Source organism: Hemitrygon akajei, chromosome 20 (genome assembly GCF_048418815.1).
Source record: "Hemitrygon akajei chromosome 20, sHemAka1.3, whole genome shotgun sequence".
NCBI lineage: Eukaryota > Metazoa > Chordata > Chondrichthyes > Myliobatiformes > Dasyatidae > Hemitrygon > Hemitrygon akajei.
This window is the reverse complement of record NC_133143.1, coordinates 62,420,748-62,492,836: the sequence shown is the minus strand read 5'-3', so window position 1 is coordinate 62,492,836 and position 72,089 is coordinate 62,420,748. Positions and strand designations below refer to the sequence as shown.

General features: G+C 38.3%; 4 protein-coding genes across 7 annotated transcripts; all 4 read left to right on the top strand.

Moving 5' to 3' along the window:
• The first annotated feature begins 31,508 nt into the window (after nt 1-31,508).
• On the top strand, nt 31,509-33,917 carry LOC140713996 (homeobox protein Hox-A13-like). The gene is made up of 2 exons (XM_073024670.1): nt 31,509-32,199; nt 32,598-33,917. The coding sequence occupies exons 1-2, from the start codon at nt 31,551-31,553 to the stop codon at nt 32,840-32,842; spliced, it is 894 nt and encodes a 297-aa protein (XP_072880771.1). The 5' UTR covers nt 31,509-31,550; the 3' UTR covers nt 32,843-33,917.
• A 10,628-nt stretch (nt 33,918-44,545) lies between these two features.
• hoxa11b (homeobox A11b) lies at nt 44,546-47,395 on the top strand. Its single transcript, XM_073024464.1, has 2 exons — nt 44,546-45,699; nt 46,883-47,395. Exons 1-2 carry the CDS (start codon nt 45,051-45,053, stop codon nt 47,113-47,115), a joined length of 882 nt encoding a protein of 293 aa, XP_072880565.1. The 5' UTR covers nt 44,546-45,050; the 3' UTR covers nt 47,116-47,395.
• Nucleotides 47,396-57,844: 10,449 nt separating this feature from the next.
• On the top strand, nt 57,845-62,166 carry hoxa10b (homeobox A10b). Its single transcript, XM_073024459.1, has 2 exons — nt 57,845-58,899; nt 60,474-62,166. The coding sequence occupies exons 1-2, from the start codon at nt 58,143-58,145 to the stop codon at nt 60,746-60,748; spliced, it is 1,032 nt and encodes a 343-aa protein (XP_072880560.1). The 5' UTR covers nt 57,845-58,142; the 3' UTR covers nt 60,749-62,166.
• Nucleotides 61,841-71,187, top strand: LOC140713860 (homeobox protein Hox-A9). Of its 4 annotated transcripts, XM_073024463.1 has the most exons (4): nt 64,524-66,592; nt 67,435-67,640; nt 68,374-68,940; nt 69,785-71,187. In XM_073024463.1, exons 3-4 carry the CDS (start codon nt 68,400-68,402, stop codon nt 70,024-70,026), a joined length of 783 nt encoding a protein of 260 aa, XP_072880564.1. In that variant the 5' UTR covers nt 64,524-66,592; nt 67,435-67,640; nt 68,374-68,399; the 3' UTR covers nt 70,027-71,187. The 4 variants fall into 4 exon arrangements, with proteins under 4 accessions (XP_072880563.1, XP_072880561.1, XP_072880564.1 ...); XM_073024462.1 differs by lacking the exons at nt 64,524-66,592; nt 67,435-67,640 and adding an exon at nt 61,841-61,953; XM_073024460.1 differs by lacking the exons at nt 64,524-66,592; nt 67,435-67,640 and adding an exon at nt 61,895-62,004.
• Nucleotides 71,188-72,089: the final 902 nt, after the last annotated feature.

Here is a 72,089-nt window from a genome sequence, read left to right as displayed (position 1 = left end):
TTAATCTTACCTGCAGAAATGAGGCAAAATTAGCACTGAAAAATATTTTGACAATTTAGATGTTAGAATGTTCATGCAATTGAAATTACATGAAAGAAACACTATATATGTAAACAACAGCTTTAAAGGGCATTTGATTGTTAAGAATCCTATTCAATACTATTACAGCATTAGAAGTATATTTCCAAACCTTCTGTAAGATATATAAACACTTTGAACAAATTGACACATTGATGGATGACATAATAGTGTTGTGCTCAAGTCGAAAGAGAAATATAATGACAGACTACGAAAGATAAATTTTCTACAAGAATCGAGTTTAAACTTAATAAGGATAATTGGTGTTTGGCGTCACTCATCTAACATATGCTAGTGATGTCATTGCTTGTAAAAGCATTAGGCTGACAGGATATAAGTCTCAGCGATTGGACAGTTGCCATAGTCACAGTGTAAGAAAGACAAATAGATACTCTGACATATGATGAATTTCCTGGCTAACCCCTTTCCATTTAAGCAAAATCAAAATGCCTCTTAGAAAATTGTTTAAAGGCACGGAAATATGAACAAGAAAATGAATGGGAGTCTGATTAATGAAAGGAGGGTTGATATTCTTGAAAGAGCAATGGACGTACTGTATACGCATGCATTTGCAAATACATTTGATGATATGCATTGGAGGAGGCCAGGAGAGGCACAATCCCTTCTCCCAGCAATCATTATGCAAATCAAGGCTGGACATGGATGAAGCTACACGCCAGGTCAGATCTCAGTGGCTAATGCTGAATCGAACTGCTGGCCTGTAGCTGCAAAGCTGGAAGCTTCCTTTAATAATCTGTCAAACACAAAATAAAAATACAAGGCGTGCTTACATAGCCCAAACTATTGATTTACATGGATGTCAGGTGTATCTTGATGCCTCTCATTGGGCACAAAATACGAGAGGAACTCAGCATTCAGGCAGCATAAGTCACTTCAATTCTGAACTCATTCCACAACCTACAGACTCACTTTCAAGGACACTACAACTCGTGCCCTCAGTATTACAGTACAGATATATTATAATACTGTGTATAATATATATAGCATATTGAGAATATATAGAATTTCCATAATTTGTTTTCTTTTGCATATACAGTATATAAATTGAAAGGTTGAGTCTGTGGTGAGGAAGGCAAATGTGATGTTAGCATTCATTTCAAGAGGACTTGGATATAAAAGCAAGGATGTAATGTTGAGACTTTATAAAGTGAGCCCTCACTTGGAGTATTGTGAGCAGTTTTAGGCCCCTTATCCTGATGTTTGTGGAGTCCAGAACCAGAGACCGCAGTTTAAGAATAAGGGGTAGGCCATTTAGAATGGGGTTGAGGAAAAACATTTTCACCCAGAGAGTTGTGGATCTATGGAATGCTCTGCCTCAGAAGGCAGTGGAGGCCAATTCTCTTTCTTTCAAGAAAGAGTTAGATAGAGCTCTTAAAGATAGCAGAGTCAAGGGTTATGGGGAGAAGGCAGGAACGGGGTGCTGATTGTGGATGATCAGCCATGATCACAGTGAATGGTGGTGCTGGCTCGAAGGGCTGAATGGCCTACTCCTGCACCTATTGTCTATTGTCTAAAGGATATGCTGAAACTGGAGAGATTCAAAAGAGGTTCACAAAAATGATTCCAGGATTGAATGGCTTGTCATATGAAGAGTGTTTGATGTCTCTGGGCCTGTATTCACTAGAATTCGGAAGGATGAGGGTGACCTCATTGATACATATTGAATGGTGGAAGGTCTTGATAGAGTGGATGTAGAGAGGATGTTTCCCATGGTGGAAGAGCCTAAGACCAGAGGATGCAGCCTCAGAATAGAGGGGTGTCCTTTTAGAATGGAAATGAGGAGGATTGGTCAGGGCATGAAGGCATATGGGGAGGAGTTAGGAGATTGGAACTGAGAGGAAAATTAGATCAGCCATGATGAAATGGTGGAGCAGACTCAATGGGCCAAATGGCCTATTTCTGCTCCTGTAGCTTATGGTCATAATATACTGGAAGTATACAGTATATGTATGTGTGAATATATATTATGTACATACGTATATATACACACACACACACACACTCACTCACATACCTACATACAGTACATATATATAAACATATATGTTTAAATATACAAACGTATTTAATTTGCACAAATTGTTTTCTTTTTCACATTGGTTGTTTATCAGTATTTATTTATCTATGTATAGGTTTTCATAATTCTATTGTATTTCTTTATTTTCCTGTAAATACCTGCAAGAAAATGAATAGTATATTTTACTAAGATTGCATAGCAGTTAGTGCAAAGTGATTTCAGCTTGAGGCATTCTGGAGTCACCCTGAACCATGTGGGTTTCCTCCCACAGTCCAAAAGTTAGTCATATTATAGTTATTGGATTTACTGAGCATGCACACAAGAAAACAAATCTCAGGGTTCTACATATACCACCAAATAGGTACTTCGATAATGAATCTAATTTGAACTTTGAGCTTTGAACTTTAAAATAGTTGGGTTACTGGGCAGTTCAACTCATTGAGCCAAAAGGGCCTATTCTGCGCTGTATCTCTAAATAAATAAACAACAAGCAGATAAATAAATAAATGTTGGATAGAAAAATAAATACACAGTGTCTTGTAAAAGTATTCAGCCCCAGCCCCTTGTTCACATAAATGAGTATTACAACCAGTGATTTTGATTAATTTAACTGAATTTATATTTGTGAATGAAATGTTCCTATTTTCAAGGTAGAGCCCAAAAAACTAGAAAATTATAGAACATGAAAAACTAAAAATTCAAAATCTGAATTGTCAGCAGTTCAAAAGTATTCATCCCTCTTTGTTCAGTATTTAGTTGAACCACCTCTCGCAGCTACTATAGCCAGTAGTCATTTTCGATAAGTCTCTATTAGCTTTGCACAATGTGCTGGAGGAAGATTTGCCCATTCCTCTTTGCAACATTGCTCAACCTGTGCCAGGTTAGTTGGGGAGCAGTGGTCGACAGCAATCTTGAGGTCTTGTCAGGGTTAAGGTCAGGACTCTTACTCGAGGACATCAATTTTCTTCATTTGAATCTACTCCATGGCTGCTCCAGCCGTGTGCTTCGGGTCGTTGCCCTGCTGAAAGATGAACTTCCTCCCCACATTAAACTTTCTGGCAGAGGCTAGCAGATTGCATTCCAGGATCTCCCTGTAGTTAGCAGCATTCATCTTCCAATCAATCCTGACCAGACTTCCAGTCCCTGCTGCTGCAAAGTATCCCCATAACATACTGCTACCTTCACCATACTGCACAGTAGGATTGTGTTACCCAGCTGATGCACAGTATTAGATTTATGCCACGCCTACCACTAGAAAAAAGTATATTCTTGTCCATAAAGACTTTGCAAACTGTCACTTAGAAAATATTGTAAATATGTGGAAGAAGGTCTTGTGGTTGGATAAAACTAAAGTGGAAATTTTTGGCCTCAATGCTAAGTGGTATGTGTAACGTAAATCCAATACTGTACACTTTATTTTGGCCACTTTATTAGGTACACATGTACATCCGTTTGCCTATCTAACAGTTTCTTAAATACCGCTAATGTATCTGCCTCTGTCATCACCTACGCATTCACACTCTATGTAAAAAACCTACCTCCAACATCCCCCCCATACTTTGCTCCAATCACTTTAAAATTATGCCCCCTCTTGCTAGACCTTTCCACTCAGTGAATGTCTCTGGTCGTTCTCTCGATCTATGCCTGGAATGATTTAACGGATGAGAGACAATACTTGCATGATTAGACACCCAGCGGCCACTTTATTAGGTGCAGGAAGTGCCTGACAAAATAGCCACTGAGTGTATGCTCCAGGTCTTCTGCTGCTGTCGCCTATCCAGTTCAAAGTTTGACAAGTTGTGCATTCAGAGATGCTCCTGCACACCACCATTGTCACATGTCATCTTCCTGTCAGCTTGAACCGGAGCTTGAATTAGTCTGGCCATTCTCCTCTGACCTCTTTCATTAACAAGGTTCTTTTGCCCACAGAACTGTCACTCACTTGATTGTATTTTTGTTTTTCACACATCCTCTGTTAACCCTAGCGACTGCTTTGTGTGAAAATTTCAGATCAGCAGCTTCTGAGATACTCAAACCACCCTGTCTGGCACCAACAATCATTCCATGGTCAAAGTCACTTAGACCACATTTCCTTCCCATTTTGATATTTGTTGTTTATATAAACAACAACTGAACCTCTTGACCAAGTCTGCATGCTTTTATGCACTGGGTTGCTGCCACATGATTGGATGACTAGATATTTGCATCAGTGAGCAGGTGTACAGGTGTACCTAATAAAGTGGTCACTGAGTGCATTCTTTTCAGGTAAAAGTTCTCGTTTTCCAGGTCTCCGATCCAAACTAAAACACCCCTCAGCTGGCATAGCCAGCTTTTGTAGTCCTGTTTCCAGATATAAGAACTTATTAGAAAAAAGATAGATAGCAGTATGTTCTTCCCATGACCATGTGTGTTTCCTCCAGATGCTCCAGTTTCCTCCCATATTCCACAGAGGTACAGGTTAGTAGATTAATTGGTCACATGAGTGTAATTGGGTGTGTAGGCTTGTGCTAGAAGGGCTTGTTACCATATTGGATTTCTAAATAGAATAAGATTTTAAAATGCAGGAAGACTTTTTGAAAATACAGTTCAAGAGGAACTGTTGAATCAGTTTCTCAGTGTTCTCGGCCTGTGTTAATGACCAGTATGGATAACTTTAACACTGAACTGATCACTGAACACAACTTCAGTGTGTTCACTTTCAAGAACCCTACAACTCATGTCCTCGCTATTATTTATTTATTTTTACAGTTGCACAGTTTGTCTCCATTTGCACTTTGGTTACTTGTCAACCCCTGTGTATTGTTTTTCACTGACCCTGTTGTTTTGCTATGTTCTACTGTGAATGCCTGCAAGAAAATGAATCTCAGGATAGTATCTGATGACATACATATGCTTTGATAATAAGTTTACCTTGAACTTTCAACTCTGTAAGCAAGAGAGAAGATTATTGCAAGAGAGTTGATTCTGGATCTTACTTCGTAGCGGATAACTTCACAACTTTCAGTAATACCAGACTTTAAAGAAATGGAGAGCACCAGTGCTTTTATAAGAACCCTTGAAGTGTTAACAAACTACCATAAATGGAGCGAGGATGATTGTGCTGAAGGGCTCACTTCAACTCTGAGTGGTGAAGTGTGTACTGCATTCTCTCATCTGGACAGTGCAGACTAAGAAATTGTAAGGTGTGCTATTCTTAACCGTGTATGATTTAAGGACTGAAGCTCATAGATATAAATTTATAAACTGCAGAAAGCTTCATGAAGTAAATAAGAGAGTGAGATGGGTAATTAGAGCTGTGTGAGTCACATAGTGTCTTTCATAGTAGGCTTTGGAAATTGCCAGTGTTTATTGCTTAAATCTGTGATTAGTGGAATGAAGACTGGACACTCATCTTTGTGATTAAAATCATTGGCACTAGCCAACCCCCCCCCCCCCCCACCCCACCACCACTGAGGACATCTTCCCTATTTTATTTATTTTTTCTATACTGTGGAGAGCATTCTGACACGTAGCTTCACTGTCTGGTATGGAGGTGGCAGTGCACAGGATCAGAAAAAGCTGCAGAGAGTTGTAAACTCCGCCAAGTCCATCATGGGCACCAGCCTTGATCCCGCCATCGAGGACATCTTCAAAAAGCAATGCCTCGAGAAGGCGATATCCAATGTTAAGGAGCCTCACCATTGGGTCATGCTCTCTACTCATTACAACCATCAGGGAGGGGGTGCAGGAGCCTGAACACACACACACTCGATGCTTTAGGAACAGCTTCTTCCCTTCTGCCATTAGATTTCTGAATGGGCCATGAACACTACCTCATTTTTTGCTCTCTTTTTTGCAATACATTGATTTTTAAAAAAATATCTGTAACTTACAGTAATTTTTTATGTAGTGCACTATACTGCTGCTGCAAAACAACAAATTTCTTGACCTATGTCAGTGGTAATAGACCTGATTCTGTGATTCTAACTAAAAGGTGCTGGAGGGGTACTGCATGCTAGTGACTGAAGCCATCGTGGACTTGCTACTGCAGAGTTCACAGTTGCCAAATCAAAGAAAATAAAGCCACAAGATCATAAGACACAGGAGCAGAATTAGGCCTTCTAGCCTGATGGGTTTGTCCACCATTTGCTCATGGCTGATTTAATATCCCTCTCAACACCATTCCCCTTGCCTTTTGACACATTTGACACCCTTACTAATGAAGAAACTATCAGCCTCCACTTTATACATATCCAATGACTCGGCCTCCACAGTCAGGGAGTCAAGGTCTGCAGATTGGACAGGGAAAGTCAGCGTAAGCTGGAGGGTGAAAGAGGATCTGGACAGGTAGGGCTAGAAGCAAGGCTATGGCCAAATTTGGTTGCCTGGGTGGGGATCTGTGGCTGCAGATCTGGGACTGGGACTCTGTTTGGAAATAGGGAGTGATGTGGCAGGAGATCAAAGGATAGATTTAGAGTTGAGGCCAGATAAGAAAGGAGTGGATCTTTGGAAGATGGTGGATATGGAAGATTGAGGCAAGTGCATCATGGTGTATGAGGTGGGTTATGGGAAATGGGTTGTGGCTTTGTAACTGAAGAAGTAATTGGAAAAAAATGGTTATGTTCTCAGTATGGGATTGGGCTTGCCTGTCCTGGGGTTATAGGCTTCTCTATATGGGTGAGAGTGTGGAGAAGGAGCTTGATTTGCTGTTGTTGTTTTGTTTTGTTATTGTGCTGTTATTGTTGTTGTTTATGTTGTGTCCCCAAACAAGTGTTGTGTTGGGATTGGTAAGTTTCTAAGCACAACTGACACAAGGAGGGTAGGCACACAAATATACCAGACAAATTTCCAGCTGTAATTCAACCCAGACATGGCTGTGACCGTGTTTTAATCAAAACAAATTCTCAATTGATACTGGTAATTATTTTACACAGAAATATTATCCATCACGATCCACAAAGTTCATCAGCACAGGTGAACCACAGTGATGTGTACTTAGCCTCCGGTGTACGCATTTTACACCTATGACTATGTGGCCAAGTACAGCTCCAACACCATATGCAAGCTTGCTGATGAAGCCACTGTTGTGGGCTGTATCAATGGAGGTGATAAATCAGCATACAGGAGGGAGATTGAAAATTTGGCTGAGTGGAGTTATAACAACAGCTTCTCACTCAATGTCAACAAGACCAAGGAACTGATTGTAGACTTCAGGAGAGGGGACCCAGCGGTCCATGAGCCAATCCTTATCGGAGGATCAGAGGTGGAGAGGGACAGTAACTTTAAACTCCTGGGTGTTACTATCTCATAGGGCCTGTCCTGAACCCATCATTTAAAGGTAATTGCAAAGAAAACACGAGAATGTCTCCACTTCCTGAGGAGTCTGCGGAGATTCGGCATGACATCAAAACCTTTGACAAACTTTTATAGAAGTGCAGTGGAAAGTGTATTGACTGGCTGCATTACAGTCTGGTATAGGAAATCAATGCCTTTCAGTGGAAAATCCTATAAAAGGCAGTGAATTTGGCCCAGTACATCATGGGTAAAACCCTCACAGTTATTCAGCATGTTTATATGAAGCACTGTCACAGGAAAGCAACATCCAACATCGGGGACCCCCACCACCCAGGACATGCTCTCTTCTCACAGCTGCCATCGGGAAGGTGGTACAAGAGTCTCAAGACCTACAGTGCCAGGTTCAGGAACAGTTGTAACCCCTCAACCATCAGGCTTTTGAACTTCACTGAACTTCACTTACCCCATCATTGAAATGTTTCCACAACCTATGAACTCTCTTTCAAGGAGTCTTCATCTCATGCTCTCAATATTTATTGCTTATTTATTTGTATTATTATTTCTTTCTTTTTGTATTTCTACAGTCTGTTATCTTTTGCACACTGGTTGAATAAAAGACATGCTCTTTCATTGATTCCATTATGGTTATTATTCTACTGTGCATTTGTTGAGTATACCTGCAAGAAAATGAATCTCAGAGTTGTATATGGTGACATATATGTACTCTGATAATAAAATTTACTTTGAACTTTGAACTTCCTAACCAAATCCAAAGCACAACAGAGTTGCTATAATGTAGTTGTGCAATCACTCAAGTCAAGTTTGATGTTCTCCTAAGGGATTGTCTATTTGTAGGTCCCCAGATGGCTGTATTAGGATCCACATGTTCTGGCGCAATGTTGGGAAGAGTAAGTAGTGGTTGTGGTTGGCTTTTTTGGTTGTTCAGTCTTTCCCTTAACAGCAGCCAGTTGTTCTCCGTGGTACAGCGGAGGGAAATCTCATGTGGTGCATCCCTCTTACACAGATTTCCTCCATGTGTATCTATTGAGTGCAATTTCTTCCCAGTTTTTAGATTATAATGTTGAATTTCTTCAGGCTGATATTGACATTATCTTTCAAGCATTTTCATTGCCCAGAGGGACTTGCTGACCGTCCTTCAATTGGGAGTAAAGCATCTAATTGGGGGAGATGTGAGTTGTAATATAACAATCATAATGCTACAGGGTATTGTTCTGTAAAATAACAATGCAACGAACAAACAAGTTGCAAAATTCCTTTTCTTATTTTAAATCCCAGATTCAATATTGAGGCTTTCTTACTACAAAAAATTGTGTACAATAGTTATCAACAAACTCTCACATGATGAATTGTTAATATTCTGTGGCTAGGCAGATGAAATGCCGTCTATAAACTTGGCGATGACACACCTTTAGTTGGCAGAATTGCAGATGGTGACAGGAGCAGGATAGATCAACTGGCTCAGTGGTGTCACAATAACAAGTTTGCACTCAACATTAGTAAGACCACGGAATTGATTGTCAAATTCAAGAAGGGGAAGTCCAGGGAACATACAACAGTCCTCATCGAGGGATTAGCTGTGGAAAGGGTGAGCAGTTTCAAGTTCCTGGGTTTCAACATCTCTGAAGATCTATCCTGGGTCCAACATATTGACGCAAACACAAAGAAGGCATGACAGTGGCCATGTTCTATTAGGAGTTTGAGGAGACTAGGTATGTCACCAAAGACTCTTGCAAATTTCTACAGGTGTATCGTGAAGAGCATTTTAACTGGTTGTATCACCATGTGGCATGGCAGGGTCACTGCACAGTATCGGAAAAAGCTGCAGAACGTTGGAACTCAGACAGTTCCATCATGGGCACTAGCCTCCTCAGGATCGAGTACTTTTTCGAAATATGATGGCTCAAGAAGGCATCATCCATCAACTTCCTCCCCTCTGCCATCAGATTTCTGAATGGATGATGAATGCATGAACACTACATCAGCATGTTTTGCTCTCTTTTTGCACTACTTAATTTATTTTTAAGTGTATTTTTTGTAAGTTATAGCTTTTAATTATCAAATATTGCAATGTACTGTTGCCACAAGACAACAAATTTCATGACACATGCCAGTGATATCAAATCTGATTCTGATTCTAACATTTGCTGTCAAACTTATTCACTGGAGAATGCATGACAGAGATTCATACAGTATATGTCTTCTCTAACCATGTCCATTGCATTTGGGGCTCTTGATGTGGCCTCACCTACATTGGTGAGACCAAGAGTAGACTAGGTGGCAGTTCTGTAAAGCGCCTGCTCTGTGTTTCCAATGACCATCTTGAGCTTTCTACTGCATGTCCTTTCAATTCCCTTGGAGAGTGTTGAAGTGCTTGAAACCAATTCAGATGCTTCCTTGCCTGTGAGAGCAGTCGTCTGCAAGGAATTACAAGTAAATACATGAGCATGTTATATGTTTTGAAGGAGATATTTGGAGCATGTTTTTAGAAAATGCTGGGTGGCACATTAGCATATAACGTCTAGGTAACACTTTGCATGCCAATGACCCAGGTTCAATGTCCACCATTATTTGTAAGGAGTTTGTACGTTCTCCCCTTGACTGAGTGGGTTTCCTTCAGTTGCTCTGGTTTCTTCCCACACTCCAAATAAGTAGGAGTTAGGGTTAGTAAATTGTGGGCATGCTATGTTAGAGCCAGAAGTATGGCAACACTTTCAGGCTGACCCCCGCACAACCCTCAGACTGTGCTGGTCGTCAATGCAAGGGTCACATTTCTTGTTTGTTTCAATGCGTTTGTGACAAATGTAGCGAATCTTGCGACCATAAGACATAGGAGCAGAGTTAGGCTGTTCAGCTCATTGATTCCATCTTGGCTGATTTATTATCCCTCTCAACCCCATTCACTTGCCTTCTCCCTATAACCTTTGATGCCCTTGCTAATCAAGAGCCCATCAAACCCTTTTTTAAATATACCCAGTGTCTTGGCCTCCACTGCCATCTCTGGGAATGAATTCCATAGATTCACCACCTTCTGGCTAAATAAATTCTTCCCCATCTCTGTTTTAAAGGGCCGTTGTTCTATTCCAAGGCTATACCCTCTGATCTGAGATTCTTCCACTACTGGAAACATCCTTTCCATGTCAACTCTATCTATGCCTTTCAGTGTTCAATAGAAATCACAAAATGAGGTTCTGGTCAGCAAAAATTATTTTCTGTAGAGAGTCCAAGATTCCACTGGCCAACAGATGGGGGAGACAGATTTTATTGTCAATGTCTGTCCTTACTGAGAGCTGGTCTTGTGATAATGGGAAAAGGCCTGCATTGACCAATGCTACAAGCACATATAATAACATGTAGTACCTTTCTGTGTTGCTTTCTGTGACGATGTGAATGGAAAATCGAAAGTCACATTATATCTTTATGAAGCAAGCTTTTTATGAGGGTTATAGTTAGGGTAAATGCAAGCAGGCTTTTTCCACTGAAGCTGGGTGCGACTACAACTACAGGTCATGGATTAAGGGTGAAAGATGAAAAGTTTAAGGGGAACATGAGGGGAAACTTCTTCACTCAGAGGGACGTGAGAGTGTGAAATGAGCTGCCAGTGCAAGTAGGGCATGCAAATTCTTCAAAGTTTAAGAAAAGTTTGGATGGGTACATGGATGGGGAGGGTACAAAGGACTATGGTGTGGGTGCAGGTCGATGGGATTAGGCAGTTTAAGTGGTTTAAATGGTTCAGCACAGACTAGATGGGCTGAAGGGCCTGTTTTGTGCTGTATTTTTTATGACTCGATACTCTCTGGTTAATGATAAGTATGGTAGGGTACATGGACAAAGATAAGCTTTATCTGCAATCAAGAGAAAATCTTCAGAATCTGGAAATCTGAGCAACGCACACAAAATGCTGGAGGAACTCAGCAGGCCAGGCATCATCTATGGAAAAAAAGTACAGTTGACGTTTCAGGCCGAAACCTTTGGCAGGACAAGCTTTATTTGTCACATGTACATTGAAACATCAAAACATACAGTTAAATGCGTAGTCTTATATTAAAACAGTGAGAATTTTGCTCAGGGCAGCCTGTAAATGTCGCCACACCTCCAGCACCAATATAGCATGCCCACAACTCACTAACCCTAACCGTACGGGATCAAGCCTAACTGAGTGTGGGAGAAAACCAAAGCACCCGAAGGAAATTCCCCACAGTTACGGGAAGAACGTACAAACTCCTTACGGGCAGCAACGGAAATTAAAACCCCAGTCAATGATCGCTTGTGCCATATTATCGCTGCTCTGCTGTGCTGTCCCCATAGGCTGATAGGCTGACAGGAGGAGATGCAAAGTGATGTGAAGGGAACACGTGGAACATCGAGGGAGATCAGCTGGCTGAAATTCCTTCCATACTATAAACTCATTGTAGCTAAATCTACGTCACAAAATCATGCCCTGCAACCTATTTCCCATTTGGCTTAACAATATACAAACATAGTGAGTATAAAGTACCCGTACGTTCTATGATCTATGGTATGTAAAATCCCACCCGCTGCCTGTAAAGAGTTTGTATGTTCTCCCCGTGACTCCAAGCAGTTCCTCTGGGTGCTCCAGTATCCTCCCAGAGTCCGAAGATGTACCGGTTAGAAGGTTAACTGGTCATTGTAAATTGTCCCGTGATTAGGTTAGGATTAAATCGAAGGACCGGTAGGGCCAATTCCGTGCTGTATCTCAATAAAATGATAATAAAAATCTAACATACATTGTAAGGTCACACAACTAAAAGTACTGTAACAGAAGAGAGATGAGTTGTACACTGCCTTTGTCATTCATTCCTGATACCATTATCATATAACTATAACTCACATTCATAGCAGATCCCATTAACATTACACAGAATGCTCATTTTTCATTTATATTTATCATAAATTTTGATGACACTGTATCTTCCCTTTATAATGCTAATTAATTAATTAATCTGCTCCTATATCTTGTACTCTTATGGTCTAATTTGACTAAGAATACCGCTGTTTGACAAGTGATATTAAAATATCAATAAATTATTTTATTTTACCATATAATAAAATAATAAATTATTTTATCTTATTTTATATACTGTGGAGAGCATTCCAACTTGTTGCATCTGGTATGGAGGTGGCAGTGCACAGGATTAGAAAAAGCTGCAGAGAGTTGTAAACTCAGCCAGCTCCATCATGGGCACTAGCCTCCCCAACATTGAGGATATCGTCAAAAGGTGATGCCTCAGGAAGGTGGTTATCCATCATTAAGGACCCTCATCTTCCAGGACATGCCCTCTGTTCATATCCTGAATATCAGGGAGGAGGTATAGGAGCTTGAAAATACCCACTCAATGTTTTAGAACAGCTTCTTCCTCTCTTTCATCAGATTTCTGGACATGACATGATCCCATGAACACCAACTCACATTTTGCTACTACTAGTTTTTTTGTACTACTTATTTATTTTAATATACATTTCTTATCCTAACTCTTAGTAAGTTTTTTTGCATTGCACTGTTCTGCAGCTGCAAAACAACAAATTTTACAACACGTCAATGATAATAAACCTGATTCTGATTCCTTAAAGATAGTATTGTAGCTGGAACTACTCCATCCGCATCCCTGGTCATGCTACTCGAAAGTAGCACTCTTGATTGATAATGAAATTAAACAAATACATTCAGTTCAATTACATTCAATTTTGAAGAATGGCTTAAAAGTGCATGCCCTGGTTAAACGTAAATGGAAGTGTCAATCAGAGTAGCCTGTAACTCATGTCAAACACATCTCCATGCTAAAAATGAAGATAGTCAATATTCTGATGAATTTGAAAATAACTATATCAGATCCGGGCTCAGAAAGGGAAAGATTCAAGATTCAAAATTCAGCATGGTTTAACGTCATTGCCAGTACACAAGTGTAAAGGAGAATGAAATAATTGTTACTCCAGATCTGACGTGGCACACAAAAAACACAATAAATATAAATACATAAATACTTATATGCATAGATTGATTGTATGTCCATAAGGTGATACTAGGCACAGATGATAATGACAGCAATAAAAGTAGCTACAACAATCACAACTAAAACAAAATGAATTCAAAGTTCAAAGTAAATGTATTATTAAAGAATGAATGTGTCACCATAAACTACCCTGAGATTCATTTTCTCACAGGCATTCACAATAGAACAAAGAAATACAATAGAATCAATGAAGAACCACACACAAGGACTGACAAGCAACCCATGTGCAAAAGAAGCCAATCTATGCAAATACAATAATAATATAAATAAATAGATAAATAAATAAATAAACAAATATAAATGCTGAGAACATAACTTGTAGAGCCCTTGAAAGTGAATCTATAGGTAGCGTTCAATGATCAGTGTTGTTCAGTATTGAGGTGAGTATGCACGCCGGTTCAGGAGCCTGATGTTGGAAAGGTAATAGAAGAAGAAGAAGAAGAAGAAGAAAACCCTTAACTCTGAGTGGAGTCATTGGGACGCTGTCGTGACGGCGTTTTTTTAGCAGGCTTTCTTATTTTTACGAGGCCGAGTTGCTAGCTCGACACTCAACCCAGCACGGATGGAAAACGTGCAAGGGAGCCGGCTGGATTCGAACTCAGGAGCCTTCGCTCCAAAGTCTGGTGCTGATGCCCACCAGGCCACCTTGTTGAAAGGTAATAATTGTTCTTAAACCTGGCGTTGTGGGACCCAAGGCTCCTGCACCTCCCTCCTGACAGTAGCAGCAAGAAGACAGCAAAAGACCATAATACATAGGACCAGAATTAGGCCATTTGGCCCATCGAGTTTGCTACACCATTTCATCATGCCTGATCCATTTTCCCTCAACCCCAATCTCTTAAGTTCTCCCCATATCCATTCATGCACTGGATGGCCTGGATAGTGGGGGGTCTTTGATAATGGATGCAGCAGCGCTCCTTGTAAATATGCTCAGTGGTGGCAGGACAAATCTATACATATACGATAATATCAATAATAATAAAATTAAATAGATAGATGAATAAATAAACAAACAACAAGAAAATAAATAATGCCTCGAACCTGAGCTGTACAGTTCTTGAAAGTGAGTCTGTAGGTTGTGGAATCAGTTCATAGTTGAGGTGAGTGAAGTTATATTCAGCTTCACTCCATGAATTATGCACACCAGCAGTACTAGCTACAACAAGATGTGCTCCTGGCAGATAAAAATATATAACATCAAACAGAACATTCAAGTTTAATTCTATGACCTTCAGGCATTTAAATTCGATACTTTCTGTGTTAAGGTCCGGCATACTTTCAACTTTAAATGGTTCTCTTTGCACCTGCAAGCTAACTTTTAATGACTTCTGTACCTGTACCCTAAAGGCTGATCCTGCACTCCCGGCAGGGTGCAGCAGTCGCAGGAAGCACAAACGCAGGAAATTGTAGATGCACAGTCGGTGATTTTCCATCTATTAAGATGAATGGATGAGAAACCGCAGGCCCCGTGTACACAATTTCCCACATTGCTCTCCCTGTGGATGTTGTTCCCTGCTAGGAACGGCGAGCATGGAATCAGCTCTTAAATCCCCTAGCTCATTTACCAAGTGTCAGATTGGCTGAATTCTTTAGCTTCTCCCCCTTTGAGTCGGTAAGTTGCAGCTTTAACATCCGTTATAGGTTTGAACAAATAATCTAGGCTGACATTACAGAGTAGCACAGAGGATTGTTAGCATCCTTTGGAAGGGGCATTAAGCCTTGCGTGAATGCTAAGAATGAATTGCAGTGGGTGAGAACCGACAGACTTTTGTCACCTTTTGGTCAACCCTTGGAAGTGAATTCAGTACTGGACTGCTATGCTGGAAGGGCATTTTTTTTTCTATTTTCACCATTGAAGGTCTCTCCAAAGATCCAATTTTTACTGTGATATCCATGCACCAAACCAAGGAAACATTTTATTTACTTTTACTTTATTTAGAGATACAGCATGGAACGGGCCCCTTTGGCCCAACAACCAGCAACCCACCTATTTAACCCTAGCCAAATCACAGGCCAGTTTACAATGACCAATTAACCCGCTACTCAGTACATAGTTGGAATGTGGAAGAAAGCTGGAGCAAACGGAGGGAACACGTACGCTCACGGTAAGGACATGCAAACTTGTTAAAGGGGGATGCCGGAATTGAACTCTGAACTCCAGTGCCCCAAGCTGTAATTGCGTCGCACTAACTACTAGACTACTGTGGCGCTCTCAGATAACATCAATGGGGATTGAAACGCTTACTATAAGGAAACACTAAGAGAGAGGGTAAGATCTTTTAAATCGTTTTACTTTGGTTCAATAATTTTAATTACTTATGTGTATTGTGTAATTTCAATTCTCTTTGTAATATGTAAATGTAAATTATTTACTTCAATTTTAATTAGTATTTATACGTCTGAATGTATGGTTTTTAAAAGCTGTTAATTCACGATTGTTTATTGTCATTCTTCAGTACACGACTATACAGGAAAACAAAACAATTGTTACTCCAGATGTGATACAGCGTAAAATGCACAATAAATATAAATATAAAATAAATCCTATAAAACACAATGTACTAGTAACTGGCTATATATTTATAAGATTAGCTTACATCCATAGACTGATTGCATATTCGTAAGTGACACTAGATGGAGGTGTAGCTGAACATAAGGTGACTGACAGGAAATGATCAATGACGATTTGTCTCTTGCTAAGAGGAAGTCTTGTAGGTAGAAGCAGGACATATGAAAACACAATAGGATAGTGACTCTGTCAACGTAGGTATGAGGTGTGGAGTGTCAGTGTGGAGTGACGGTGAATGAGGGATGAAGGGGGTGGTGAGGGCCTGTGGAGAGGAGTGTGTCAGTGTGGGTATGAGGTGTGGAGTGACAGTGAATGGTGTGATTTTGTATGGGGCAGTGGCCTCACAGCTATCAGTGACGGCTTTTACAGGACCTGCATGTCAGGAGCTGTCAGAGGTCTTCTGGTGTTGGGACGTCCTCACAGAATCACCTGAATCAAGCAGGCTGGACACTAGGGCACAGAGACCCATCCACGTACACCCTTTGCACCTGGTCTATTTAAGTGCAGGCATGGCAGGGATTATGGACAACATGGGCAGGCTTGCTCAGGATTTCTCCTGAGCGAAGTTCAGCTTTATAAACAGTGGATTATTTGTCACATGTACATTGAAACATACAGTGAACTGTTTTGTTCTGCATAAATAACCAACACAGTCCAAGGATTGTACTGGGGCAGTCCACTAGCGATGCCATGCTTCTGGTGTGTCCACATCTCACTAACCCTAACCTAAACGTCTTTGAACGTGGGACGAAACCAGAGTACCTGGAGGAAACCCTCGTGGTCAAGAGAGAATGCACAAAATCCTTATAGACAGTGGTGGGAATTGAACCTTGATCACGAAACTTAACATTGTAAGTATACATTTATAAAGCATTACACTAACCGTTATGCTACTGTGCCAACCTCGAATGCATCCACTTCCTAACACGTGTCATTCTCCAGTAGCAGTTCCTTCATGGCCTCTCTGCTTTCAGTCTTTGCAATCTCATCTGGTTCTACAACATTCCAAACCCCGGCTTTGGTCAACCCTAGCTTCCCATTTGCTGTTCCTTTGGAAATTGCACCTACATCCCACCAGGCCTCAACTCTGAACTCCCCAAACCTCAAAGACACTGAGCCTTCCCAACTCATTTAAAAAATATCCAAACAATCTACCACTTTTATCATCACCTTCATTGCTTCTGTGTCAAAGTTCAATGTAAATTCATTATCAATGTATGAATGTGTATACATCCTTTGACCATACCTGTACACTACTCTGACATTCATTTTCTTGCAGGCATTTGCAGTAGAACAAAGAAATACAATAGAGACGGTGGAAAGCTATGCAGAGAAGTCTTTCATATATCTGCTAATATTCTACCAGGCAGCTGAGGTTCTTTAACAATATAATTGTGATATGGAAATGCAAGTGGCTGTATCAGGCACAGATTTCTGATTAGGATTCAAATTTACTTATTTATTACATGCACATCGAAGCATACAGTGAAATGTGTTGTTTGCTTAACCAGCCAACACACCCAAGGACGTGCCCACAAATATCCACAAATGTTCTGGTGCCAAGCAAGTTCCGCAGAACAATACAAGCAACAGCAGCAAATCTCTCACCCTCCCACCCCAAGATTGGCTGAGTCTCTCCTCTCTGATCCCCTTTTAATATCAGCAAATGAATATGGACGTGCATTAGTTACCATCCCCTGACGATCTTCCAGTACACGATGCTTAGGATTGGTTGAGAGTCACTCATCGTCCCTCTGGGTCGATACTAATTGTGCACGCTTAATTAGTTCCCCGTTGTAACAGCTGGTCACAGGGAAACAGTCAAATTCACACAACTAAACCGCCTTTAGTGTCATTTTGGATTCCTTCCTACAGTGATAATCTTCTTAATTGAAAGTAATGCCTGTGTACTTTGTCAAAGATTATTTTCCCCTGGTTGGGGAAAAAAGTGTATGTTTACATAACAGTCGTATCTATTATGTATAACGGATATAAGAGGACTAGAATATAAAAAGCAAGAATGTAATGCTTTAGAACGCATTGGTCAGACTGCGCTGGAGTATTGAGAGCAGTTTTGGGGCCCGTTATCTAAGAAAGAATGTGTTGGCATTGAAGAGGGTCCAGAGGAGTTCCGGGAAATGATTCCGTGAATCAGAGGTTAATGCGAGAGAGATTCGGATGTCACTGGACTTGTACCCACTGGATATTAGTAGAATGAAGGGGGGGGGGGGTCACATCGAAACCTATCGAATAATGAAAGGGATAGATAAAGTGGACGTGGAGAGGATATTTCCTATAGTGGGTGAGTCTAGGGCCAGAGGGTACAGCTTCAGAAAAGAGGGACATCCCTTTAGAGCAGAAATGAGGAGGGATTTCTTCAGCCAGAGGGAGGTGAATCTGTGGAATTTATTGCCTCAGCCGGCTGTGGAGGACAAGTCATTGAGTGTGTTTAAACGGAGGTTGATAGGTTCTTGATTAGTAAGGACATCAAAGGTTACGGGGAGAAAGCAAGAGAATATGGCTGAGAGAGATAATAAATCAGCCAAGATGGAATGGCGGAGCAGACTCGATGGGCCGAACGGTCTAATTCTTCTCCTACTTACTGTTATTCACAAGCTACACTTTGCACGCTATTCCTAAAAAAAACATACCCGTGAGAGCACAAAAAGACAGAAACCAAATTTGACCACAACAAATTTTTCTATAATATCCTCCGTTGTAAATCATCTCTAACGCAGTGGATCCTAAAACAAAGACGATGCTTATAACTAATGTGGAGTAAGACCTCTGAACGTGCTGCGGCGGAACTGGAAACGAGGCAAACGAGATCAAGCGTTTGCCTGTCTGCTATTTCAGAAGCTCCCCCCCCCCCCCCCACCCCCCTCCTCTCTCCCTCTCTCTCGCTCTTTCTCACTACATTTGTGCTTCACGCTTCAGAGAGCTGCGCGGCTGTTCTGGTGATCACTCCCTGTCGTCGTGCTCCCCCTCCTGTTCATCCGTATTACTGCCCAGCAATGGCCGTGAACCCCAGCTGGCAGAAGCTACGTGTCCTATATTTTGCACATTCCCCTCGCACAAATTTAACTTCTTCGGAGCCGTTTCTTTTTCCTGTCACCAAAAATAATTCGTTGTTTCTTTTCGGGTTCTTGCACGTCATTGTGCTCGAAACAAATCACTTAAACTTGTTGGCCTTTTCCTTAAATTTAGATTGTGATTCCCTGCGGAAAAATACTAAGGTAATTGTAGTATACACGATGACAATTCCACCCCCTTCCCAAAGCCAGAAATGAAAGGAGCAATTCTCGTAATATTAAGCAAACGAACTCAAAATTAAAACTAATAGCACGGAATCCCGAAGTTTAGTTAAGAACTATAGTGGGGGAGTTTAGGACCAGAGGGCACAGCATCAGGATAGAGGGACGTTTGGTTCAGTTAATTTAAATAGCTTGGAGGTCGTTTAAAATTAACTCATAAGAAAAATCGATTCGAATGTCAGGACACGGCGAGCAATAAAAAGGTGGGTTATCTAATTAACAATTATTTTCAAAAACTATTTATTCAACCCTGTTTTTAAGTAACATAATTTTGTCTTTTATGTTTTAGTGTTTGCACTTTATCCCATTGTAAAGCAATTTGAACTACATCGCTTGCATGAAAAGTGCTCTAAAATTATTATTATTATTATTATTATTATTATTATTTTGGGCAGAAAAGCTGAATAAAAAACTACTTTTAAGTACATAAATGCCGTTCCTACTGAGCGGCTGTTGTCTAAATTCAAAAAGTTGTCTGCAATATGAAACGGGCCAGAATGTGTTTTTAAAAATATATAAATTAAACTGGTTCACATCTCTGTCGAAACTAATTAAAACTCGCGTACTTACGCAAGTTCGCTGCCCTCGTAAAATCTACAGGTTGGATAGTTGCATTATAGACATGAGGGATTTAAGATCAAACCGTAACCTACCTTTCAGAAGATATTATACTTGCCACGGGGGGCGGGGGCGGAATCTCGCGCTCTTCGCGGCGGCTTTTTCATAAGTGTCTTTAAGTCTGTAGTTAATCGCATAATGTCAATGGGTTCTCCTGAGTTACAGCTGAAGAGTCTTAAATTTTTTAACACTACCATTTCGAACCAATTAAAATCGATATAAGCGTAACTTAATCACGAATTTCATAAGACAAAGAAAGTTAATCGGATTTTTAATCATTCTGTTACCCTTTCTCGTTCATTGTAAGTGTCGTTTAAAGCAATCTATTCGCAATGATCAAAACTAAAGCTGAAAAAGTCCCATTTCTTTTGCAGTACACGATGACATTAATCTAAATAATGACTCGTGGCTTTTAGTGCATTTTTATTGTCTGTAATGGTAACCGAGGAGATTTTTGGCTTCCTGGAGTGGAAGGCTGTGTGGCAGTAACCATGCGTTTGGAATACAAAAACTATTCGTTTAAAGAATTTACCAGCAGTTTCTGAGGTCGTGTAACTAACAAATTCTGGAAAATTGTACTTTGTATATAGAATACCAAAATAAATATTTGACATTAACAATTTTATACGAATGTGTTCCAATTAGTAAGCACAAGCGTATTGGTTTCATTAGATCAGAGCAGTCACGTACTATTAGAGATGTCGGAGTGCCGCTGATAAGGCGCACTGGGGATGCTGAAAGGGTCAATGTGTTCTCCACTCCAATCTGCCCGCAACACACTGAGGCAATAAAACACCTTTGTGAAGTGGTCGAATGCTTTTAAACCAATCAGCTGCTTGGCGGTTTTCCCGCACCCACATTTCGATCGATATGTTTTCGTGTTATTTCTCCCCCTCTCATTCACTGGATCTAACGAAGACAACGGGGGCAATATTTTTATGCATAGAATGATCAGGTGCGCTCGGCAATAAATCACAACAAGATGTCCTCCAGCCGACGAAGCGGAGCTGGTCTCTTTGATTTATTTTACTGTGGAGCTGAGCCTTATTCTCCGGCCACCACACCGAACCCCAGCACATACGATTATATGTTGATAGACCACACCCTCTCCACCTGTTTCTACAGTATTTCCTATCAAGAATTTATCGAAGCAGAACAAAAGTATAGATATTAAATAATTACACAAAATGGCTGGAGGAACTCAGCAGGTCAGGAGAATAAACATTCGACGTTTCGAGCCGAGACCCTTCATTAGGACTCGTACCCAACCATCGACTGTTTATTCCTCTCCACAGACGCTGCCTGACCTGCTGAGTTCTTCCAGCTTTTTGTGTGCTGTTACTCTGGATTTCCAGCATCCGCAAAGTCTCTTGTGTTTAAGGTACAAAACTTTAAATATATTGCAATATAGAGTGCTTTTAACTTGTCTCAGAATGTCAGAAACTTGAAGTGTAGTAATGTGGAAAATACATTATTTGTAAGAACATGTTAAAAGTGAAGTACTTATTCAAGGATTTCTAGATTCGTTTAATTTTCCTGTTCGTTAGGAGGATTTATTTAACCGAGATTAATAAAAGAAAGACTGAAACCTAATTCTACAGTAACATTAACTAGACGAGGCGCTGCTTCAGACGATAATTTAAACTGAATAAATGTGGAAGGCAAATTATATTTTCGGTCGAAAAAATGCTAGCTATGCGTTACCATATAATATGTTACTGTTGGGGATGGGGATTTGCGTCAGTGGGCGCTGTGCAAAAAGAACGGGCAATGCCAACAAAAAAGAATATGAGGAGGGAGAGGGATAACTACTTTAGCTAGTTTAAACTAGTCCAGGACACCAAGGACACTCCATTTGTTCGGCACTACGCACTTTATTGCTTAGAGACTAAATATTTGTTCAAAAGTCTAATTTACGTGCCTTTGAAGAAAGCCTAGGTGCACTACCAGACGTAGTGACCAATAAATCTCAAAGCTCCCATGCCCCCTGCTAAATTAGCTGGAGTAAGGCCATTTGTCCAACAATATTTCATATAATCGGTTTCAGCGCCCATGGCCCTCACCACGTTTATATAAAATGCGCGAATCTACCCTAAAATAAACGAGCTTCTGGGTTTCAATACAAATAATATTTCTGAAGTGAGATCACATTTTGCAACTGGCAAAGTGAATGCAGTTACTACTTCGGTGTTTTTGATCTGAATAGGCTGAAATTTACTGGCAGCCTTTTTATGGTTTTACCTTCCTGTTTCAACAGTTACAGTAACAAATGACCCACAGGTATGCGCGTAGGATACGTCCTGTTTTACTTTGTGTAGCTCCGTAGAAGGTTTAATTCTGCATTCATAAGTACTGTTCCACGAAGAACAGGCAAACACAATATCAAGGTCATCCACCAACAGCGATGCTCGGAGACGGGAACTCCTGCTTCAAGGAAGAATGGCACTATTGACTCTACTGTTACCTCTGCAGACATCTAGCGGCAACATTGAGTCACTGCAACGCGATTACAGGAATGATTTGGCTTGAAAATCTCGGTTGTAGGTGCATAATTTTTATTTCTTTTCGGACTGCCAGTGATTATTTATCATTTCATGTCTTTCAGTGACTCGCTCCGATGGAGATCCTGGGTCAAGCGTTCGTGAAGTCCCTGCTCCTCTACGGAACAGGACGGTTACGAGTCGCGGTCATTCTGGAAAACTCTTTGATTGACCTCAGAACCAAGATCAGAATCAGAATCAGGTTTAATATCACATGATTGTGCCGTGAAATGTGTTGTTTTGCTGTGGCAGCACATTGCAAAATATGATAAAAGTATAAATCACAATAACATTATATATGTGTATTTGTTTGCATTATTTTCTCTTTCTCCAAACTGTGTATGTGTGTGTATATGTGTGTGTGTGTGTGTGTGTGTGTGTGTGTGTGTGTGTGTGTGTGTGTGTGTGTGTGAGTGTGTGTTAAATTAAATAAGAAGTGCAGAAAGAGAGAAGATGTACTGAGGTAGTGACAATTGATTCATTGTCCATTCTGAAACGTTGATTTTCTCCTCTTTGATGGTAGCAATGAGAAGAGAGCATATCCTGGGTGAAAGGGGTCCTTAATGGTGGATGTCGCTTTTCTGAGCCATCGCCTTTTGAAGATGTCCTGGATGGTGGTGAAGCATCAAGACCGGAAAGTGAGCTGAAGAGGCACGGGTCCAACAGGCTTTTTCATGGAGCTATGGAGTTCCCACAGCTTTCACTGGTCAAGTTAAGACATACCCCGACAAACAGACACGAAGATAGCTCAATGCCATCAGTGCAGATAATAATTTACAACCCGCCTTGGGGGTGCACAGTGAACAAGTGGGGACAACTTGTGATCAAACTTAGGATATTTTCAATGAAATATTTACAGGCTAAAGTTAACTCACAAAGATTCGGTCAACTATCAGTTAAGACATGTAAGTCAAATAAAATCACCAGTGTAAAATTTTGCAGAAATATAGGTAGTATATCGTTTTAACTAAAATGATCCGCATTCCATTAGCTAGCAGGGGGGAAATATAAAATGTTTGGAGTCGTTATTTCTCCTTTAAATAGCATTTCGGCTTTAAATGGACTGTAATTCCTGATAGAAAGTATCTCGTGTGAAAATAAAATTGAATTTCGGCATGGAAGATTTAATTTAGATGTTATCGGAGTATTACAGTTAAACGTGTTCTTCATACAGCAGAGAACGAACTGTGCTTGATATCAAGTTGATTGTCTCTTACATTTGAGGTTCATGAATTAACAAAAAGAAATTATTCGGACTAAAAGCGACAGTAAAGAACAATAGTAAGAGATAATCATTTTACGATTACATCGTTTTTAAAAATAATTTTACTGGGAAGGTGACGAAATGTCTCTTACTACTCAGGAAATAACTTTCATGCAGACTGTAGAAAGAAAAAATAATGCAATCGTTTTTCCAAGTTACCTCCATCTCCGAGATGTATAAAAGTCACTGAAGACCTTCAGAGGCATTTATGAATGAGGATGTGTCGGCATTTGTTTCGATGTGTTTATACAGATTGTCGAAGCCCGGCAGCGAGACATAGTTTGTGTGAATATGTCTCGCCACAACACAAATATCATAAGCAACGACGAACTGCTTTGAAAGAAGTTTTCGTTTCGGAATATATTGTGTTTCCGATAGAATTGCCCTGTAAATAATAGCCCGATGGTGAATATATACTACATAGTGGTTCTCCAAGAATTAATGACTTATTAAGGCGGAACATACGCTTCAATTAAACTACATTCACTGTATCAAAACAGAAAGAGTTGTGGAAATATCTGAATAACAGACACAAAATACTGGAGGAACCCAACAAGTCAGGCAGCACTTACGGAAGGGAATAAACAGTCGACATTTCGGGTCGAGACCCTTCACCAGAAATATCTGTACTGATTTTGCAGTCATACGTAAATAATAATAACCAAAAATAAATATTAGATATGGACATTTAAAGAAATAACTCAAGGGTAAATAATTCCGGGACATAAAAAAGCAGCCTTCACTTCAACATTGCTTACCAACATCTACAGCAAATGAAGTTAAGAAACATATAGTCTCTCAGACTATTAAATTAAATTTATGCAATTGAGATACACACTGTAATAGAAACAATGTTAATGCAAGCATACCAAGTATAAATGTCTTATAAATGCCTGTGAAAATATGTTCACGTCCCGGAGTACCGGCTTTAAGTTTAATTTAGCGTTATACTTAATAAATGTATGTAATGTTTATTTAACATAGTGTGGACATCAATTACATTAAATAATATTTAATATTCAAATATTGTTGTTTCTCTGTTTTCTCGTTGTTCTTATATATTTAATTCAACTGATATATAGGTCTTGTCGTATCGTCAATTTAAAAGAAATTTTAATTTTCTATAATCTTTAAATCATTAAGTTTATTATTGGTGTAGACTTAATGAGCAAATAGTTGTTTGCAGAAATGTGAGAGCGAGATTCGGTACCTCAAAGTCACATAAACGTTGGTTGCATATGAACAGTATATACATTGTACATATAAGTACTTCCTTCTCCTGGAGATATATAAATTTAAATGTTGTCATGTAAGTTTATAAACATTGAATTGGTGATGAAGACTTTTTATGTAAGAATAAATCATAATAATTAATAATAAATATAAGAGCCGAAATAGTTGAATCGAATGATTGGGTGTTATTTATTCACAGCTTGGAGCGACCAGTCATCTTAACTTGCCCACCCAGGAGCTCAGCATAGTTAGAAGAATCCGTATTATATTAAATACCAAAATGCAAACTTCGACAGTGATCTCGAGGAAACCACCTTTCTAGATTGTGAAATTAAAATAGATTTGAAATGGTGCACAGTTGGTGTACGTGCGCGCGCGCGTGTGTGTGTATGTGTGTGTGTGTGCACGCACGCGTGGACCCGTGTGTGTGTGTGGGGATGGGTAGTGTTTCGAGGGGTTAGCGGCGGTAATGGTGAGGTAATAGGGAAGAACATAAGAGCATGAGAACATAGGTGGCAAAATATAACATATTTCTTAACTAGCTCCAAATTGTAGCACGTTTAAAATGGGATTTTTTTTTTCACATTATGCAACAAGCCAGTTTTTGGATTTGTCATGAGAAAGAGAAAAGGCTCGTTAGCCTCCAGCTAACTGGAACTAATTCACACTAAAATTGTCCTTTTATTTACATATATTTCATGAATGTTTACAACGAGAGTCCAGAAAGGAGAAATGGCATTGTAGCTGGGTTTAGAGCAGAAACTATCCGCAGATCTTTTTTGTGTTTTTTTCCTATAATAAAGATATGAATAGAAGACAAAGTATTTTCAAATTTTAAGAGGAAATTTCCATATAGAAAAACCCATGTGAGTTGTGCGTGCCAAGTTATAAGCTGAAGTAAAATCTTCTTCGTTAGAATATATTTACCATAAAGTCGGGATTTGATTATTACAAATTTGCATCTTTTGATTAAAGTTCATTTCCTTTAAACATGCCAGTAATAATCACATGGCAATAGTTCCACGAATGGCCGTTATGAAGTACCGGATATGCATTCTGTTCTCTCCAAATGTTCACGCACTTAACATGTGAATAAGGTCATACTTAATGGCAAATGCAGACTGTGCCCCACAGGTGTGAAGAATCAAATAAAATATATGCTAAAATTCAAAATTGCTATTCATTCTTTATCTGGATTTGTCAATGTAGACGAGTTCCGCCTTGCATTGAACACTGGAAAACCCAATTCGTTTCAAACACATGCTCAATGCATGATAGTGGCCAATATAACACAATTCATATTTAAATTGTTTCCATGTTATCCTACTATAAGCTTGACAACCGAATTAATACAAACATCAATGATATTATGCCTCTCGCGAATAACAATGATTTTCCAATGATAGGTGAAGCATCTGGGAAGTTAATCGTAGCCGCATACTTCATAAATAATAGGTGATATCGACAAACATGAAGTGATGAAAGAAGAGTCATGCTCTATCAGTAATCTATACGCATTTATTGATATGAATGTTATATCGCAGACTGAGCAAGTTCATGACAAATTAACCCGTTCATGGAAAACAAAACAGATTAATCACTTTGATTGATCTCAGTCAGGCTACCGGATAATATTTCAGGAAAGAAATATGAAGCGCTTGGCTGTTTTTTTATTGGTAGAGATCCTGTGTTGAGTAAATATCGTATATGCCGTATATGATTCATAAGACATACAATAATTGAAACAACTGCAATTTAATTGATTTAGGAAAATGACTTAAAGACCCAGGTGATAAATAGCACATGCACAGTGGAGTAACGTAATAAATATTTTTAGAAGTTTTAAACATTGCCTTTTTAAAATAATAGTATTAGAAGATACCTTTAGCAGCATCGAATAAAGGATTGCGGTTATTGAATTATAACTAACATGATTTATTATATGACTTTTGTGGTAGAAAATCAAAAATCAAATTGTCACCTACTTAACAACTCTTAAATTGTCAGGTGTTATTAGTAAATTTTCGTTGAAGATAAACAAGATGTACCACGCTTATTGCGATTATCTTTTTAAACTCAGTCCCTAGAGAAAGTGAGTATTATTTCCCCTTTAAGGATATTAACCTGGCATTAGTCCTAAAGGAAACTAAACAGCAATTTTGAGAACACGTGCCCCTTTTGACCTCAACATTTTCCAAAAGGAATTCTAGAAAGATTTGAATTAAATAGAAAGTACATGAGCTACAACTCACAGTGTGGTCTAAAGAATATTTTTATGACATGATACAAATATTTTTAATTCTGTGGTTTTGCGGTGACTTCAAATATAGGAAAAATCTAGTTCTTAACAGTAACGCTATTCTGTATCCACGTAAATACCCTTTTAGTAGATAAATAGGTGAATATGTGGAACAGATACTTCCAAAGTCCTCTTGCTTCAAAGGATTATGTCGGACAAGTGGTCGTAGATGTTTGACTAGAGCAATTTGTAGAATACATTCAGAATTTTTTTTTAAAAGTGGAAATCAAAACTGACCTCTCCTGGATCAAGCACATCTTTTTTTATAAGTTGAAAATGGGAAGTCAGTATACCGTGAACTCCCTCCAAAATTTGTAAATAATATCCGTATGTGAAGTATAAAGCGATTCATCATACCAGTAATGATATCGGGAATATTTTTTGGCCTGCTTTTTTAAATCGACTTATTAACCAATGCGTTCTGCATTCACACAAATTGGTTACTGCTTTGCCCTTGCGATGATTTGGTATTCGGGCACACATTATAGCAATTATTCATAACATCACCCCGAAAGGGCAAAGTTAAAATCTCCGGGCTGACACGCGGAGGAAATAACGTAGAGATCGAATGCTTATGCGTGGGTGCTTTGCAGCATCATTGAAAGCAGAATTAGCAGGCGATATTTCTTTAAAAGACAATAAATTGTTATTTTGCAAAGTTCTAACAATAACTACTACAAATCGTGAGCAATTCCGGCATAAAGTCAGAGTTACCTCCCAGGCACAGATGCATCTTAGTCACAGCTATCTCTTAGGCATGTAGTTGTTGCACTTTATCAGGGGTAAAAAAAAGCTTTCCATTGGTGATGTACGTATCCAAAAATAGTTTGAAACCTTGCCTAGAGGTAGCTCCTGGCACGGAAACATGGCCCTCATTACTTGACGCAGTATTCATCGTGGTAGTTCGGCGAGTTCAAAATGCCTCCACCTTTCCAAGTAAAATTAACTTAGCTGTGGTACACTCAGCTCAAAGCAAGAGGTTGCTTAAACAGCGCATTTAAACCGGATGCAATGCTGTCTAATTTGCAAAGTGACTGCATTTATTTCACATCCTATGCCAACAATGCAGAAACAGGCTGGAAATGAAGACGGCATGGTCAGTGGATTTTTTTTTACATTTGGAGGGCTGTGAGCGAAAACAAAAGAAAACAAATAAAACGACAATGAAAAAGTCAATTCTCACGGCTTGCCTTTATAAAAATTCAGACATGGTCGTCAACGCGTGAATGACAGCACTCACATTGGCTAGACTGCAACTTTCAACTTGACCTTGGCCTTTGGCCGTGTCTAACCCTTATGTAAAAGAGCTGCCCATTTGGTCGCTGCCATTTTGTAGTGTAATCTGCAGTGTACCATTTGAATATGCTGCAGATTGTATTTACATCGAGCCCATTCCTTAACATAACACTCTTTCAAAGCGGAAGGTGCTGGTGGTCCAGCCTACACTCAAGTGCGCAGTCTAATGTTTGCTTCAATTCAACGTGTATTTTTGGGGGAGGGACGGTCGTCCCTGGATTAAATAATGTTAATTCTTTTTTTTTAAAAAAAGGTCGCTATATCAAACTGTTGTTCGAATGAATTCAGATTGAAGGATATTCCAAAATAGCGCAGTCTTATCCCATTTTGCCCATTTATCTGATAAATGGATATTTATATGGGACAAATCTACAAACTTATGCGTAACTCACCTTCTGTGAATCTGCTGAGATTAACTGAGCACATAAATGGTTATTAAGGATTAATTTGGAATATTTATGGGCTAAATTGTGCTGCTTCAAAATATTGCATGATCAGAACAAATTCTGGTAAGGCTGTTGGTTATAACACTGGTTATTAAGGTACATCAGCCACATTAAATGCTGATACTAAGATCGACCGACTAATAATTATGGGAAGAAGCGAATCTTTGTCTATCAGTGACAGAAACGCTGGGGCACCTATCATCTTATCACATAATTATCACTGGAGTACAAACTAAACGAGTTCCCACCGAGCAAACTGATGATAGATTTGAAAGAATAATTTCACAAGATCTATTCAGAATTTCCCAGTTTAGCCTGTCTATATTTCACAACAGCGTTTTGTCTTTTAAACCCATCTCAATATATTTTACACGGTTATAACCTGGAAAACGTTGCATACTTCGGATTTCAAAAGGAAAGGTAATGTAGAATATTTCTATATACAGCGGAGAGACTTTTAATTATATTATTTCAAGGCACGGAAATCGACGGATAGGGATTAACTTCAATTTAATTGGAATAATAGCCTCTATTTTACTAACAATGGCCTGCATCAGTGAAGATTCGGCGTCTTTAAATCGTTTAGCTTCCCATTACTTACATTTTTGAAATAAAATTAAAAGGACAATATTTAGCGACTTCTTTAGCGATTGCCCGATCCCAATATCAGAAGAACGACAGAAAGCAAGTGTGAAAATGGAAAGAGAATATCAAGCTGGAAAGAAATAGAAAGCGTGGGGAACAGGAAGGTGGAAATTATAAAGAATAAAAGGCATTTCAATAGTAAAATGATTGTTCTGGGCAGCTGCATCACTTCAGTCTTCAGCTAAAGGAATAAGACCAACTGCTGACTGAAAAAGGATTGACGACGTCGCTTGAGCTAGACTCCACTTACCACAAGGTCCCATGTACAAAGTAAATGACTAGAATTGAATTAAAATCGTCCTTCGTGACGATTCAGTGCTGCCGAATAGTTCTGGATCCTTCTCCCCTCTTCATTTTCACCAGCTATTCTTCTTCATCCTGCGATATCTGCCTTTAGCTGGACGTTTTATGGCCATGCTTTCCACCAAATTTCACCGAGCTTATTCTAAATACTGCAATAATGTAGTTGAATCCATTAAATAAGGCTTTTAGCATCGTATTAGATATTATAAAATAAATTATAGCTATGGATTTTAGTAAATTCAACCATGTGGCAGATATTATTAAATAATTCACAATTCTATCGCTCTTCCGTCTACTTAAATGTGCCAGTTGCCCATAAAACACATTTACTGATATTTTAATGCGAAATCCAGTTCTGTGTACGCTGTTCCTACTCAGTGAGTGCACATTTAGCAGCCAGCAAGTTACCAGGAAGCGTCTGCATTAGCGGGGGAAGAAATGAAAACTGACATTTGTTTAAAAACTTCAGGAATCGCGGCTGGCAAAAAGCAGGAAAAGAATTAGTCAATATTCTTATCTGGCTTATAAATGTCCTTTGATATTAATATATTTTAAGCTGGCTAGGAATTTCACGACTAACGTTTACAGGTAAATATATTAGTTGTCCAGTGCGGATGGAATATCAGTAAGATGAGTTCAATTTCCGAATTGATTGTGATTGATTCCAACACACGCCGTTCTGGTATATATGCTGTTTACAAATATGACATCGTGAATGAACAGACGTTTTTTTAAAAAAAATCGCTTTTTATCAAACATTCACACCGGGATAATTTTGGACTTTTCTTCGGCATTATTACTATTCGGTTTAACGAGTTATGTCATGAAGCAATATAAAGGTCATACAGATGTTTCCTTTTCACTATAAAGTGCAGCTACTACCGATTTCTTCAAGCCTTATTTTCCTGTTAGCTGAGAACAGTGATTTGATTTGTATATTGTAAGGTAAAGTGCTAACCCATCCTGACAAAATGTTACTACTGGCAGCGGCCTTGACAAAAATACTACAGTTTAATTGATGGGATATACGTATGATAATAGGGATGAACCGTAAATTCATCTACTGGAAAGTAAACTAAACGCTTGGCACGATAGTCAAGAATATACACAGATAATCGATATTTAAAATCCTTTACGTCGCAAACCCCATAAAATGAGAATTATTTATTTTGTGCAAAACAAGAGCAACAGATTTAACGTCGAGCACTTTTGTGTTTATGCAAAATATTGTTTTTATTAGAATGGCCAAGCTTTTCCTGTAAATGCACCTCTATAATTTCCATAAACACGGTTTATTTTGTGCAGCGTTGGTGTTTTTACATTTTGATACATGGGTTTTAATTCAATTACTCGTTCATGTAAATATCCAAACGTTACTTTATTAGACTAAAGGAACATCTACCTTTTTTATTCTTCAGATGTTTATCATATACTTTGCATATCACGTGGGCAACTCGCAGCCAATAAGGAGGCAGGTTTCGGCGACATTGGCGCGTCAACGCTGCTAAGTCTGAGAGCTTCAGTATCTCTTCTCAGTCTTGGGGGCTTTTAAAACGGCCACTAGTCTCAATGTAGGACGTGATATGACAGCGTCAGTGATACTTCATCCCCGCTGGATCGACACGGTGATGTTCGTCTACGACAATAATTTGGATGAAATTAATAAAAACATGGATGGATTTTCAGGAGGGAACTTCACAGCAAATCAATGCAGGAATCTGATGGCCCATCCAGCATCCTTAGCCCCCAGTTCTGCCTACTCGACGACTGAAGTACCAGCCTCTGGCATTGTTGAACCTGTCAAACAGTGTAGTCCTTGTCCTGCAGCTCAAACTTCCTCCAGTGCGTCTCTTCCTTATGGATACTTTGGGAGCAGTTACTATCCCTGCCGAATGAGCCACCATAGCAGCATTAAGTCCTGTGCGCAGCCCTCCAGCTTGTCTGGTTATCCTGCTGACAAATACATGGACACGTCCGCCGGCGAGGAATTCACCAGCCGAGCTAAGGAGTTTGCTTTCTACCAAGGTTACGCGGGGCCATACCAACCAATGCCCAGCTATCTGGACGTACCTGTGGTCCCCACTATCAGCGCTCCGGGAGAACCGAGACACGAAACGTTATTGCCCATGGAGAGTTACCAGCCCTGGGCAATCACCAATGGGTGGAACGGGCAAGTCTGCTGTTCGAAAGAGCAATCTCAAGCGACCCACCTCTGGAAGTCGAGTCTGCCAGGTAAATATAGATAGAACTTAACACATTCCCCATAGCCGAGCCCCGTCCAATGAAGGGGGAAAACGATCTGTCTGACGTGCAAATACGTACGGGTAACCGAATAACATAAAAATAGACCATAATTAAGAAACGATATTCGCAGTGCCATCAGCACTTGTATTTTAACGTGGTGCCTCAATACGCCTTTGCATGTTTTTAATCATTCCTTTGACCTTTGCACAGATTGCAATAATATTTGCGGGCGTGCCAGTTAATTTATTAAATGCAGTCACAGTAACGTCTCCGTGCAGTGATGTTGAACTTGACTCCAGCGACTCGATCTGCCGTGAAACTTTGGTGTATTTGACGTCGACAGCTAAGCTGCCAGAGATGGTAAAGATGTGCATTTCTCTTCACAGACGTCGTATCACATCCTTCGGACGCGAGCTCTTTTCGGCGTGGAAGAAAGAAGAGGGTGCCTTACACCAAGGTGCAATTGAAAGAACTTGAACGGGAATATGCTACCAATAAATTCATTACCAAGGACAAGCGAAGGAGAATATCGGCATCAACAAACCTCTCTGAAAGACAAGTCACGATTTGGTTTCAAAACAGACGAGTTAAGGAAAAAAAAGTTCTCAGCAAACTGAAAAGTAACAGCTAGTGCGACAATTCCAAAAAAATTCTTGGACATATTTTGAAAATTTTAAAACAAATCTGATCTCAGCCTGAAGAAAAAGAAACCACCTCAGCTCACTTTCTCGATGGTAGATTTCTTTCTCTTTTTCTGCCTGAATATTACTTTTCTTAAAACATCCCACAAAGTACGAGAGAGACACTGTACAAATATCTTGCTAACATAATTTAATATTCGCCAGAAATAAATCAAACCTCTTAATCAAGAATCGAGAGGGTTGCTGTTTTCAAATGTGGGGAACGTTGTATGCATATAGCCTGAAACAGAAAGAATAAGAGTAAAACCTTGTTCCACACAGTTTCTTCGCAAAATGCCATCAGAGAACCTAAAGAAAACTTGCTGAAAAGGTTTAGTTATTAAAAAAAAAGCTACTAGAGTGCATGTTATTTTTTTTCCTCAGGTAAGCTATGGGATATATCGTGAAAATGTATAATAAAAGTATGTTTAAGCACTACGTTTTCTTTGGAAGGGATGCGCCGTCTCTAAAGATATTAATGTATAGGTAGATGGAAGAATATATTCTAAATAGGAATGCAAATGGGAATGTGAATGCGTACAATTCTAGCACTCTACGTTTCTAATAATGTACATACCTAGGAGCACCATTGGCTTTCGTAATAATAAGTGCAGAGCGTCAGTTTCCACAGAGCTGAAAGACAAATTTTGCAAACTTGGAAATGAACTAAATATGAAGCTTTTTAAAATATAAGTCTGCTAGTTATCATACACATCTCACATGGCATTAATCTCTATGCAGTCTTAAGGCGCGCAGCTTTCTTCCTGAAGATGACAACGTTTGCGTGCAATTGTATTTAAAAAAAAAAATTGCTGGATTGTTATATCTGCATGCTCCCCTCTTGCTTGGTATATATAAACCATTTATAGTTGCAACGTTAAATCACGAATGATAATCATGAAATTAAGATATGTTTTACATTACTATTATGCAACTTTTAATCTGTATAGCCTATTGTCTTTTTAATCATCTACTGAATTACTTGCATTAAAACAAATTATTTCACGAATAAAAGGTCTTCATAAACTACAGCGTTGCATAGTTTTTGTTAAGAAACTTATAAGATTAAAAAAAAGTCAAAGGGGCTAATTAGATTTCTTCCTGTTGTGAAGCAAGTTACTCGAAATGCGTGGAAACCATGCGTGCTTTCTGAAAACTAACCGACGAATTTGCTAATCGGTAAATATATCCAGCCATTCCATTTTTAAATGGAAGAATGTCACCGCCAGATAAAGATTCAAGATTTTGATGGAAGCTGTAGACTGGACCTCTAAATTTGTATCAATGTATACCAAAAGTTTGAGAACAATAAGTAACTCTTTCCATATTCTGGGTAAAAATATATGCTCTCTTTGCTTTGTACGTGGAGGCATGGCGATGGGGGTGGGGGAGGAGACTTAAACCTTGACCTTGACGAAAACAGATAGTCTTTGACCTTGACGATTAACAGCTCATGAATAGTCATGAAGCGCATATGTAGAGCAAGTCCGCCATCTACTGTTACATCTGCAGACATTCACTTATATGTGCTTTGAAAGCATGAACAACCAAACATGACTATATCAATTACAAAGGTGCAGAGAGTGAACTGGGAGCATCCAGCGTAGGTCAGTAACTCTAACGAATAGTTATGCATTGTGAACATACTAGAAAATTTCCGGTAAATTATTTAAAATATTTGATTTTTCAATGGCTATACATGAACTATATTTTGCTTCACCAAAGTTTGCTAATTTACTAATATCCCAGGGGAGGGAATTTAGAATCCATATCAAAATTGGGATGTGGTTGTATAAACAAACCGATCGAGCAAAATTTCTCACTGTTATATTTATAAACTGCATTAAAGAGCTTATAGTGATCGAATTATCTAAGAACAGTCGTCCATAACATGTTAAAGACACTTCTGTTATTCCACCTTTATCCGTATTTAACCGCTGGGCAGGAGAGCTTTTTTTTAATATATTATATGCATAATATCCGGTCATGTACTTGTGGAATTTCGCTTCTTATCTTGCGAAATTAAAGGTATTGCTTAGATGCTCCATGTAAGGAATTTTACGCGACGTTTTAGGAATTTCAAAGTGTACGGTCTACATACATTTCAAGTGAAATTGCATGTGATGTTGCGTAATCCGTCTTTCGCCGAGGGTAGTGGAAATGGAAAACTATAACTCGATCTTCATTGAAAATGTTAACTACCGCAACTTTTCATTTTAACACACAGAATTGCAGATAAATTCCACAATCATACAGTGAGTCCGCTATTTTATCGTGGATATTATAGAAAATGGTTCCGTGAAATTATTAATTGTGAGGTAAGCTTACTTCCTTAAGTAACCTATCTACTTTGTTACAATAACATCAAATTAATATTCGACGCATTACCAACCTTAAACTATTAATTTATTTTCTCTAGTGCCTTTTTTTCCTAATGCATCCGAGACAACCATCAGTGTGGTGGTGGCGGGCGGTGGGGGGGGGGGGGGGGGCGAGGTTTACAGTTCGCAACATGAAAGCTGATTTGTCAAAATGTCGTGGGATTATAAAATTCTACATTGATCACATGACATAGTCGAACCAATCACAGCATGCTTTTGCAAAACCCAAACGGGCATTTGTAGGAAAATGCTTGAGGAGAGCCACCCACATTGTGGCTCATGAAGGCTGGTTTAATTATTACTGTTCTGTATACATCTTGTGTAAAAATATTGCGAAATATCTGCTTAAGGGAAGAAAACCATAATTAATATTTATTATACTTTATTAATAATAAGTAACCACTGGTGTTGTCAAAACAGATAATGTTTAGAGGAATAACTGACAACTATTTCCAAAGAAATTAATGCCATGCAAGTTTTTATTTCGGCTGTTATATGTTTTGTTGGCCTTAAGTAACAAATAATATCGGCGAAAGCGCTGCAAAATCCTTAAGCAATGTCGCACGCATTTGTCTAATCATCATTTCTTGTTATTTATGTATTGCTATTTGGAAAAAATAGCAAAATTAACTACTTAGTTATCTCAGTGATATCTACAGAGACCAGAAAACATAATAATTTAGAACTGGCACTTCTGTATTCATTTAGCCTTCGGCTGTTAAAAGAGTTCGGTGCCAATGATGAACGTTGAACTGTAGATCCTTACTTAGAATAAATGAACGCATATTTCTAATGACTTCAGCGGCAGCCGTGAACGAATAATTTATTGGGAAAACAATAATGCGTTTTGGATTACTGAATGTGTTCAACGGAACACATTCAACGGAACTGTTATCAGTAACCTTAACATACTTCTTAGGGAGATGCTCACATATTTTACTTTGAATTCTCAAATATAAAATATCATAGCAATAGAGTGCACAAAGCAAAGCATTAGGAATTATAGTTAATGACGTTTATAACCCTGTATCATTTATAATTAAAACGAAGGCATTCGTTCCATGACTAAAGTTATCAGGCATTTCCAAGAACTAAAGACATATTAAGATCAACACAGACAAACTGCTGGAGGAACTCAGCAGGTCAGGCAGCATCTATGGTAATGAAAAATATTGTTTTTCATTTAATTTCACTTGTTTTCATAGATATGCGTATGCATGTATATATCTATATCTAATTATATACTTACGTATGTATGTATGTGTGTGTGTGTATATATACATATATTCATCAAATACTACTGTGCCACTTCAGATCAGAAGTAGCAGATAGTATATTTGTGTTATCATGTTTAATTCCAATTCCGGATATATACACACACATATAGATAGATAGATAGATAAATAGATAGATGGCAAGATAGATTATATATATATATGTATAAAACTGTTCACGTCACCGAGTATATGTTCTGCCTGCAGCGTTCTTCCTCATTAATCGTGATATAATAGTTTATTTGATTACTTTTTCTCTTTACACGATTGAAGCCTTGTTATCTATTCTGAAGGAATACAACATTCCCTGCATGATGCACTTACATGCGCAACTAAATACAAAATGCGTATATTTCCCATTTACTGCTGAGTAGAACTTGCTACCAGACAAATAAACGTATCCAAAACCAGCACTCTTAATATTAAGAAATAATGAAAAGTATATTTAATGTTTATATCAAAGGGATATTATAAGTAAAATTACAGCTGAATTCAACGATGAACGTGTTCGGTAAATTGGACTTTTAACTACCTACTGCTATACACGCAACTTACTGTATGTTGCTTTTCGAAAATTAGGTCAATTTGACTTCAATATTGTTGAATTAAGTTTACAATTTTTCATCAAATATTATTGTACCACTTCGGTTCAGAAATAAATTTGATTTTCTGTAGGAAATATCAAATTAAACCTTTGTATAATCATGTTTAATTCCAATTCCGTAGAAATCACTTAAATGTATATAAATAATTATTTCCTTGTTTTATTCTGATTTATAATAGATTATAAATACATTTCAAAAATGGGCTAATGTGACTTTGTACATAATATAGGTCCAACGATGAAATTCTTTGCAATAAGATACCATGGGAACGAAATATTAAGTCGGTTACGTATCTTGTACACCCCGCAAAACGAAACTGTGCTTCATAAAATACAAAATTATATGATACGCAAACATTTTACTTTGCGGTTTATGTACCACAGAATAATAGGTGAAAATTATTACAGATGCATACCAGCAAGTAAACTAGCCTTTAATAGATTAGCATAAGTTATGTGGTTTTTCATATGCTCGAGTACATATGCGGAATTGAAGTTAATAATGATTAAAGTATTACTTTTGACAAATTAAGACAAAAAACATTTCACGTGTAGAGTGTGCATTTTCTGGATAACCAATTTTATGTTTTGGATTTGCAAAGGTTAAGGGAACACGCGTTCTATGCGTTACAATTCATTTCAAAGGAAATATGTATTCCACTTCATTAAATATTTTCAGGCGCTGAGTTAAAGCGGAGGCTACTTATAAATGCAATCTACTTTCTAGATTTTTTACATGTGTGATTATATCAGTACAATTGTACTTAACAATATCAGTTTGCCCCCTCCAAATGCTGAAAGTGTATTTTGCATAATTTAGAATTTATTTTAAATCGCACCCAACCATTCAATTTATGAGGATTTATTTGCTGAGCGTGCATTGAGAATTTGAATTCAGTTGTATTATTACTCATTCCAGCTCACTCCAGCCTTGAATTAAAATAATTTCTATAGAGCATTTTAAGTAACAATAATTTGTTGAAAGTATTGATGTTCATTATTTCTGAAAGTAAATCTATTTTGCGGTAGGTTTGTGAGTGGTTTTCCGCGATACTTTCTTACATCGACTTACCAATCAGTCATCTAGTAGTGTGGTGATGTCCTTCGATGTTTTGTCAAAATAATACACATAGCAATGTTCCTTTCTGTAACAATTTGTCGAACCATATCTATTATTGTGTAGTCTTATTTATGCTTCTCTATTCGGAATGTGAATAGGCTCTCACTTTGTTAACATGATTTGTTTTTAAATGCTTTACAGATTACCAGTAAAATGTTCACTTCCCGTCTCCAAACGGGACAGATAATCAAGTGTAAGCAGATAAAATAAAAATTACAGGAGTAGCTTCATTCGCAGATGCGTGAGGAAATGTTCTTCAAAAACTGAGGTATTATATATTTGAACTTTCGTATTGAGCTCAAAATATTTACCACGTCTGCAGTCGAGATAAAAAAGCAAACGTATTTAAACGTATTCAGATCTGTAATCTCCAAAGTAATTTACACTATTTACCAATAAAACATCAGGATAAATGCAGCTGAAATTCGTTTGTTTAACTTTTTTGGAATAACACCGTTCACCTCATCCCTGACGCATGCAGTCATGGACTTGTCCTTTTGTTGATATTTAATTCCAGCATTTCACTTTGGCTTTTTATATTCTTTCAGGCAAAGGAATTGAGACATATTGCTATTATTGTAGATTTGCTGAGCACATACGCGACGTGTGTGGGTTCTGGACGTTCAACTGGGAGACAATTGCATCACGACTTGGAATATGCTTAACCTACCAAAGATTAGGTGCAATTAGGAGGTTGCCTCGTTTATCTGAGTATACCAACTGGGCAAGGGATTAACATGAGGCTACAGGAAATGTTCTGAACCCATCGCACCTGTGCATTCCAAGCCGGCAGCTATTTATTGAAAGGATAAGAATCGGAACGCTGGAATAATGCATCTGACAATGAAGGGGATGGTTACAGATTTACGCCATGCGGAGGCGAATAATGTACTTTTAACGAACGTCGTTCTTAAATTCCGATCTGTGACTACCAGCCAAGTTCAAAGTAAGGAGCTTTCAAGTTCAAATCCGACAGTTCAGGTGAAATTTGCCGTACCTTGCAGATATTACGGTATTCATGAAGGCTCAGATTGGCTTATATACTTCAATTAATGACGGGGCCATTTAGTAAGTAATATCACTATTTTGTGTAATTCGGGGGGAAATATACTGCCGAAATTCACCGCTCAGCTATCAATAAGTTTTATTCAATCCTCATATTCTATGATTCATGAATATCGAGGTCCTAAACATGCTATCGTGTCTAAAAGGTAACTTCAATTTATCAAATTCCGTGTGTGTTGGAGTTAAAACCATCCGGTGAAATTAGCAATGCACGCCAACAACGTGCTTCTTGCAAAAAAAACCACGATAATGAATTAATAGTTCAAAATAAATTCGCACATCATAGACTCAATAATTCTCGGAAGCGAAACATTTTGCTTATTTGTAAGAAAAGCGGCAATTTTATGACGGCTAGATCTAATTGTTCAAAAGAGAAGCCTCAATATTAATTAATGATCCATTTATTTTGCCGGGGTGAGCTTAAAAATACTGCTGAGGGTTTTTCCCCCCCTTGCGCCACTGGATAGGTAGACAATTTGAGCGCTAGGTTTTGAATTTATTGAAAAAAGGATAGATTGTCACAATAAACATGCCATAGTTTAAAAAAAATCTTTATTTGGGAATTACATAGGTTAAAAATCAGAATCAATATAATCCCTAGTTACCAAAACAGAAATGGGAGATTTCGAATTGCAAATGCAATAAAAACACGGAAATCTCGCATAAGAGTTTGATTTCGAAGAATAAGATAATTTCCTCCAGAAACAGTTAAAATATAAAAAATTTATTTGCAATTTGCAGTACGGGATGCGTTTTGGCTTCACTGCCGAGTTATCGTGCTTTCCCAGAGTACAAGAAATATATTAGAAAAGCAAGATGAAAATATAATTTTTGCTCAAGTACAGGCCACAATGTTCAATGTGTATTGTATGAGATGGTCACTTTAGTAAACCTATTGCAACTCAACACAACTTAAAACAAAACTAAACGATAGAATAATCGTTGTTTCAAATACAGAGACAACAATCAGCTTGGGAGCTGCATCCTTTTATTTCTCGACTTGTTTGTTTTTCTGTGCTTAACATCTTTAAGGATGTTTTTTTTTAAATCAATGCAATATATCCTTCTATTAAGATGCGAATTTCTTCATGTATTTAATTGAACTTTGAGCAAAATTTCGGAGACATTAGGCATAAAAATGGCGGCCAGTCACCGTTGTCTTGTCACTGTCAGACAGTGCCATTGAACGAGGGGACAAAACAGCCAAGCACGCACACACACACACACACACACACACAAAACAACATGGACTTTCGTTGAAAAGGAGTGCAATTTTCTGAAACCAATCGTTTTCATTTTAAGTTTTGAGATTCGAAATGTCTATCATTAAAGAAATAGAGAAAAAAAGACGTTGTAGGCCTCCCTACTCCTCCAAGAAAGAACTTGTTTTTATTTGTTTTGATCTCACAACACCGCCTTAGAATGAAGAATGTTATTGCTCCGACTTTGAAACTTTCGCAGTTTATCGTATCAATACCAAGACGAGAATATTTTGACCTAATGATAAAGGTTCATTAAATGGAAAAATTCTGTTAAAGGGCGGCAGACATTGTCGTTGAAAGATTCAGGACTAAAATGTCATAGTACACCAGGAAATATATATTTCCCTTTATACGCGAAGATGCTCTTTTAATCTTTCTTCCAGTGAGACAAAGCAAAATATTCAGAAGTATTGAAAACCTCCACGTTAGAAAAGTGGTTTGGGCGTATTTTTGCAAACTGATTTGGTGTTATACACGATTAAGATATATGTTGCTTCATTTGCCAACGATAATTAAGATCCATTGTAATTCGTGGGAAGAAATGAAGAACAAATGCGGATGCAATTCCTTGTAAAAACCTGCAAAGAACAGTAGGGCTGGCCGTTTTCATTCTGAGGTGAATTTCGGTTTTCTGTGACAACATAAGTACACTTGCTGTAAATATACATTTCAGCTTTTACCACATGGACATTGGGATTTGAAAATGAATGAATCCAAACTCGACAAAATGTATTTTCATTTACCGTTTAGTCCGTCTCAGTTAATGGCACAATCCACTTTACAAGTGGTGGCAGGCCACGATCCAAATATTTATAATTTTCATGGCGATCAATAGACTTAAGGTGTCTTCGTATTGAAAACAAAATGACTTCGCATGATATAGCCCTGGTTTAGAGGAGTATGAACGCTTCGCTTATGCACCCTTTTTCAGAGTTGAAGTTCAATGTTAAGTCGTTTGCACACTCTTGCAAAACCCCCGCAAAACTCAGATGAAAACTTCGCCTAACCCCTCTCTTATTTTGCGACAGGCTTTTGTTTTGCAACTTTAACACGGAAAGATTTAATCCGATTTCGTTTCTAATAATATCTTCAACAAAGCTTCCAAGTACACCTCAGAGTGAAGAAATTCAGCTTCATCCGGGTCTCAACTCTCCCACGGAGTCCTGCAGGAGATAGCCTGCGTCGCAATAATTCACTGATCTTCTTAAACTTCGGCATTTACATTACATTTCATTTTCATCAAATATCAACCAAATGGCAGGAATTTACGTCTAGTATGAGACCAAAAAGGTAGGTATATTTTTGTTTTTGAGACTATACATTTAGCATCTAGTGACTATACTTTTGAAAGCTGCAGGATCAATAAAAATGATTTTAAAAATCAAGTTAATTTGATCCTGAATCTATATTTGAAAAAGGCCCGTACTTACTGTAGAGGAAGTACCATAACTGAGGAATACAGATGACTAGAAAATGGCGCAGCGATTAAGATAGTGACTGCATTTTAGATCATTTTCGCCTTTTATTTAATGCAATCGCCAGCTTCTCCTTTTGGATTTGGGGTATTATTGAATATCTGAAGCTTGGTTTTTGATATTCTCTTTACAAAATTTTAGGTACATTGCGTTAAGCCAGCAATCCATGTATGCGAAATCCAATCCTTTGGTGAGAAGGGAAACCGACAAGAAATTAGGTTTTGATCCACTGGTGATTAAAAAAAAACGCGCAATGTCCGGCTAAAAAGCTTACTCTTTCAAAATTCAGCCCGATTTTCATCAGACAAAGGCCGCGTCCTTGACGCTTTTGGGAACGCCTGATTGCTCACGTTAGCTGGGAATGTCAGGGATTCCATGTAGGTGGCGTCTTTAGCTAACCCCTGGTCAGCTACAATGTCTATACGGGCGTCTGGTGAAGCTGGTTGTCAAAATTACTATTAAAACCATAGGTCGGGCTAAACCGATCTCGGTTCTTGTAGGCGTAGTATTTAGTTATTTCGTGAAATGCAGTGTCGATATTTGCCCATCCGTACAGGGATAATCGCGTCATTTTCCTTCTGGACTCCCTTTCATTCAAAAATTCACGAACTTTCATATTTTACATTGCAGTTTTGATCACAGATACTAAATGTGTATATCTCCTCGCGAATCAGTGTTTAAACCGCTGAATATGAATTAATTTGGATATTATTTTAAAACTGTCAAATTTCACAGCATGGCGTCGCGGTTCTATCCCGTGCATATACCTATAATATATATATATATATATATATATATATATATATATATATATAATTAGTTTAATAATGCAAAGGTATACTATAGTCTATTGTAGAAATGGGCGGTTGACCAGCGTTGAATGCCACACAAAACTGACTATTGCGAAGCCTTGTTGCAAATTTTGGCTTCGATAATGCTCTTTATATTGCAATGTTTTGGGAACTTACTATTTACTCTTTTATAAGATGGACTTATTTTTATAGCTAGTGATTTATTCGGTTGTGCAGGCCAGAGAAATAAGTAAAATCGGAATTCCGAATATTCTGCAGACTTTCCTAGCATCGCCGTGTGCTTATCGAAACGAAACAATTCGGGAAAAAAATGATTAATTTGCAATTACCATGGTTGCTCGTAAAGATACATTTTGAGCGCGGAACTTAATTTAAAGTTCGGTCTTTCTGGCAAATGTTTATGGCAAGGGTCCTTATCCCCAAGAAACCTGTTTGTTTTGGCACTGCGCTATTGTTTTTGGAGCAGCAATAAGCTAATATGTGACAAATTCTTAAAACAAAGTTTAACTTCAACTCTTATCTATGGTTCCATTATTTTCAAAAGCATAAAGGATTCATTGCAAGCTTTTAAACTCTCAGTGTGCATTTAAAACCAAACAGTCTGTTGGATGGTGGTAATATATGTAAATAAATGTACTTTTATTGGATATTCTGATTAATATTTCCCTCGCCAAACTAAAACCATTCTTTATTTAGTCTGAACCACATTAACTATAAGACTGCTCCTTACTCATGTGACTTTGTTGAGATTTTATGGAAATATGGAACAATGTGCCCACGGCCAATGTCAAACTGGTTTTCAATCCGCATTGTTCACGTTTGCTTCGTCCTAAACTTTTTGTCTCTCTCTGCTACAAGTGTTTTTGTCTTGAACAACATAGTCACAAGAATCCCGCCTGAAATGTGAACGTTGGTTCAATCTTAGACTGCTTTAGATAATATTTCTCGAAATCCAGCTAAATGGATACCTGATTTATATAATTGTTCTGGGAGGGCGCGGGTTTTGTATATGGTGTTGAACGTGACCGTCCTATTTCTCTTCAGCCAGAAGTACAATAACAATTTTAAGAAACATGTTTGGCAGATTCGCGCGGAATCAAATCTTATGAGAAAATAAAACCTAGAGTCGATTTGAATACATTGATGAAATCACAAACGAGCACACATACATTTCGAACTTGTCGCTAGTAACTTAGCTTCCCCACGTCTTTACGGAGGTCTACGACTGACTGTGTGCTCTAATGCCTTATTTTTGTGGAGGGGAGGGTGTAGGTGGGGAGTGAGGACATTTGGATTTGAAAATAGAAGAGATGTTTGAAGATGAATACTTATTTATTCATTTTAATTTATGTTCTTATAACATTTTCTGTAATATTCTTACAGAGTTTTAGTCATTATTCATCCATAAATTCACAAATGGTCGGTTGGAATAAATATGTTGCATATCTTCTTCAATTAAAGTCAGAAGAGAAAAGATAAGGGGATTTTCTTCAATAAGATGTCGAATGGTCGCGGGCTTTACCTCCAGTAGCTGTGTGTGTGTGTGTGTGTGTGTGTGTGTGTGTGTGTGTGTGTGTGTGTGTGTGTGTGTGTGTGTGTGTGTGTGTGTGTGTGTGTGTGTGTGTGTGTGTGTGTGAGTGTGAGTGTGAATGTGCGTGTACGTGTGTGTGTGAGTGTGTGTGTATGTGTGAGTGTGAGTGTGCGTGTACGTGTGTGTATGTGTGAGTGTGTGTGTGTGTGTGATAATTCGAAAATCGCGCTTTAAAAATTAATCAGCGCTTGATATGTATTTTAGCTGCGGAAATCGTTATAAGTTTTTTTCCACGTCTATTCTTGGTTTAAGTCAGCTAGTTGGAGAGACATGAAGTAAACGTGCCAAATGCGTCTCTGGTGTGAAGCCTGAACACCTTCACAGTATTATTCGAGCCTTCCTTTTCCCCTCTTAGAAATGTGCAGAGCTGAGTTGTAAAGAGCTTTGCGCTCCTGGTGCGAGGGGGGAATCCAAAGTGATGCATGTCAATTTCTCCAGGCATCTGGTCACATGACTGACTTGTTCCTGCGATGTATGGAGATACATTTCCACGTCAGCTTACGTTTCCAAATTTTTACTCCGCGGATCAGCTTCAAAGAGGCAGCAGCATCTAAGGACCATGTTTAGCTGTGCGAATGCGAGCTATTCTTGCGCTAGGGGACCCCAAGAAAGCGATGATGGATTTTGATGAGCGGGTTTCTTGTGGCTCTAATCTTTATTTGCCTAGTTGTACCTATTATGTCTCGGGTCCGGATTTCTCCAGCCTGCCTTCTTTTCTGCCCCAAACACCGGCTTCTCGTCCCATGACATACTCTTACTCGTCTAATATCCCCCAGGTTCAACCTGTGCGAGAAGTTACCTTCAGAGACTATGCCATCGATCCCTCCAATAAGTGGCATCACAGAAGCAATCTCCCCCATTGCTATTCCGCAGAGGAGCTGATGCACAGGGAGTGTCTTCCTACCAGCACCATGGGCGAGATGTTAATGAAAAATAGCGCCAGCGTTTACCACCCCAGTTCCAACGCGTCTTCCAGCTTCTACAACCCGGTGGGGAGGAACGGTGTGCTGCCGCAAGGATTTGATCAGTTCTTCGAGACCGCTTACGGTTCTGGTGAGAATCAGCAGTCGGAGTATTGCGGGGAGAAGAGCCCAGGTAAAGTGCCGTCTGCAGCAACTTCAAGTTCGGAGACTTCCAGGGTGTCGGTGGAGAAGGAGACGAGTCCCGGGAGCAGCAGCCCGGAATCTTCTTCCGGCAACAACGAGGAAAAAAGCAGCAACTCTAGTAGGTAGAATCAGTGCCCACTTATGAAGGAAAGTTTTGCGATCTCGCGCGCTGCTGTTAAAAATTTTATGTGCTGTTTTATAAGCATATAAGGGGGTTTATGGATGGCCTGTAGATTTCCCAACAAAACTTTTTTTTATATATATAAATGACAGGATCACGTGCTCCGCTCTGAAATTGGCCGTGAAATAACACCAGCCAATCCCTGCATTAACATACCTCAAGTAGCACCTCAAAAAAGTGAATTTTGGATTAATAATCTGATCGCTTAAATTATCAGATGGACATTTATTTAAAAAGATAGACTTTTGGCCGCTGTGATCAATGCGTGTATGAATACAGCTCACGGATTCTATAAAACACGTGTTGACACAAAAACTATTTATAGGTTGTATTCAGTTCCATAAGTAACCGCTTTAAAACATAACAGGGGTAAAATGACATTTTTAACAGCAACATAAATACTGCAATACCTTTAGCACGGAGCTTTCCATCATAAAAAAGGACTTATTTCAGGTCGGAGTAGCTATATTTTATTTAATAATCACATTTTATAGCTGGACGTGCGATAAGCACAGCCTTAGCGTTACAGTGTTACTTCTGGAGGTTACTTATGTTGACTTTTTCAGTGCGGAATATCCACACAATGACGTCCCCACCCCAAAGGAAACCAATTCCAGTTTCTCAGTATCTTTATAATGTTAGGTTGATAATCATCTGCTCCAAATCCCTTTTAAATGTAAACCCCTTTGATAAAAATAAAACGTCTTGCCTTTCACTTAATTTTGTCTTTGATACTCTCATCCTCGAGCATTTCACTTTTCAAAAGTGTTTATCTTCCAAAGAGGGTGTCCAGCCCTTTGGATGCATAAAGCCCTTTTGTGATTTCAAGTATCTTTGGAAAGGGAGTATTACCGCTTCAACTTAAGAAGTTCTACGACCATTCTGAGCATCGAGGCGGCCATCTTTTGTTCTAAGGTTCATTCAATACGTTAAAAGCGCTTTTATGCTTTAGCTAACTTTTCTGTGTCGCGAGTATTGGTGGAGAATTGCGCTGTGTGCAATGTAGGAACTGCATAAAACTTTCTTTCCCTGTTCGCGGAGAAGTATAATCCTCACAGAAAGCACTGTCTACTCTTATTTACAGCTATCAATGTTTTAACCCACTGTTTACCTGTTTCAGGTGGCCAGCGTACACGTAAAAAAAGATGCCCCTATACCAAGTACCAGATCAGGGAGCTGGAGAGAGAATTCTTTTTCAGTGTCTACATTAACAAGGAGAAGCGCCTACAACTTTCCCGGATGCTCAACTTAACCGACCGGCAAGTTAAAATTTGGTTTCAGAACAGGAGGATGAAGGAAAAGAAATTAAACAGAGACCGCCTTCAATATTACACTACGAATCCATTGCTCTGAGATTAGACTGAGTTTACAAAGAGGCATTCCATCTTCCTAACTTCTACGATGAAATCGGCCAGGCCAGAACGCAGAGGTAAAAAAAAAACTCAAGTTCGAGTTTGTGAGCAGACACTTTAATTCAGCCCTGACGGGCCCGGCGACTTTCCAAAGCTAATTAGGACGTCTAGTTTCAACTCTAAAAAGTAACTGGAATTTATGCTCATCGTTGACTTCACAAACACACACACACACACAAACACACACACACACACACACACACAGACAGACACACACACACTTCCAAACTCATATCCGTCGTCTATATGATTCATACAGAGAGTGTCTCTAGAGATTAACTTTGAGATGTCAAGGTGAACGTTTGAACATAGTTAAGCGAAACTGGGTTTGTAATTGAAGAAAGAAGGCAGCTTCTATACATGAACGGACACGTGTACTGAAGCCCTAGGAGAAAGAATTGACTGTTGTGGACCTGCTGCAATATAAGAATATTTTTAAGAATAAGGTGATAAGATGCGCATGCTTTAGATTAGGAGCATTTCAGTGGCTCTCAATGCCAGCCACAACAATTGGATATATATTTGTTATCTTCGGTTACCAAAAGTAGCAAGCAGTCTCGTTCTTTTGCATCTGAGCCTTCGGAAGGAGAGGACTTAGCGCAGCAGCAATTCTGCAAATAATGCCTGTTTATCGCTGCTTAGCGTATTAAAACTTGTCTATAGGAAAGGCAGATGATAACTTCGGATCTCTACGATAGAATCACCTTTATTTCCATAAATAACATCAGTACTCCCCATCCCCCACCCTCATAATTACCCCAAATGAGAACATGCATGCAAATATCCAATTTGAAATTCATAGCAAAAGGAAACACCGTTTCTAATGAGTGTGGAATTTATATTAGTCATTAAAATAAGCAAGTGTGGTTAAATTCAGTTTTACATGTATAAATCTGTATATTTTAGCTGTTGACCTCGATATATATATAAACACCTTACCATTTAATACATAGCTTGGGATAATAAGATATTTGAAAACCGGCTCCTTTATGCTCACTGAAGCAATCTGTGTGTGTTTATTTGTACTTGATTCATCGTGCTTCGTAATTTTCAAATGCAGTTTTTACTTTCAAAAGGAAAAGATGCTACCCACGGAGGCATACTTGAGCACAAAGTATTGTAAATATGTCGCTCTTTTGGTACAGATGAATGTGTATAGGAATTGGGTTTAAAGGCTGCTGCTCACGCATCTATTCTTTTCACGGATTCCTCCAAAGGATGATCAGTCTGCAGTATTTACAGTATTGAAGCCATCTTTATCCGTGTGAACCAAAGACAGAAAATTATTTTCATTGAGTGTTTTATTGCACAATGGTAACATTTCCTGTACATTCAGCATATAAGCTTTTTATAGACCGATATACCTATAGGCCGTATTGTACAAAAATCGCCCACACGACACATGCCAGCCCTGAAAATCCCTTCGGTTTATTTTATCAATTTAATTTGAATGTTTCGTTGTGGCTTTTGTTATTAACATCATCAAAATAGCTTATTTTCTCGTTCATTCTCGCAAAATGACAGATGACAGCGGTCGATTGCTCGCCGTTCTTTTTTGGTAATTCTATTTTTTTTTGTTTTGCAAAACACTGAAATATAACAAAAGGCTGGAATGTGCATCACAGAGGTGGTGTTTTCTACATTAAGAAATTAGATTTTGAAAATAAACAATTCTTTTAAGAGCAAAGTCTTCATCAAAAGCTGTTTAATTAAATGTGATGTCGACATTTGCTAACATTTGTATATAATTTGTATTTATCAATTTAACTAAAATGGGGTAAATTTGCATGTCCACGTTCAGAGAGCGCACAATTGGATTTAATGTAGAAAAAGTAATTAAGGTACTTTTTCTTAGGGCAAACTTTGTTGGGTATTCAAGACAGAACTAAAACACCTGCGAAGTATTGTATTATTGTTCGTTTCATGTACGTAATAAACAACCATTAAAGCTGGATAACATTCCACATCTGTCTACATACATTGGTACGTTTTTCTTTAGTTTGTTTTCTGGAAAATAAGATATTCAGATCAAATTTCGGACAATGATAATTTCAACTATTCAAGTCATATTAAAAGCCTCATGTTCGCATTAACAAAATTAGACGAAAAATCAAAAAAATTGCATTGATTTAAACTTTATTCCACACACACGAAAAAAACCCGAAACTGTCATGAGGGAAATTTTGTGGGTCTTTGCTCTCGGTTTGGCAAATATTGGACTGCGTTTGTTAAGATTCATAGGGTGTATATTAGAAGAAATTGTAATGCATTTTAGCTGTGTTACAATATCTTTAATGCTGATTTTTTTTTCTGCTTTCCGTCTTGTTTCCTGGCTTTGAACTTCTGTTGCGCCGTGGACGTCACCTCTAACCTTGGGGGTAAAGGGATAATCAGCCCTGAATCTTCCATTCTCTGCTCAGACTCCCGCCGGAGGCGACGGGAGACCGAAACAAATTATAAGAGACTGATCAACAGTATTGGCAGTGATACTATCGAGACATGTTCTAACATCATGAAAGTTTAATGTTGCGTGTGAGGCTGTTTTAATAATGAATGATACTAACAGTGATTAAAGATATGAGTTAGTTTTTATATCTAGAGAAGAGGGAGTTGAGACAAGTATGGTAGCATATTAAGGGGCTGTGGCATTAAAGGCAAATGACAAGAGATCGCCTCTGTTGCTCGGTTACTAACAGCGGGAAAAGTCATAAAGTCTTTTTTAATTGCAGCTATCTGTTTCTTAATATTGGGGCAATAGATATAAAATTCCAAATGCGGCGAATATAAACAAAATCTTCGAGTTTAATTGTTCTCCCTCTCTAGATATCGTTTTGCGTTCGCTCAGTGTTTCTGCTCAACTACACCAGAGAGCGATGACCATGAATTCTTCCAACTGGACACACAAAGTCCACATGGTGGCGCCATTTAGATCAATGTCAAAGCCGCTTTGGCGACCGCAAAAAAATAAGGAAAAATACTTTGTCGATGTTCCAAAGTACAAGTTTAAAGGGAGGTATGTGAATCTTTTGAAGCCAAATTGAAAACCGCACCTCTCTATTTGACAAATTAAATCTAATCCAAATTGAATATCCAATAAAGCTCAGAAATAACCACTTTTTTGCTAACAGAAGAAAGGTGATCGGGTTCATGCAGATACAACATGGATTCTTCAACCTAGAAATGCTATCACACAATAATCACCGAGGAATTCAACAGCTTAGGATACAATTAATGTGAACTTTGAATTCGGATGGAATGAATTGTTTTAAATTGTTCTTATTTCATTAAAAATATCAAGGAAAGGGAACGTATACGACAGATTTTAATTGACTTCTAAAATAGATTAGAAAATACAATAAACTTGCCTCTTAAATAAATCACGAGAATGTTATACGATAATAACAATACAAAATGTATATTGTCGAATTTACTAGTTAGGAAGGAAATGTTTGTTTTTCTGCAGCGGTTTCGCCTATTCGTTCTTTTGTTTTCCTTCCGTTTTTACACGATATTGTATAATTTTTATTGTCAACTTAATACTAACATTGGACATCAAGCGATGTAATATTTAGTTTGGTTATTTTCTCCAACAACCAGGGCGTAATATTCTGAGAAATATTTTCGCGAAACGACTATAAGTATTTTTCAAAACGGTTACTGGGTGTAAATGTGCCCAACCGCTGAACTTTGCATTTAAGATTCAGAGCATTTCCGACCCTTTTCTGTTTTCTGATTTTGTTCAATTCCCATTCATTATTTTATTTAAAACATGAAAGAATAAGTATATATTTCTTCTTCAGAAGTATAACAATAATATTAGCGCAGTTTCGTGTCTTCCTAAATATTATCGTATGTTAAAACATCAACCGAAAATCGTGTAACTGAGCTAGATTTCCTCGTTTTCCCGCATTATCATATATATATATATAATATCATATATATTATATATATATAATGGGAAAACATTATGAAGCATTAGTTGCATATTTTTCCAAAGTATATTCGATTATTTATTTCTCGCTCTGCTTAGTTTTAACGGTTAACGTAGAAATTAGATTAATCTACTTCTGCGAACTATTTCTCTTATTTGTTGATATCCATTGACCATATTGTGTTTTTAACATGGACGACTAATCTACAACTGGATGCAAAGAAACGCGAAATTTGCCAAAATTTAATATCAATTCGGAGCATATTAAGTGCACGATTTTGTACATTTTGAAGTAGATTTCATGTGAAGGGCATACTTGCTGACCGTCTCCTGCGGGGAATCTAAGATTAATTTTGTCTTGTACAGCGTTACGTTCCGTAGCGATGCCCTGTGTTAACTCGTCTGGCTAAACAATGTATAAGCATGATATATCTAACAAATATTATTGCGTTAAATTGTGGTGGATGCGGGTACTGTAGTTCAGTTCATTGCTTGCTTGCCTGTGTATATGTAACTTTATGCGACTGTGCTAAGCTAGTACAGGGTTTCGTTAAAACGTCAATATTAATTAATTATTGGCTATGGAATCTTTCAGTTAAATTGCGAAAAATTACCTACTTTCTATAATTGAACAATACTTCCAATCTATCCTGTGTCATTCATTGTATTCCTTTGTTTCAGACAATGTAACAAAAATTGTAACTTCCAGCCATTATCTTCATATCTTTTAATGATGTGTTATCAAGAGTGTCATGAAATGCATTCCTATCAGGACTCAATACAACTTCAATATTTAAAGCACGCTATTTGGAAGCTGAGGCAATCTGAAGCCACAGCGCCCTCTGGGTCTAGGACTAGCACTTGCACACTGCACAATATTCATTCATCCTGGTTTTGGCTGCTGGATTAAGTGTGTTCCAGTGTTTCAGTACTAAATATATTTAATAACCAGAACCGATAACAAACCAACTAAAAATAGAACTTAGTTTCGAAGGGGAATTTAAATTTTCGTGCTTGCTGCATTGAAATGTGCAAAATGTCATTAGTAGTTTGTTTGTTAAAGGCCATATCATCAAAGGAAACAATTTCAACAACTGTTTTTTCCCTCTTGTCAGGGAGATCAGGTTTTCCACTCCAGAAACCACTGCGCCTAGATTTTAAAATTATTGCTATTCCTGCCTTTCAAGCGTAAGAAAACATTAACTCGTTGATTAGATATCTCAATCAATTGATAGATATCTAACTGAATGAATATCGAACATAAGCGGTGGAAAGAATAGGCACTTAGTGCGCGAGATTTCCAAAAATGTGAAATATTGAAGGATGAATTTAAAAAGTAGGATGGCTAAAGAAGAAATTCATCTTCCTAACTTTCCGGAAAATAAAACAGTTTAGACAACCCGAAGTTGATATAATTGATTTAAAAATCAGTTTATCATGTTCTATCTCTAACAAAAACACTTTTCAAAAATAATTTATTGTGCATATTCAGCTGTGTGCTTGGACTATTAATATCTATTTTACAAGTCACTATTTACAAATCGCTTTGCATCAAAACTTTCGTTGCTTGCCCAGTGAGTTCCTGAAAGCGGGACGTCAATGTGCTGTAAAGCATTTTGCTAAAGCAGAGTCTACCGCAGAAAATTAGTAAATATGATAGAACTGGTTACAGTCTGTTTTTATTTGAATAGATGGGGGTGGGGGTTTAATAATGAAAGTTAACTATTTGTTCCGGGACGTACAAGCTGTACGTTAAACAGATCTGGTATGTGCACGCTTCATAGTTGAATTTTGCCTTAATATGAACATAATGCTGGATTATGGAATGGCTTAAAATTGAACATTAATACCACAAATCCTTCATTGTTTAGAAGTATCAAGTTATTGAATGAAACATTCTGGATAGAGTAGATCACTGATGTAAAGAATTTGTTGTAATTGTACATTTTCCGCCAACTCTATTTTCAACGTGGGGCATAACATGGATCTTTTTAGTTTGCGACTCGACCCCTGCTGTGTCACCTTCACCGTGGCCGGTGCAACTGAATTGCCGTTTTTTTTTTGGTTATAAAGCCAGTGAGCTACTCTGTCAGCGTGTAAGAAAAAAACTTCTCAGTCATTTACCATAAAGAATATGGTTAACAAAATGAAAATCCATAGCTCAGATTATTCCAAATTCAGTACTTCACAAAGAGGTAATTTCAAATAATTGAAACAAAATCTAGTCAAAATCTCGTTAACTTTAGAACCAGGTCGAATAATATATGAGTTTGCGCAAGTCTGTATTTGATTGCATGTATTTTGCAATGCATGGTTTCCACATCATTTGAGTAATTTTACCTGCAATATCTTAAGGGAAACTAACATTAGAATTATTTTAAATCCCGTTTTATATATTAAAAATAGATATATCGTTACACGATACGGCACAGAAAACTATATATTCTATTCAGTTTATATAGTAGATTTTTATAAAGCTCCCCACCCTATTTTCGTCTGAACACCTTTTGAATTGTTAGAATGCTGATTTCATTGAACGCGTCTAAATTGAAGTGCACAAATCTTCGCTATAACACAAGCGCTGATTTCACCAGTTATAAACCTTTACCTTGTGGAATATTGTTCATTGTTCACGTTCAAAGTCGATTAATTCATTTGAAATTGTATAATCCAATCGCCTTTTCTTAGTCTTTTTAAAAAGGGGATACTGTTGCTACATAACAGTATAATAGCTGAGATGGAAGTAGAACAAATGAATCAGGTCTCCCACGTTACAACAGGGACTGCACATCAAAAAGTACTTCATTGGCTGTAAAGCGCTTTGGGACGTCCCGAGGTTGTGAAAGGCGCTGTTTAAATGCAAGTCTTTTGTCCCTGTTTTAAATTGCTCGAGACATGTTCACGGAATTCTATTTAAGCAGGCAATTGAAAAATAATGTTATTAATTTTTCTTCATTCCAAGCCATAAAACAGTCATACGTCCATTTCTGTTATTACTCTATATTTCATTTCATTTTGTTGTTCAGTACAGGGATTCTTATTGTTTTCTGGCTTGATCTCAGTTTATTCTGCATTCAACTCTGAATGTAAACGATGTATTTAGATTAACGGCTCGGACTCACTATTAAAATAATTTTAAAACACATGCAACAACTTGTCCCTAAAAATATTGCCCACCTCTATTAGTGTTGTGGCGACGACTAACCAGATTAGTTAGAATTATAGATTTAGATGGAAATAATATTTAGTGAATTTGATATCCTTGTATTCTTTCATTTCTTGTCTGCGATCTATAGCGTTAGTTCGTATTTTAATTGTAAACTGTATACAAAGTTCTTACTTCAGAACTTCCTAAACTTATAGAACCGTGTTTCTGTTTCAGTGGTTTATGCGCTGACCAACAAATATAAAGAAAAAGAGCACTTTAATTCCACGGGTTCTCAGTCGCCAGCTTGATCCATACACCTTAACATGTATATCGGGTACATATTATCTGGAAAGGATCTGATAGGCAACTGTATTGGGATCTCAGGATGGTTGCCTGCAAAGCTATTGAATACAAAAGCAGTTAAAGGCAGACATTGTTTTCAGATTTATCGTTGAGACACAAAAAAACAATGGTGTCTCTTCGACTTCTCCAGCAATCTTAGCAAATCACAAGGAAGAGATATTACGTTTAAAAATGTTAAGTCAGAGCCCGCAGATTGTAAATATTTGCTCTAGTTCTGCGTCCGTAAAGGTTTCAGTGCGCACATGCAGTACAATGGCCGATACACTTGAAGGGTGAGGAGTTTTGTTTTGAAGTTCAGAGAAGTTTTGGTAGATTTTGTTACTGAGAAAAAAAAACCCTAACAAAATTGTTATAAGCAGTCTCACTCAGTGCTGAAAGAGGCGAATGTGTTAGTTTTCACCTTGTATCTTTATCCGGAAAAGAGTGAAAGGCATTTAGTCTGGCCTTCAGTCTTAAGTTCACGATCTAGGGTAATAACGAGTCGGAGCCTTAAGTGAGACAGCCAGCTCAGTTCAGACATTGAAATCGCTTATTTACTGAAGAACCGCGATTCGCTCCACTGCTATCTATGTTCGCCCCTTTATCACTGACTGGAGAACGCATTATTTACCTCAATTGTTGCTGCGTTTCAAGACGAATGTTTTTTTTTATTTACCCGCTGACGGAAAAATGTAGAAATCTTGCAATGCCCACGATCGAAATAGCATGGCGTAAAGAAAAATTTCTTCGTTTTTCATTTTAAAAAAATGTCAGATAGAACGCACTGATCGCCACGCAAAGTGCCGTCTAACTTGTTCGGAATTGTACACTTTCTAGAGCTATTTCTTTAGTATTTTTTTCTATCTATGCCCCTGAACTGCACGATAAAGGCACTTCATCTCCCCTGCGTCCTCGGCAGAGTTAACCACGTTTCCTAACTGTTACCAATGTCGTAATTAACAGTCGCGTACACCTTAGTAGCAAGAAAAAGAAACTTCTTCCCGCAAATCCTTGCTGCTTCAATTACTTCCTGGTGTGGGTTTTTTAAATGTGCACACGAGACTCACGGCCCTCGCCCCATCCCTATCCATAAAGTTGAGAAAGGCTTGTAGTGTCTTAGAAACTGAAGAAACCAATCCACTGTCCCCATTACAGATTTACTAGGAAATTGGGTTATAGACGTTTAAACCTTTCCAAAAACACACCAATAAAATTATCCAAATATGGTATCAATTTATTAAGCAATGAAACATTTACCAAGAGAACCAGATAAATATCATGTCTCTAACACATAAATGCGCCGCTTGTTAGCATTGGTGTACAGTAGTCCGAACCCTTATATATGAGACTCTGGCAGAGATGATAATTGTTATTTTTCTCCCATTAAATCTTTGTCTGCTCCCGTGATCATACGTGTCATGGGCACAGTGGGACTGCAAAGGGAATATTTTCATTTTTTTCTATATAGAACATTCGGATTTTTATAGGGTTTCTGGACGGCCGTGATAATTCTAAACAGTCGTTAGTGCTTAGGAAACAAGCGAGAATAAGGAATCCTCCGAGACGGCCCCTCAGCAAACACGACGCGTGTAAAGCCGGCCTTTATATCACGGTGACCTTAACTGAAACGATATTTTAAATAACCTTCCTTGAGATGAACAATATTTTCTCAGTTTTAATCCAGCGCCAGAAGTCAAAATAGCTATAATTGGAATAATAGTGCAGAGATGGGGGTGTATGGGTGGTGGTGTGGTGCCGGTGATAGTGGAAGTGGGGGACTGGGTGGGGGTGGGGCGGCCAGGGTGCACATTTTGATTGCGGCTTTAAGATGGCTCGTAGCAAAACACAGTCATGTTCGGGGCTGAATATTACATTCCAAGCTAACGACTACATTTTCAGCATCATTGCTGGCTGCATTTTATTAGAGATGGCCGAGCAAGATGCAGTCAATGCGACTGACGCCCAGAAATGTTTCCCATCCAGATCCACAACCATACACATAGCCACGAATACACCCGGTTAAGTTCTTACCTTCTCTAGGACCATGTGGATCTCTCTCTCTCTCTTTCCCCCCCTCTCTCTCTCTTTCCTCTCTCTCTCTCTCTCTCTCTCTCTCTCTCTCTCTCTCTCTCTCTCTCTCTCTCTCTCTCTCTCTCTCTCTCTCTCTCTCTCTCTGTATGTGTGTGTGTGTATATGTGTGTGTGTATATGTGTGTGTGTGTGTGTGTGTGTGTGTGTGTGTGTGTGTGTGTGTGTGTGTGTGTGTGTGTGTGCGCGCGCCTGGGAGGGGCACTTATTACTGTTGCATTAATTTCTATAACAATACACAGATATTAACATTAATTTGTGCATAATCATCCTGCATACTAAATTGGGGGAGAGAAGTTCACCAATCGAAGGCCACAGTTCCATACTGATTTTTTAAAAACAATATATATATGCCAGTTTGGCTTTCTCTCTGTCTTCATTTTTTAAGTTGCCTCTGAACGGGACGGAGTGACAGAGTCTGGAGGAAGCTTCCGCTTCCCGCTTTGTTTTAAACTCGATCGGGTTGTAGTTAAGACGCTTGTAAATTTTGTTTAACTGCAACGCACTCTATTTTTTTTAAAGACGAAATGATGAGGTCGATTTTATAGGTATGGTAAACGATGTATACTCTGGCCCAGCCGGTCGAAGGGCAGATGAATGAAGTATTTCGCCACAACTGATTCTCGATATTGTGATTTGGGATAAAATACCACGAATTGTCATAATTCAGTAACATCAAATATCCATGCTGTAGAAATAGATGGATAAGAATAAATGCTTGTTTTATTAGGGTGTTTCTTCGACCTTGCACACTTAACCTACAGCGCTGTAGAATGTTACATTAACCCACTAAGCTCTAAGCTACGCAGGCCAGATATACAGCCACGGGTTTGTATTTCAGAAGTGATTCTTCAAGGAATAGCAATGGAGGTAACAATCAGTGAAGAGACACCGTGGATCTCAATTACAGTGACCACTATGAAACTCTTGCAGCAGGCGGCTGGGTAATTACAATCAGATCGGTGAAAGTCAAGATTACTTGTGTTTACTCGCGAGTATCCTCATATGAAACCTCTACGCCCGATTAAAACTGCAGAATATAGAATTAAAACTTTGTTCTTTTTGCCAACTGCATTGGCTAATAATTTAGAGCATGTAAATAACTGCTGCTTGCAATTGTTATGTAGCTTCTCGTTAAATTGAAACTTGTAATATTGAATTTGCATTTTGCGCCTTTTAAAAATTTTACTTGAAGGCCATGATTCTAATACAGTAGAACTGAATAAATAAAGATGCATTTAGACGCTTTTGCAGTTTACCGAATACATATGGTGACCTTATTGCAGTTCTGGTGACGTAGCCCCGCCAAAGAGGAGTGGCTTATGCCCAGTTATGCCTTTTGATTGGCTCGTCCCGCCTGTCGTGCTGCGGAGGTATCTCTAATCATATTCAACGTGTTTGCACAAGAAATGTCAGCCTGAACTGGATATCTTCTGCTTTCGCCAAATTACCCCACAACAATGTCATGCTCAGACAGCCCGGCTGCAAACTCCTTTTTAGTAGATTCTCTGATCAGCGTGGGCCGTGGCGGAGAAGGAACCTATTATCCCAACAACAGCGTATACCTGCCGCCTGGTTCTGATCTATCATACGGCATCCAGAACTGTGGACTTTTCCCATCTCTGAGCAAACGCAGTGAGAACAACTCTCAGAGTATGGTCCTGACTTCTCATCCCTACATGAGCGGGATGGAAGTCTGGTCAGATCCTCCTAGATCTTGTCGCATGGATCAACCTGCAACCCAGCAAGCAGCATGTTCCTTCCCCCAGAATATCAAAGAAGAAAATGCCTATTGCTTATATGATTCTGAGAAATGTCCAAAAAGCGCGGCAGCAACAGATCTTTCCACGTTTCCAAGGCTAACGTCAGAGTCGTGCTCCACTAGTGACACTACTACTAACGGCGGGGTTCCTGTGCCCGGCTATTTCCGTCTGTCCCAAGCCTACCCGGCATCCAAACAGACACTCTATAACAACACTGGGCAGGTTGGGGCCTCTCCGTTCGTGCCTCAGTCCCAGATCCGTTTTGGAACACCCCCTTCTTCAGCTTCGACCCCGAGTGAGTTGGGGAGGAAAGGGAGCGAAGGGACATCCCCCGGCCATTTAACTTGCGGTTCCGAAAGGGAAGAGGCAGAAGCTCCAGCTTCGTCAGCCAACGAAGAGTCTTCTCCAGTCCCCTCAGAGAGCAGCAAAAACTCTCCTGAAAAAGAAACAAAAGGTAGGTACATAAGAGACAGTGGACGGTTTACAGAGCTAGCAATCTGAAATGGGTAGACGTGGCAGGTACAGCCAATAAGCCTAACAAAGGGGGGTTCGTTTTGACCCTGTGAACTTTTTATTTTTGGGCGTGAGCTATGCTGTAAAAATTAATGCCTAGTATAGTTTATAGTGTGAGCCCACGCTCCGGAATCAATTGCACTCACATTCTAAACTTGTCAGATAAGTTACAAACCACGAATCCCGTCTACAGTTATTTAAGTGTACCGCATATTTGAACACAGAGTCCAAAGTAAATAAAAGACAGCCAATAAATAATACTCAAAGGAAATCAGGGACGTTTTATGATCTAGTGCGTCTTTCGAGAAAACAGGGTTAAAATAAGAAAATAGGAAAAGTTTTCAAAATAATAAAAGAGAATGCTGTCATATTTTGCTTTAAGACATTTGATGTTATTAAACCAGTGTAGAATTATTGCTCATGGGATTTTGTTAAAAATATCAGAGTAGATGAGAAAAGACAGTTTTAGAAGTTACCTAGTTTATTTCTTACTGTACGTAAAAATCATCCATTTAGTTATATGGGAACACCACAATAGAAAGTTAAAATGTCCAACGATCATTTTAGTTGTAGCTCTAACGAACTTCATAAGAAAACGTTTCAATAAGTTAGTTCAAGTGAAAAAAGTGAAGAAATAGAAAGGCAAGATTCTTAAAGCTTTCAAGTAAAGAGGCATACATTTCGATCTGGTACATTTGGAGTTGTTCGCTTAAATGAAGAATCCCACTTAATCTCCTTGGATTATTGGCATGGATGAAGATAGGTTTTATTTCATGTGAAACATGACAAGAAATAGGACTGAACACTTAAGAGTCTGAAATGATAGGAGAGGTACTAAGCAAAATATTGAATTGTATGATAATTTCACGAGTATATTTTAATTGAATAACCAACTGCGTTGGCATTAATCTAGCACATTGATAGGAGAAATAAGTTGCACTCTTACAGAATGGAATGAAATGAATCTGACAGTGTCACTCTGAGTACATAAGATTTCTGACAATTGTTTAAATTATGTCCAATTCTATTAAAGTACAATTTTCAAACTAATTTCATCTTCATCCTAAAATACTCCACGTTCTCTGTAATACCACATAAACACCCAGATCGGCTTAGATCACGGAATAATTCAAAATATCTTATTTTTCCGTACCATGGAAACGTACAGTAAAGGTATTGACAGGTACTGGGGAAAAATAGGACCATGTTTCTATAAGATTAAAAGTGAAAATTTGAAACAATTAGAGGATGCAGTATTTTGAATATTTCATGTTGTATCTAAAGATGGTGTACCTCATTTTTGGGCACAATGGCATGGAGAACATAGGTGAATGTATCCAATTTTGAACAAGTAGTTTCCCATTGAAAATTATTTGACGAAACATTTTGTTCTTTCTCTGATCATCTGCTTTCTCTCTCACTCTCTCTTTCTATCTCTCTATTATCTATTTCTTTATCTATCTATCTCTGTCTGTTTCGTTCCTTTTGCTTCCTGCCATTTCTTTTGCTCAATAGGGGAAGTGAAAGCTGAAAATGGGGCTAACTGGCTGACTGCAAAGAGTGGCAGGAAAAAACGATGCCCTTACACCAAACATCAGACCCTGGAGCTGGAGAAAGAGTTTCTTTTCAACATGTACCTGACTCGAGAGCGTCGCCTAGAGATTAGCCGCAGTGTCCACCTGACTGACAGACAGGTCAAAATCTGGTTTCAAAATCGCAGAATGAAACTCAAGAAAATGAACCGTGAGAACAGGATTCGGGAGCTCACAGCAAACTTCAGCTTTTCATGATAAACACAGACACTGGTTTGAATATTTTAGCCGGAGACACCGGGAAGTTGTGCTAGTGTTACTAAAAGACTGCAACCTTTTCCACTTACCTCTGACGTCTCAGCCTTGTGCTGATTGTAGATAAATACGATTTATGTGTTTTGTTTTTATTTGTGGAGCTAGTCTGTCTCTGTATCTATAATAATAAGTGTGGCCATCGATGAGTAAGGCATGCACAGAAGTTATCGTCCTATATGACGATTTTCCAAACAACTGAAGAGGAATAGGGTTGGGAGGGGGTGGGGTGGGGAAGAAGGATGATGAACATGTCAACAAACATTTAATTGTGCTAGTTACCAATTATCAGCTAAGTAAATCGAACATTGTAATATTTAAATACATTTATGCTGTTAAAATAGTTCCAGGATAATGTTACTACCATATACCGATATGTCGATAAAAGTTAAATGTGAATATACTGTAAAAGTGTGTTGTTACATAAATATATCACATGCCATGAACGGAAGCACCATTGCACATTTAAATGTGAAACATTGTTGCAAACATAATGAAGTAGAATGTGGGACCTTTTATTCCGTGCCGCCGATTCCCTTTTAAAAAGAAAATAAAATCAACTAGAATTAATTCATTTTTGATTTTGAAAAAAAAAGAAATATTCTTACTGGAAAACTCAGAAAATGCTTGATCCTATTGCCGCTGCACTGTGTACGTTAGCAAAATCTTGTGTTCCCTGGAAGATGAATAAAACGTATTTCGTCGGAGTCCTTTGAGATAGGTATATATGCACATTGTTTTTTTTTAAAGTTCATTTTGTGTTCGGTGTTTTTTCCTTACCTTTATCTGTTGAGAAGGTTTACTACAGGAATGGTGGGTTTAAGACTGGCAATTACCGTTGCAATCTATTTAAATATTACCTAGACGGTCGTAATTTGTCTGGGCCATATAGCAATGGTGCTGTAACGTTTGTCGGCTTTTGTTGAGTTTTATGACTTGCTAGTATATCTGGGTTGTTGCTGTCTTGGACGAGTGGTTTCAGTTGAGCGAACAGCCACGAAGACAGAGGAAGCAGCGCACCGCTCGGATGTAGGAAATTGGTTTTCTTCGAACAAAATGCACACCAGATCTTTTAATCTGCAAAACTCAGAAGAGTTTGAAGAATCGAAATACTCTAGCAGATCAAACATCTGGAAGTATTCAGGATGAAGGTGAGATCTGTATGAAGAGCGAAGTCCATTATCGTATATTTAAACCGATAGGTAAGGGATCATGTATAACAAACACGTGTTTTTGGTATATTTTAAATGTAATCTGTGGTGTTAGCAAAGGAAAGTTAATGCTACTGTATGGGTTATTTTCTTTTTGGGTGGGGGATATGGAAGAAGAAAAAAAAAGAAAATATATATTTATTGTCTGTGTCATCTGACTAGCTCTTTTCTTCGGACAAACCTTGAACTCGTTATTATTGCAGTGCACACAAGTTACAATAGCTTATCATTACTAGAATGAATGACATGTATACAGATCGCGTGAAATCCTGCACAGGGATAATAAAGAACCCCGCCATATTTAGTGGGGTCTAACAAGTATTCTCGTGCTGAATTTGCAATTCAATTTATTCATTTGAATTGGAATCCGGCATCAAAACCCCGAAAACCCTTCGATTATTTGGGAATAATTTTAGGGACAAGCAGCCTTGCTTGTTGGAGCGTCTTTCGATTCTGGTAAATGCATGCAAGATTTTGACGGGAAGCGCAATGATTGTGACCTCTATCTGAGTAAGCTTGTTGAATGTTCATTCAGATTGCCCCCTACTTATGTACAGTGATAGGAATCTAAAGATCTGAGATAGAACTGACCTGTGATTTAGGTAGTTTCATGTTGTTGGGGTAAGGTCTAACTCTACAACACGAAACTGCCTGAATTACTGCAGTTATCGTCATCGCCAGTGAGTTCTTGAGCTGGTTTGGAAAGAAACAGCAGATACTTTAAAAAAACAAGAAAAAATTTAAAGGCTTTTGGTTTGATACGGCCAGCGGTAAAGTTCTGTAACAGGAATAAAAACGTGCAACAAAACGATATAGTAGATAGCCATTCTATAACTTTCCACCCCCGCCCATTCCGAAATTAATGCAATGGTATTTTTTTTAAAGAGCACAAGAGATTCTTCCTTATTTTATAAACTAAAGATGGACTGTGCTTTCCGAACGATGTGGAATTTCCTGAATATAACATTCTACATTCGATTTGTTTGTTTTTCCTAAGAAGGATCAAGTTCATGTTTAAATTAAATATGATACATTTCGATTTCCCTTCAATATGTGTGCGTTGTCGAAGCATTATTTCAAAGTACCGATGATGGTCCGCGGTACCCTGCTGCAGATTGCGGCAGTTTCATACGTACGGCGGCGTAATCGATGCATTGCAGATTTCCATTTTGTTAGTGATAAATATTCCAAGTTATATTAGCATAGCTAAAAAAAAAGTCACATATTTGCTTGATCCATTCTGTGCATGGCTCATATTGTAATTCGCGGTGAAAATTTGAAATAAAAAAGGGTCCTTGCAACATGATTTAAGATACGCATTTTATGCATATGTATTCTACCATGTGCAAGACAAAGAAATTACTTGAAAGGCACAAGGCCTCGGTTATGATCATTACATGGCGCCTAGGCGCGTAATTTTGGTTTGTTCTTGGAAACAGCGACCTCGGCGGAGCGCAGTGGAAGCGCTGCTCAGTTGGCGGCTCAGGCTCTGCTGAAACTAGACTAAACACAGAAATCAGACTTGTCCCATTATATTGGGCTGTTTAGACCAGACAAACAGAAGCTTTAATCTAAGCAAAGCAAGTAAATAAGCACAACGGTGCCTTGTTTTGTTGGCTAAGTTAATTGAACATCCTTTGGAATTAAACTATTTAAAATGGATGTTTCAATGTCATTATGCAAAGCAAGGATCATTATACAGTAACTACATAGTTTCTTGTCCTGTTTTATGAATACAGAATTAAATTCATTGTGCATATAATGCATGTTCAATAATTGCTCTGAAGTAAAACGAGCAGAATAAATTAATGGAGAAAATGCAGAACTTGCATATTGTACAAAGAAAATATCCTTACATACAATTTTCCATATGTTCCTGCAAACGATTTGAAATTAGCTTTGCAAGGAAACTACTTCTGGTTAATTCAGATATGGGTAAAGACTCATCTGCAATATTAAATGATGTCATCCAGCATGTTGTCGAAGGAGAATTAACGCAAAGCAGAAATATCTATCTTGATTATTTTCTCAGTTCAATGTAAAAAGAAGATCTTCCGAAAAAAATAAGTGCGTTGGTACACCACAGCAGGTTCGTATTCTCCTGATGCCGCTGTGCCACCTTAAACTATCGACGGCATGGTTTATTGACCCGCGAAGGAAGTCAAGTTTGTACTGGTCATCCCTTCTGGTAACTGGCGGACCCTACTTAAAACGCTGTAAACTCTGCCCTTTGACTAAACGCATTTCCTCTCATTTGCCTCGATTCTATAGACGAATACGTTACCAAGAAGTTGGAGATATTTCTTTAATCATTACGCATCCGAATAAATATCGAATTGTGTTTTATATCATCTATATTTTAATGCTATTTTCCCAATTTAATGTCTTTTAACTTTGACTTATTTGACAAATCTGATAGTACAAATTATATTATTTTTTAAATCATTCTGGTTACATTTTGTATTATAATATTTGTGCGTTGTTCGCAGTCATCTCCGAGGTTCATACGATTTATAATCTTATAAAAAAGGAAAGCGCGACAGCTTTGTAGTCGCCTTCATTAATGTTAAATTAGAAGCTCGCTTTCCTTTTTGTTAAAGACCAGTGCATGCGGTCCTCTACAGTTTCACATTGAGTATTTAATTTCGGATTACTGCGAATGAACTAAAATGCGACTAAATTATTCGTAAACATACAACACTCCTATATAATGTTTGTTTTTTTTCTCAGACTATAATCAGACATGACTTGTTTGCAACTGAACGTGAGCGTTTAGCTGCAAAGCGTTCAGGTCAATTTTGATTCCCATGTAGGTATCGCCAGCATGCAAATTATATAGTTAATACACGTTTGAGTCTTGGTCAAAATACTTTTCTTACAGCAAATTAGACACGAAAACGATGAAAGATGTTTATCGTCCTCACGTACTGTGAGTGTACAAATTGGGCTTTGCAATTTCACACAGATGTTATCTGAACGGAAACATAGGCGTCAGCGTTATTTTAAATGACAGGGCTGTAAAGTCCCTCTAAAAAAAATCAAAATTTCCAGGCTATGTCAACCTTAAAAATTTTATCACTCAGCTTTATCTCAGTCTTACCAAATTATTCTGACTACAATGTGCATTCAATGACAATCCAATTTGCCTGGATAATTCCATAAAGCATTATTTTTTTTTGCTGAGAAAACATCGGTATAATACTTTTGTCAGAACTTTCATGATATAATATTTGCACGAATTCATAACGATATGCTATTTATTTAGAATAAACGTAATTCTAAAGTAAAAGTAAACCAGACCAACTCGACACTGCACAGGAAGAGCAATTTGGCTTTATCCTTGATCCATTCGCCTTGTCATGGAATGAGATACGAATTATCTCTCTAACAAATATATTTTAAACTTGAAGTGGATGCCTTGTTGCACTACTCTACGCTGAATTATCTGCATCCTTGCCGCATTTAACAATTTATTGGCGAACTTCAGGAATTGCATTCAAGAACGCTCATGCATTTTCCTTCTTTATGCTGTTTTAAAAATGCTCTTGCTTGAGAGCTGGAGGTTGCAAAGAACATGTGAGCTTCCCGTCCAGAACGCCTGAACATGAGTCGCAACTGTATACCTAAACTGAAATACAAACCATCAAAATTCGTAACTATATTTTAGGTGGGGGGTAAGGGAATGGATTAGGTTTTGGTAGGAACTAAGTAATGATTATACTACTTGCAACGAATTCAACTATATCGTTTAAAATCAAGCATTACATACAAACTATAAATCTTTAGGATCACAGCTAGACGCGGCGCATTCCAACTTTTGTTTTAATGGCTAGTCGTTTTTTTTTTAAAAAGCTCATTTAAAAAAACCTTAATTTTAATTAGATGAACGGCTCTGTTTAGCGAAGTACAGATTCAGGGCCCCGTGGCTTCACTTTATGTATATATAAAATCAACATTTTTATCCCAATTTCAGACAATCTGCACAGGAAACGCAAACGTCTCCTTTTTTTCTCCCTTAGGCTCAGCACTGGACTTGAATGGATCTTGATTCTGCGCTAGACCGCATCACTCCACCAGTTTCAATGTAACATTGCGCTGTCTAGCTACTCATGTCCGCTCGCAAGCGACGGCTGAAGCTCCCCAACACCCGCCCCCACCCCTCGCCAACAGACACTTTAGACTCAGACTTCAGCACTCCCCCCACAACCCCCCGTAACACCAGCATACCACCCACACAAAAAAAAACTCCTTCCTGACCCACTCTCCCTAACAGTGAAAAGTCAAAGGAGTAAGGACAAAAATATAATTGTTCAGATTAATATAAAAACCCAGAGGAAAGGACGCTGTGTTTCAGTTATTTCAGGTTTATACAATCATCGGATGGCTGTGAGGGCAGCCGGAGGAAGGAGGGTGTATGTGTGGGAGCAAGCTATTCACCACAACGACGATAGCACGTTGGCTTTAAGTGGCATCTGATAATTGTCTTTGTTTCTTCACTATTTCTGCGTTATCAGATATAACGCAACAGTTCAAGTACTTCTCATTGATTGCGGGGGAAGACTTTGTTGCTACTGTAGAGGTACACCAAGAGATTTTTTCCACCTTCATTTTAAGCAGACGAAATATTTTTAACCGCATATAGCTAGCCAAATAGCCGCAAACAAAGATAAAATTAAAACCGAAACATTACGGCTGAGTTGCGAATCGACAGCTTCAACAGCCAAATCTAATTACTTGTCCTTAAAGACCAAGGGTATTTTTAATTAAAACAGAACTAGGCTCAATGCCAGTCATTTAGAATAGCTGTTATTAATTCTTTCGCAGATTCTGAGTTGTTTCCTACATACAAACACATTTAAAAAGCTGTCCCAATGAGACACTGTTAAAAATTACCATTTTATTCTGCGAACACAGCGCAGGAGAGCCAAACAAATAAATGAATCGACGTGTGGTCATTAGATACAAAAGAAAATATTTCCTGTTAGAACACCAATGATAAGTTATTCTACGCAAAAAGGTTATAATAATAACGGAAAATTATTACGAAATATTTCTGAAGTAATTACATAGATTTTTTATTAAATATATTGCACATTTATTTACTTAAACACTGGATCAGGCCATAATACCGGCCTTCAGGAATATCCTTTATGTTAATTTTAATATTGTTGAGTAAAATCATCCGTCGCTTTAGAGATACACATTCACACATCTTACATATATCGGTAGAAAGTGTGTGCGTGAAAGAGAAGGTTAGGCCCAATTAGGTTTTAAAGCACAGTACTTCGTTGTAATATTTAATATGCCGAAGGGAGAAGGTAATAAATGAAGCCATTAATACGGATGCTGGCGAAATCCACAGAAATAGGCCTCGTATATTTGTTCAATGTCTAACGGTTTGTTTTCATTTGCCATTGAAAGGAATCTATCTGAGCCATATAAGAGACGAGAATTCCAAATACCGTCAGTGAAGGAAGGCTTTGCAATTTTCGCCCACATAATCCTCCAGTGAATGTGTGAAGGAGATTGTCCACGAATCCGAAGAGAAAAGATGTGGGGACTACTGGATTTCCGAACAAATTAATATCCCCCGTGTATCTGCATCTGTCTACCAAAAATAGCACGTTGTACGCGGAAGTTGTAATTTATTATGGTTTACTGTAGGTAAAGAGCCGTTTTGCAATGGCCATAGTTTGCTAACATGTAGTTTAATTGCTCAAACGGTTATAAAACGGAGATTGACACAGTGGGTTTAATGTGGAACTCGTTTTTAAAAGGAACGATGCATAACAGATACAGGTACACACGCCACTTCTCAGGGGTAGTCTTTAAAACTTCGTTAACAATTATTATTTGTTAAAAATGTATTTGAATTTTAGTTTTTACCAAGCATGAATAATAAATACCTGCCCGAACACAGATTCTTTGTTGTTTTTATGCAGTTTATAATTTCACTCTTTCCATAATATTTTATGAGAAGGTTAACGATTATAAGGTGTTCGTTAAAAAAAAACGAGCTTCAGATGGGAAGATTGATTATGATATAAAGTAGTCCCCTAAGAAAAGAAATACAACCGAATATTTTTTCACATTTCAGTTGCCAGAAACAAATCGACGGGTTTATATAGAAGAAATTATATCCCTTTGCATAAAAAAACATATGAACTTGCTATATAAAATTATGACTATAAAAGATTGACCCCGCTACAAGCTGCGGATTGATTTATATTTTATTGTTGTTTTTTGAATCACGTGGGTAATTTATCCAATGGCGTGGAAGTGCGCTTGCACCATATTAGCGGACTGTACTTGTCCCGGCGGTAAGTTGTTATATTGAAATCTGCTCTTTCATATTTTCAGAGGAGCTTGCTGTGTCTTTGCCGAGAATGTCGACATCGGGGACTATCAGCAATTATTATGTCGACTCTCTTATAATGCATGAAAACGAGGATCTGCTGTCGTCCAGATATGCCTCGGGTCCATTGGCTCAGTCTTCCAGGCAGGCACCTCTTGCTGAGCACCCCGATTTTTCCCCATGTAACTTCCAATCTAAAGCGACCGTGTTCAGCACGTCCTGGAACCCGGTTCATGCTCAGAGTTCTGCCAATATGCCCGCCGTTTATCACCCATACATGCACCAGGCACCTATTGCCGCTACGCCTGATGGTAGGTACATGCGCTCCTGGCTAGATCCCATGCCGGGAACCTTGTCCTTCCCCGGGTTACCTTCCAGTAGACACTACGGTATCAAACCTGAGCCCGCAGCTGCCCGCAGGAATGACTGCACCACGTTTGAAACACACACGTTAGCCCTCTCAGATTATCCTTGTGGACCATCTCCCGGTGATAAACGTCTGGCCGAGATTTCCTTTTCTGAAAATAATGGAGAGGTTGAGCCAAACGCAGATAAGCTGCACTTGGATCCAAGTAAGTATGGAAATCTCGCATCTTTTTTAAAAAAAAAACTTTTCTAAGGATTATAAATTAGAGTCATTTTATATACTTGACTTTTTCATTGCGTGCAGTAATAAAAAACATTTATCTCCTTCTAATTATGTGTTTTGTGTATGTGTGTGTATGTGTGTGTCTGAAAGAGAGAGAGAGAGAGAGTGAGTGAGTGAGAGTATTATGCATAAATTTAAGGTATTTGATCAAGGTTCATTTGTACGTTTTAGGGCATTTCCATGGACAGAAACCGTGTATAAACTGAACTAGTATGCATTCCTTATAACAGAGGAAGGGGAAGATATTAATTGCAGACCCTGTAATTCAAGTGCAAGTAAATGAGATGGAGATAAGTTCACTGGAAAGATGAAATGCATGCAACACACAATGCAATTAGCTTGATTAACAATTTGTCTTAATACTGCTATTTTATCTCTTCATTTTAAACTCTGTGCAGAGACTTTCTTCACTGAAGTGAACAATGCGTGTAAAAGTATAATCATTCAAAGATTGAAGATTCAGGATTGTTTAATGTCATTTCCAATACACAAGTGTAAAGGAGAACGAAATAATTGTTGCTCGAGATCCAATGCACCACAAAAAAAACACAATATGATAAAGAAAAAAATAATATTTTTAAAAGCACGATAAATATAAATACATAAGATAATCAGTGTGAACATATGAATTTGCAGAAAACAGTTTCATCAACACAGAGTTGCCCAACCCCTATTATCTGTAAAGGTGTTTTGATTCTGGGAATATTGCAATATTTGACCAACATGGGAAGGGAAATAAAGTAAATGTGTTTCCTTTACACTTTCAGATAACCCTTCCGCTAACTGGCTGCATGCAAGGTCCACCAGAAAAAAACGCTGTCCTTACACTAAACATCAGACGCTGGAGCTGGAAAAGGAATTCTTGTTTAACATGTACCTCACGAGAGACCGCAGATACGAAGTGGCCAGAGTCCTCAATCTCACCGAACGGCAAGTTAAAATCTGGTTTCAGAATAGAAGAATGAAGATGAAAAAGATTAACAAGGAACGACCTAAAGATGACCGGTGACACGGATTAAAATATCTTGGAAGGGGAAAGGACTAACTCACTATTACAATCGAAACAGACCCTGCTTAGAAAGACATTGAGAACATTATATCATACCATTAGCACAAATTACTCCTTTGCCAGTTCTGGACTACACTTGGTGGGAAAGACTAATGCATTGGTTAGATGGGAACCAAAGATGGAGACATCTACGGCAAGGTTAAGTCTGTGGCTACGGAAGCTACCTTTACATGAAAACTACCTTCTATAAATCTACCGCTATTCTGTGCGGGCAGTAATTCAGTAATACTGTATTAGTTTAATATTTACTCGTTTTACACGCAGCAAACGAGGCTGCCTATATACTTGAATCCCTGTGTCTGTCGTGATTATCTCTGTGACTGGGCCTATGTGCTTGGGCGGTGTCTGAGTTAAGATCGTGTAAACCAACAAAAGAAAAAACTCAGCTCAACTCAGGATGTTTAATATAAAACTAACAGGCTGTGTGTTGGACATGAAATGTTATTTTCGTGGTGAACTTGGGACATATATTGTATTATTTTCACTGTGAATTAACTTGTAAAAAAAAAACGCCGGGCTTTATGCTGTCTTTGTGAGACTGAGTAACGGCCTTGCCTGGGTGCATGACGATTGTGTTGTTCTTCAGCAAGTATATGAAACTGAATTGCATAGAATGCTAATATAAGTTTTATTTAAAATAAAAAGCAGCGCTGAACATTCTGCTAAACGATACTATTGTCTATTGTGATGAAAGCACGAATAAAGTTCTCAGACACTTTGTATTTATCGGTGTTGTGGTGCAAAGAAAAGTATAAGATTTGGTTTAAAACTACCTATATGTATAACTAGTAACTACCTATGTTTCGTGTGTAAATGTCACTCTTAAAAACTGTCTAGATGCATTTATGCGATGGAAAGAAAACAATATTGTCAATAAAGGTAATGTGTACAATACAAGGAAAATATTTGGGTGCAATAGAAAGAGCATATACCACTAATGTGTTTTAAATGGGATTTTCTTTAGACCTGCCAAGCTAACACATTTAAACTTGTGTACACGTTTAAAATGAATACCTCGTGTCATATTGACCAAACTATACTGTTTGTAATGAAATGTCATTTTATTTGTTGTCTAATAAAATATATGTTTCACTACATAAACACACGTGTTTTCTCGTCATGGAATTCAATGTACGGAAATGCTTTCTGGGGTACCCTTTCCCCCGAATATATTTCATCTATTGAACCATAATTTCAAAATTTTTCGAAACTCACCAAACATACCCTTTTACTATATTCAACTATTCTCTACGGGTTTAAAATATTAGAATTAAACCCAAATTTTTACAACAAAAGGGATAATGAAATAAAAATAATATATATATATATATATCAATTTCAAGGAAAAGTCCGTTCAGCAACAAGACTTAGTCTCCGATATCAACACATAGTTTTGTAACATTTAGCGATTACTTCAACAAAAGCTATTAGGTTTCTTTCCAAAATTCTGGCATTCAAAATTTGATCTACTCTTTGGATTTCCCGGAATAAACATGAGCTGTTTACTCGTAACTAAAACTAGAGTTCGAGCTTTCTGTGGGGGGAGGAAAAATATCATAAACATTGAAGTAGTAGCTTTGTTTTGGAAGCGGATTTGATGACGCAGGGTCTGAATACATTTGAGCTTAACGCCCAGTTATCACCAATTAACCCGAGAACCTGCAAAAGCGCACTAACAACTTGTATTTGTCGCTTGGCCATGCTCCAATGCGGCTGGCTATTTATACGATTTGTTGTGGGTTACTTATGCAAGAAATGCAGTAATTTTACTCGGAGTGGAAATAGATAACCTTGATCCAGTTGCCTGTGAAAAAACCCCAATGTTATTGGGATTTCATCACATTATAATGAAACGAATATCTATATATTCTTTTTTTAAAAATCAGTCTGGCAGTAATCCTTGCCGCCATTTCCTTAACATATCAACACAAAAGAATCGGAGCCTTTGAAAGCAAAGAAAGTTAAATTAGTCTTTGAGTTTCCTCCACCAACAAAAAGTACAC

What these genes read in the sequence shown, in the direction of transcription:
- hoxa11b (XM_073024464.1), top strand. Translation starts at nt 45,051, where the DNA reads ATGCGAGCTATTCTTGCGCTAGGGGACCCCAAGAAAGCGATGATGGAT. An exon ending in GGAAAAAAGCAGCAACTCTA is followed by an intron (nt 45,700 to 46,882) that starts GTAGGTAGAATC and finishes TACCTGTTTCAG; the next exon opens with GTGGCCAGCGTACACGTAAA.
- LOC140713996 (XM_073024670.1), top strand. Translation starts at nt 31,551, where the DNA reads ATGACAGCGTCAGTGATACTTCATCCCCGCTGGATCGACACGGTGATG. An exon ending in CTGGAAGTCGAGTCTGCCAG is followed by an intron (nt 32,200 to 32,597) that starts GTAAATATAGAT and finishes TTCTCTTCACAG; the next exon opens with ACGTCGTATCACATCCTTCG.
- hoxa10b (XM_073024459.1), top strand. Translation starts at nt 58,143, where the DNA reads ATGTCATGCTCAGACAGCCCGGCTGCAAACTCCTTTTTAGTAGATTCT. An exon ending in TCCTGAAAAAGAAACAAAAG is followed by an intron (nt 58,900 to 60,473) that starts GTAGGTACATAA and finishes TTTGCTCAATAG; the next exon opens with GGGAAGTGAAAGCTGAAAAT.
- LOC140713860 (XM_073024460.1), top strand. Translation starts at nt 61,965, where the DNA reads ATGAAGAGCGAAGTCCATTATCGTATATTTAAACCGATAG. An exon ending in TCGTATATTTAAACCGATAG is followed by an intron (nt 62,005 to 68,373) that starts GTAAGGGATCAT and finishes TCATATTTTCAG; the next exon opens with AGGAGCTTGCTGTGTCTTTG. An exon ending in TAAGCTGCACTTGGATCCAA is followed by an intron (nt 68,941 to 69,784) that starts GTAAGTATGGAA and finishes TTACACTTTCAG; the next exon opens with ATAACCCTTCCGCTAACTGG.